Here is a 72,089-nt window from a genome sequence, read left to right on the forward strand (position 1 = left end):
ACACTTCACACAATCCCACACCCATGCAGGGGTTAAGAGCAACAGGGTTACTCCTCATCCAAACAGATCCCCTGAGAGAGGGCAATCACTCATAAGCGAGATACACAAAGTTGTCTGGGACAGATCTGGTAGTAATTATCTGGTGTTCTCCACTGGAATAAGTGGTTAATCCCAAGGAGGTTTACACTGGAGACTGACCAATCTGCCCTGGGGTGGATACAGAACCACTCCTGGCTCCAGACTCTTCCCCATCATGTGTTGTGCAAATGTGCACTGGCATGAGGCAGGGACTTCGTCCCCCAGCAGCTGGGATCCTTCTTGTTCAGGCCTAAACCGATGTGTGACCTGAGCACCCAGGGGTCTAGTTTCCTTCCGGTGATGAAATGCATCATTGCCGATCCTCAGCCTGAACTTCCTCCTCTTTGCTCTCCACCTGATCTTGCGCTCTTTGTCCTGATGGCCCAGGGGCTTGTTCTTCATGCTCAGAAACCATTTGTGATTTTTGTCCCCTGAGGCCCTGCCTGGGTCACTGGATTCCTTAGTGGTCTTTCTCATGGCAGCCGCCTAGTTTAGATCTGTTGGGTCTGGGTAAGTAGCGGTAGCAGCAAAGGTGTTGTGGGGGAAGATAGCAACACTCTGTGCCACAAAGGGATTTGTGGTATCCTTTCTTTTCGCCAAGCTGGTTACTTTAAAGGGTTTTCCTTGTGGTATCTTTTTTTTTTTTTTTTTAAGATTTATTTATTTGAAAGGCAGAGTTACGGAGGCAGAGAGAGAAAGAGAGAGAGAGAGAATCTTCCATGAGAATCTTACATTCTGGTTCACTCCCCAAATGGCTGTAATGGCCGGAGCTGGGCCAAACTGAAGCCAAGAGCCAGGAGCTTCTTCTAGGTCTCCCACGTGGGTGCAGGGGCCCAAGGACTTGGGCCATCTTCTACTGGTTTCCAGGGCCATGGCGAGGAGCTGAATCAGAAGTGGAGCAGCCGGGTCTTGAACTGATGTCCATGTGGGATGCCAGCACTGCAGGAGGCAGCTTTACCCACAGGGCCGGCCCCTCCTTGTGGTATCTTGCTAATTGTCTGAGAGGGTCTGACGTAAGGAATTTTAAGCCTGTGAACGAAAGAATTCAAGAATAGCTGTAGAGAAGTCAAATAGAAAGCGGAAGAGAAAGTTCTTCATGTTCTTCATTGCACTGGGACACGAGGGAAGGGCTGAGAGCGTTTTCTTTAGGCACACTCTTCTTGTTTCCTTACTGACTTCAGTGAGGTGAGGGGTAGGTCAAGGTGAAGGAACAGGGAGTCAGCAGACTCCTGGGTCTTGATGGCTCGATGACTTCAAAAATCATTGTGAAATCAGGACACATTTTCTTTGAAAAGCTTACAGGTTTAGAAATGTATACTTACACAGTACTATTATAACACCACGTGGGTTCTGTCACAGGAAATGAAAGAACAAATTTCTTTCAATTGATATGTTCCTTTGATATGCAGCCCCCGCCTGCAGTGCTGGCATCCCACATGGGCGTCGGTACACATCCTGGCTGCTCCACTTCCGATCCAGCTCCCTGCTTATGGTCTGGGAAAGCAGAAGATGGCCCAAGTGCTTGGGTCCTAGCACCCACATGGAAGACCTGGAAGAAGCTACTGGCTCCTGGCTTTGGCCTTGCCCAGCCCTGGCTGTTGTGACCATTTGGGGAGTGAACTAGTGGATGGAAGGTCTTTCTCTTTCCACTTCTTTGGATGTCTGCCTTTCAAATAAATCTTAAAAAAAAAAAAAAAAAATGATGTTACTGAACAAGGATGTAAGATCCTACAGGTGAATTTTATGCTACTCTCTATCCCTGCCTCTGTTCCCACCATTATTCTTATACTAGATTTACTTACTTATTTACCTCTTAGGGTTATAAAGCATGGTATTCAAGTGAACGTCATCATTTGTTTGTTCCTATTGAGCACTCAGTGTAGGAAAAGATATATCTATGTATCTAGATGCTTACAGATCTCTATAAAAGGTAGAAGAGGCACAGAGGCTGAGGGTCACAGCAGACAGCAGATGTGACCGTGGAGGGATTACAACGCTCACTGAAGACTTCTTACACACGCATGCCGACTTGGGAGGTGGTCACTCAGGTCTGGAGGCAGAGTTTGGGCTGGTGCCATCAGACAGAGCTTCATGAGATGGTGGAACATGAACTGCCCTGTTAGGTAGAGGGGGCCCACCCCTACAAACTGGACGAGGGAAGGTAGTCTACCTGGTGAAAAGGCAGTCATGGGCCAGAGCGGGGAAGCTGGAAAGAACAGGTGGTCTGGGGCAGAACGAAGATGCCCAGGTTTCTGTGAAACTTTCTCACCTGATCTCCTGCCCAGACCTTCTCCAAAACACATTCTGTCCCTAAGAAACACTTCACTGCCAACCAAGTCCAAGTGACTCTTCTGATTCACAACGCCTTAATGAAAGGTGCCTGAACTCTTCTTCAGAGAATAATTCATCTGCTTTCAAACATAGCAGAAGGCAAACACAGCACAGCAAGCTGGAAGGGAACTGGCCTGCCATCACCTCGAGTCATCTGTGAAGGGCTCCCACCTCCTCCCCAGAAGGTCTGTTCTCCCTGATGGCAAGACAGCAGATGCAGACACTTCAGATTAACATTCTTGGGGATCTTTTTGATAACATAAGAGCAGGATGATTCTTCAACAAGGGGTACAGGAAAAATAGCTGGCTACCTGGGCTTACAGATTGCTCAATCCAATTAAACCTTCTGCATACAAGTCACAGCTTCCACAGATAGGTTAGATTCCACATCTACAATCAGACTTTCGCATTGAACTAGCATGGTCATTCCTCTCATCGGGTAATTCAAGTTTCTGGACGTAACTGAAGCCAACTCTCCCCTGCCTATAATAACAGAGTGCAGCAGTAACACGGAACACAAGAGAATGTGGGAAGAAAAACCGATGTTGGATCATTTATGTAGAAACTGCAGATTTACCTTCAGCATTCTAAGGCATGATGATTAAAATTAGCTTGCATTTCCTAAAAAACACTGGCGACAAGGGGACCTACTTTGGGTTTAAAAAAAAAAAAGAGGATAATATCATTTTAAGAAATGTCTTCTAAGTTTGGATCTTGATATTTCCTCTCGTTCATGCCTCCTAACCCACCACATCTCAGGAATCGTGCAGGGGCTTGGAGGCAGGGTTGAGGTTTTTGTCATGTTGGTGAACGGACATCCAAGTCAGTAATTCTCTATATCCTGTCACATACTCCTTCCCACTGCTAAGAAAGCAGAGTTAAAATGGACTTTCAGACTAGAGACGGGGAGAAGCGACAGGGGGTTGGCAAGAAGGTTCAGTCATCTAAGAATAGCCCAGTGTATCTGCCAAGGTGGCTGCTGGTACCCGGACTTCCTCTCCCCCTTCAGTGGCCTCTGCTTCACACGCTGTTGCTACCAAGTCACAGCAGGAAAAAGGTTCGGAGGATTTGCACTTGTTTCTTGCTCGACACTAAGACATTCATCTGGGCTTTGCTCCTTTTAGTCATTTATTTTTGAGCCAATCAGTGCTGGCTCTGTGTAACTGGAAACAGATAAGCCTTGGGCTGCCTGGGACCATGTCTCCTCCACTGTCTCTCTCCTGAGAAGTCCTGTGTTGTGTGGAACAGCATCGCTCATCCTCTACCCTACAAAGTGCGGTGCTGATCTGCTACCAAAACCCAACCTTCAGGGGTTTCATTCTCTTGTCCACGCAGGCAGCGTGACCAATTTCTGGCATTCCTGATGGAAAGGAAGCAGGTGCCAAGTGAGGCAGAGCTGCCCAGCTGGGCCTTCCACTATACAAGCATCATGGTTTCCCTCCTTCCCTCCCTCCAACTACCACTTGGTCCCTGGTGCCCATTCCCTTTCCTACCCAGCAGGCTTGCCTGAGCTTCCTCTCCTCATCCCGAGAACACACATCTTGTTGTGGTGCGAAGGAAGCTGGGGCTAAGCAGCAGGCCCCGGGGCTGTGGAAGACGAGGCGCTGCCGGCCCAGCCCAGCCCGGCATCTCCAACGGCTCCCTCTACCAGCGGAGCAGCCAGGCAAGCACGCTGAGTGCCAGTGATGCCCTCATGCTGTGGCACGTGTGCTCCTACCAGGCCTCACACGAGACCTACTGAGTTCACACTTCATTTCCACAAGATCCTAGGTGAACCACAGGCACGAGTTGCATAAGCGTTATTCTCACTCATAGACCAGGGGCCCGCAAACGGCAATGTGTGGGCCACATCCGGTCAGCTGCCTGTGTTTGTTAAGTTTCGGTGGAACACTGCCACGCTTCTTTATGAACTGTCTAGGGCTGTTTTCATGCTACAGTGGGGGAGCTGAATAGCTACAACAGAGATCGCACAGCTGCCAAGCCTGAAATATTTATTCGATGGCTCCTTACGGGAAAAATCTGCCAGTTCCTATGCTGGAGGACTCGGAGAACTGGTGTTTGCTTTGTAAGCTAGGGAGGCGGGTGACCACAGTGGTCACCATGCGGGCTCAGAGGCAGGACAGGATTGTACCTAGACTCGGACAATTTCTTGCAAACGACAGTGGGAAAATCGCAACATTTGGGCCTCATCTTCCCCAGGTATAAAATGGGGGTACATAACGAATCTCCCTTCCAGGGTTGATGTGTTGGGTTAAATGAGTTCTGTGACATGTTTTGAGCAGAGCCAGCAAATGTTAAGTGTCAGCTGGCACTAGGGGCTTTTACAGTACCACGGGGCCATTGCTGAATGATCCCTGTTGACTATCAATACCCATTCTCTGCTGCTTTCTGGATAGCACCTGCTTTTTAGGTGCCTGGCTTCCATGGGGGAAGGGGTGACCACACTGCTGGGGTATTACTGCAAACCCATCACAGATGCCTCGCTCAGCGTCAGCAGCTTGGCCTAGGGGCGGGCAGTTCTGGTGCAAGAGGAAAAGAGAATTCCTGAGCCGCCTCTGGAAGATGCTTCCCTGCTTCTTGAAAGGAAAACACGGGAGCGATGTCCCTGCTGCTTCTGGGCTCTTAGGCCTAGAGGTGACGCCTAGGGCTACAGCAGCCAGGAAGGCAAGTGGTCTGAGGACAGAGCAACTGCGCCTGGAAAGGCAGAGCAGAAAGATGGAAGAAGGCACGCAGGCCCTTGTGTGGTCCCAGAGCAGCTTCAACTTCTGGGGGTCACCTACTCATGTACTGATTTTTATGGACGAAAGTAAGTTTTCCTAGTCATTTAATTGCTGTACAAAAGCAACCTCATCTAGCCAGGAATCAGGCTGACACCTGTTTTTACTCCATACAGGACCTAACAACTGCTGTTGGGTGCTAAGAGCAAAGAAGAACAGTGAATGGGAATGAGTGGACCAGGAGGAGCAAGGGGGTACTCAAGAACAGCCCAGGTCATGCAAATCAAAACCACAGCAAGACATCACCTCACAATGGTCAGGTTGGCCATCATATAAAAAAGCAAACAGAAAAAGTGTCGGGGAACATTTGGAAAACTGGAGCCCTTGAACATGGTTGGGGCCACTTTGGAAAACGCTATGGAGGTTTCACAAATACGAACAGTAGTAACTACCACATGACCCACCAATCCCGCTTCTGCGCATGTCTCTAAAAGCTTGGGAAGCAGGGGTTCACAGAGACAGCTGCTCTCCCACGTCTCCTGCAGCATTATTCACAATAACCAAGAGGAGGAAGCAACCTATATACCCACTAACAGACGAATGGATGAAGAACTTATGCTATGTACACAAAGGAATACCACTCAGCCTTTAGAAAGGAAGAAATCGTGCCAACACGCTACAGCAGGGATTAACCTGGAGGACTTAAAGCTAACTGAAATAAGTTAGCCACAGAAGGGTAACATTGCGTGATTCTGCTTATGTAAGGTATGTACAACAGTCAGTCTGTTTATACAGAATAGAGTGGTGGTTCCCTAATCCACCACTGCCAGCCACGGGAGGGAAAGGGAAATGGGGAATCACTATAGGTGAGTATGAAGTCACTCATGCCCGATGGACAGCCGGATTTCAGAGTCCTGCTGTGCGACACTTCGCAGCTTATGGTCAGCACAGTGCAAGCTGAATCCGCTGGGAGGCCAGGCTGCATGCCATGTGTTTCCTTACAATGAGTAAACAAAAATCAACAGGTAAACTGAAAATTTTTAAATTGGAAATTGAGGCAGACTTGTAGTATTAATCTTAAAATTTACACATGTTCGTATGCTTGGATTTCAGAAGGTATTTTTTCCTCTTAGCTTTGGTTAAGTCGAATCCTACAAATGTAAAATAAAAATGTGGGTTACACGTGATGGGATACATGTAGTTTCTTGAAGTCCAAACATGCAATGGGAAAGAGCACATTTAGCACGAGACAGAAAGAACACAGCATGCCTCTCTCCTTTTTGATAGAGTTTTATCAGGATGAGGGAATAGGGCTTTAGTCTTATTTGGAACATTAGCATTCTGATGTAAATGAAGAAAATCTGGATAAGAGCGAATGGAGAAAAAGAAAAATTCTGGGGCTAGTGCAGAACCAATTCTTCCTTGCACGCGTCATTTCCCAGGTGGGAGTACCTTTTCCTGATACCTGTGGCTCTCTCCCAAATGCTATTCTCTCTTCTTGTCTGAACCTGCCATGCAAACCTGGCGAGATCTTCTCAAAGCTAGATGGGTTTTGATTGTTTCCTTGGTGATACCCACTGTTTCCCTCCTGGGTAGAAGGAGAGTCTGAGGATAGCTTATCTTTTGGGGGCAGGTAGAGTGGAGGTGGGGTCTCTTGCATAACATGAACATAAGAAAGCCCTTCAGGCAGAAGTGTCAAAAGATTCCTAAGAATGTATAGTCACAGGGATTTCATGGTGTGTCAGGTTACTGACTTTCTGACTTTGTGCCACATCGGAGCCAGGATCCTAACAGATTCCAAGCAACACAGGCAGCTAAGTACACATGAAGAAAGGGTGGGGAGAAGGGTACCAGAAAGCAGGGCTACCCACGTCACCTCCACCTACCGAGAAGAGAATGACCCCTGCTGAAGGATCAACTTGAATATGTCCCATAGGGACTCCACACCCCTGCAGCCATTCACTGAAGGTACAGATGCCAAGTTACCTCTGCCTGTGACCATCTACGGTGGGAGACGCTTCCAGAGCCTTGGAACCATAAAGTGAAAACAACCGAAAGTTGGTAAGAATCAACTTTCAAGCCTAGAAGGAACCATGAGACATTACCTCATTCATTTCTTTGCCTTTCAGTAAGAACAGCACATCTAAGCTACCCAATTACATCAGAACACAATTTATAGAAAACAAAACAAAAAGAAACACCCCCCACCCTGAAACACACACACACACACACACACACAAAACACTTCCATAGAGAAGAAAAAGGGAAAAGATTTCACAACTTTTCCTATAAACCATTTTAATTGTATGCTTGTCACCTATTTCAGAGTCTTAAGAGAAACCCGGGGTTTGTTCTTAAAGCTCTACCCCATTTTCATCAATCTAACTCTGGGGCCCTCCTCCAAGTGGGAGGATCTGAGTTCGGTAGAAGCGGGGGGCTGGGAGGCGCCCCAGGAGCTACAGGGCTGAGGGGTCAGCCAAGTGGTCCAGCAACAGCCTTGAAGCCCCCTTGCCAGCCATTCTGATGTGCTTAGTGAGCAGCACTGTCCTGTGACTTTCTGCCTGCCTCCTTTGCACCAGCAAGCCTGCCAAATTGTTCCCTCCTTCTAAGGGACACGGTAGCCGGCAGAACACCTCTGCCTGCCTCCTTTGCACCAGCAAGCCTGCCGAATTGTTCCCTCCTTCTAAGGGACACTGTAGCCAGCAGAACACCTCTGCCTGCCTCCTTTGCACCAGCAAGCCTGCCGAATTGTTCCCTCCTTCTAAGAGACTGTAGCCGGCAGAACACCTCTGCCTGCATCGCTGGTGTCTTAAAGACTAATTAGACCCTGAAGGAGCAGGCAGCAGCAGCTCTTCCCTGCAGTTTCCTGTCAGAGACTTGTTAAGGGAGACCCCTCCGTCCTCTGTGCTACCTACTCTTTGGGCATCCTCGGCTGCGGAGCAAGTGCTTCCTCTTGTCCCTGGAAACACTGCGGCTGCATTTGTAACTTGCCATGAGATTCTGTTGAAGACAGAAGGAGGGCCTCAAATTCAGAACTCCAACTGCTTTGGGCAGGGGGTTGGAAGGAAAGCTAATAAATAAAATCTGTGGTGCAACTCCCTTGCAGGAAAGGGTGTGAAGGGTGGGGTGGATTTACCAGAAGCTTTGGCAGTCTGTTTTGAAGACTTCTGGACAGGAAAAGTGTAGCCACTCAGAAAAGCAGCCTTCATGACATCCTCCACCAGGTCGATGTCTTGGAAAATCCTCAGTGAGAAAACGTCGCTGAGAAATCTCCTCCCTCCCTCTTCTGCTGGGATTGCTGGGAATCCAGAGAGGGCCCGGGGGTCTGCCTTTCAAGAGTGGCCTGGATAAATCTGCAGTTTCCAGGTGGGAACAGAGAACTCAAAAGATTACTTTCTCTTCCACGGAAATCTGGCTATAGTTTTTTTCCTGCCCTATCCACAGCTTGTGTGTTGGCGGATTAGGCACATGTGTGCATGGGGCCAGCCTTTTGGCAAATAATATTAGAAAGGAGGGCAAAGGGGGCTCATTCCTCTACCTCACAGTTTCCTTTTCCAAAGGAGCCAGGATCTATCCACCAGTAACAATCCATACACCACAAAAAAAGCTATGGAAACGGATATGCATGCAATTGGTAAGTACATCTCTCACTGCCCACTACAAATGGAGCAGAGCTGGAGGGGAATTCAGCCACTGCGACCTCAAGCCTTCTGAGCTGTAACCTAGTTCTGGAGGGCACAGGCTTCCTGACTGGTCTCTGGGTGGCTCGGTGACTCCTTCCTTGGTCTTTGTGATTCGTCTATGGCTATGGAGGTACCCCCATCTTCTTGGGGATGCCTGGGGTATTTGAGGCAGGGGTGGCTGTGGCAGACTCCTCAACAGAGGTACTGAGGTCCAAGAACTCCAGGATGATGTCCCCAAGGCAGTAAATCAAATGCCTGAAATAAATGGACAAAATAACTTAGAGAAGGGTCTGGCTCAAACACGATTCTGTTGATGACACTCAATTTCTTGTCCTCATTAATGATATCCTAAACTTCAACAGCTTGATGAAACTTCTGCCACAAAATAAATGCTTTTTGAACTTATTAATAAGGGCTATGGCATTAATAAAGATGAGCAATACTTACAATTGGAGCTTATAAAATTCCATTTCTCTTTCCATAATTACTTTAGCATATTAGCAGTCAGCACTGCTCTTAAAAAACTGTGAAGGAAAATCCCTGTGATGTCAGATTACTAGGGAACTCTGACTATTGCTGTTTCTCATAATGAAGTCATCACAGAGTGTAGGCCATCTTCCAGGCAACAAGGTAAAGCCAGGACCCTGGAGGAGTGGCAGACATGCTGAGGCTGAGTTTCAGAGAGGAGTGTGTGAGCAACCAACACTTTACAAGAGCATTCCACTCAGGGGGTGAGATCTAAGAGTCCACACCCAGCAGTTCTGGTCCTTTTATCAAATTCAAGCTTCACTACCCGGCCTACCACTCCTGATGCCAACATGAATCATGGCTTTGCTATGAGGCCAGGAGCCTATGCTGAAAATCATTACATGGCCTGTACTCCATAGGCCAGGCCGTGCTCCCACAGTGTTCACAGGGGCTGGCAGATATTGGAGAAGCACACTGAACAATTGGATGCTAATAGCATTTTCAGCAGCTCATGTAGGCTCCTGTATTGAGTTCTTCCAAATACCAATCACGGCTGGTCCAACAGCTCACTACCACATGACACCCAGCTCCAAAGCCTGGCAGGTTTAACTTCGTGTGTGTGGCCCTGGACACCAGACTCTGCAGTCTGGAGCAAGTACCAATGACAACCCTATTCTTCTGAATGTGGGCTTGTCACTTACAGCCCCGAAGACCTCTGAGACCAGAGATGCCTTTAGGTATGCTGATGTTGGGGACAAGTTTCTCAGCTTACCTGTTGATGAGGGGTTGCTGCAGGGACTCCAAGACCAGAATCCAACTCAGCCGGCATTTGTTCACCCCCAGGATTTCTACCACAAAATCTGATGAGGAAAAACAGATGAAATGCTTGTGTTACCACTGAAGTCTCTTCATCTAAGGAGACTGTCTCCCCAGGATCGCTGCTAGATTTGCACAAACCTTCAAAGTGCATAAACAGAGGAGACTTTTCAATGAAACAGAGGAAAGCAAAGCAAAGCGTTTCTTAAGTTAGGAGTCTAGGGAAACATGGGTCTCAAGGTATAACTTTGTAATCTGCCACTAACGTGCAGGCAGAGTCGAGGAGGGAGAGGGAATAAGGGTCACCACGACTGAGTGTCCACAGCTGAGCCCACTGCTATCCCCTGGCTACCATACTGGGCAGCAAACTGCCTCTCCCCTCAACAACACAAAGCAAAGCAAAGAATGTTCTCATTCTCAGGCTGTGCCCACCAGTGTGAAGGACCATCTGCCTTGCTCAAAGGTTCAAATTTATCATGTCTCAGCTTCTGCAGGACATGCCACGCTATTCCCTGGTACCAGAACACCGTGAGCTGGCAGAGCCTGAAGTCTTCACCGGGTGGGGATGGTTGAGACCTGCCCCCAGAGGCAGCTCCCCCAGATCTGTCAGATTCTCCTCTAACAGGTAGGGTATGGCCACAGCAATCCTTTGCATTCCCTTGGCATCACTTGAGTGAGGGATCAAGGGATCACAGCCCTGGAGCTGGCATTATGGTCCTGCCAGTTAGGCTTCCACTTGCAAAGCCAGCACCCTATACAGGAGCACAAGTTTCAGTCCCAGTTGCTTTGCTTCCAATCAGCTCCCTGCTAATGTGCCTGTGAAGGCAGAGGAGGATGGCCTGAGTACTTAGGTCTGCCACCCACATGGGAGACCTGGATGAGATTCCTGGCTATTGGCTTTGGCTTGGCCCAGCCTTGGCTCTTGTGGGCATTTGGGGAATGAATCAGTAGGTGAAAGATACCTCTCTTGCTTGCTCTATCTTTCCCCTTTTGTCACTCTGCCTTTTTAATAAATAAATAATTTTTTTTTTAACAGGCAGAGTGGACATTGAGAGAGAGAGGGAGAGAGAAAGGTCTTCCTTTGCCATTGGTTCACCCTCCAATGACCACCGCGGTCAGCGCGCTGCGGCCGGCGCACCGCGCTGATCCGATGGCAGAAGCCAGGTACTTATTCTGGTCTCCCATGGGGTGCAGGGCCCAAGCACTTGGGCCATCATCCACTGCACTCCCTGGCCACAGCAGAGAGCTGGCCTGGAAGAGGGGCAACCGGGACAGAATCCGGCACCCCGACCGGGACTAGAACCCGGTGTGCCGGTGCCGCAAGGCGGAGGATTAGTCTAGTGAGCCGCGGCGCTGGCCAATAAATAAATAAATTTTAAAAAAAGGAATTGCGGTCCTTATCATTTTCCTGTTTGCCAGAGAAATGGTGAGTTAACAGGTTTTGAACCTAGAGAAGTGCATGGTCCTTTCATCAGTGGGGAAGAATGGGGGTAACCGTGGCAACACAGGATGGGAGGGAAGAGCTATCAGTATAGTCAGTCTCATCAGCCCACTTAATTACCTGGCAGGACCTCCATCAGGCTCTGCAAAGCTTGACTCTCAGTAGCCACCTTCTGCTCCTGGGTCCTTACAGGCCGGGGAGACTTGGGCAACACTCCACCTGGCCAGATGGACTCCCGAAGAAGGCGGAGGTACTGCACCCAGCGCTGAGGACATGTTAGGTTAGTGACCTGCACCTCCAGCCACCTGTGGTAGGAGCGAGAAGAAAGCTCAGATAAATCTGAAGGAAAGGGGGCCCCAAGGCAATGGACTGTGTATGTTCAGGTCCCCAGGCCCAGATTCCTATGTTGAAATTCTAACCCCCAAGGTGACGAGAGCAGGAGCTGGGGAAGTGACTAGGGAGGTGACTAGAGGTCATGGTGGCAGAGCCCTCTCGAGTGGGATTAAACAGGCCCAAGAGAGACCCCTCACCTCTTCTTGCCATTGAGGACAGGGTGACTGTACCATCTATAAACCAACCAGACACCAAATCTGCTAGCACCTGGATCTTGGATTTTCCAGCCTTCAGAACTGTGAGAAATATATTTCTATTGTTTATGCCACCCAGTTTTGGGTATTTTGCTATAGTGGCCTGATGAGACCCCAACAGCATGAATCATGTGTGTAATTAGAACTAGGCAAAGAAAGCCAGCACAGACTCATGGGATGCCAGAATCTGCAAACGAGAACAATCATCACAGCATTACTTACTGAGTGTCCACTGTGAGCCATGATTCACTGGGGGTTCTGCAGAACAGACACTAGAAGGGCCGTGGTCTCTGGACAAAGCTGTAGGTATATATCTTTCCAGCTTTCTGCCAGCATCACAATCCTCTTAGCAATGTGGACAGATGGCCCTTGTAGGTTTTTCTTTTTTAAACGCAAGTTTCTCTCCCTCACCACCGCAGCCATATCCAGTTGGTCTTCCGGTCCCCATGACTGGCCTTGAGGACGTGCTCCACCTGTCCTTTGTCATGGTTATCTCACTGACAAGGCCCTCTTCCCTCCAGCAGCTCAAGTCTGTGCTCTGGCAAGCCCTGTTTAAATCCCACCTCCTCCATACAATCCCTGCTGGCCGGCCCCACGGGAAGTGCCCTCCTTTTCCGTGGAGCGCCTCTGGCACTCAGACCTACAGCCCAGGTTTGGAAGCCAGGTCATATTTGACTTTGGAATATGGAAGACTGCTCATGTGCTTACGGCTTTATTTCTTCAACTCAATTATAGTGTAATGAGAGTTCTGCGTCTTGTACTTCATGAAATTTCCAACAATGTCTTGGTGATCAAGAAACATTTGTGTTTCTTATTAAAATGAAAATCTGCCTTGCTTTTTACAAAATGAGTTAATAGCTCTGAGGGGACAGATATGCCAAAACTGGAGTAGAAAACCCCAGAAGGTGTTTCATATTATTCTTTATTTGTGCTTGCATCTTGTCAGAGTGATATGGTCACTAGCTGGGTCTCAAGACTGTCGAGGCCCCTTGTTCTGCAACTGGCACGGCTGCAGTGGCCACAGATGGACCATGGGCCACCTGTCCTCTGCACAGAAGGCCCTGTTTGTATGGCACCACATGGCGGTTCATGCGATTGCTCCTATAGCTGAGTTCCTTGCAGCCTATCCAAGAGCAGAGGGGCTGCCAAGGCAAACTTTATTTAACCTCCACTCTGCCAGACAGTCTGCATTCCACTCAAGCTGGGCATTCCGGTTCTGGGGGCTGAATCCCCCAAGTCCAGGGCTCACAAATGATTCTAAGAATAGGAAGCCTGAAAGGTAACAGCAGGGCAAGAATGGCAGACAGCGATGGAGATCAAGAGCGGCACAAAGCCTTGCTGGCTCAAAATAGCCATCACGATCGTGTTTGTTATTATTAGGGCCGCATCTCCTTTTCACAGGGCTTTTCATTCAGCAAGCCTAAGCCGCCTGATGAGGGATCCAGTAGCAGAATTCCTGCTCCTGTTTATAGAAGAGGGTCACCAGCGGGAGGTGGCTGCAATGACCCGCTCGGGTTCTCTGCCAGGGATCAAGTGACCCAGAGTCTCCCTGCTTCAACTCTAGCCACGTACACTTCTGCACCTTTTTGCTGAGGTGAGCAATGTGTGCCAGCGTCTCATCTATGTGAGCTGAGGGACAGAGGCAAGGTCTACATCTTCAAGTTCTCCAACAAGTCTGGAGAATCCCAGCACAAGACATGTTCATCTGGAATTAGTTCAGGCTCAGGTTCTCACTCATATCTGCATATGAGAAGCCGCTGTGCCCTTATTTCTGTGCTCTGGAGCCAATACTGTTTGGGGTTCAATCTCTTGAAAGCCATCTTAGCACCTACACAATCCTTCCTAGACGAAGCATCCTGCCCAACAGCAAATCCGGGTGCTTCTGCCCCAGTTCAGTTATGTCCTACCAGAGAGAAGTCTGTCCACTCGGAAACAACACCAATCTATCCAGTAGGGACAGGCCCTCACACTGCATCAAGGTAAGGATGGGCTTGTTCTCATCCCCAGGGACTTAGGTCCCATGTACATACATTGGGTGCATGAATTTATAAATGTATACAAATCTACAACATCTTATTAAACTCTAAATGAGTATGTTGGGAAGAATCAAAATAGGAAAGGTAAAAATAGCACCTGATGATGAGGGTAAGTCAATGAGGAAAAGAAATCCTTGGGAGTTAAGAAGGAAACTTATCTGACAAAAAAAGGCTGAAACCTTCAGGGAAAGGATGAAGTGCTAACAAAACGAAGATGTTGCAGGCACAGAAACCCGAGGCACGGAGCGAGTCAAGAGGAGGCCCTAGAAGCCAGTACCAGGAATGCAAGGAACAGCATGTGTGCGAACTGGCAGCAATGAGACAAACTTCAGGTTCACAAGATGGGACAAGTTCTTAGGAAGCAGTATCTATTTGCTAGGAGCTGCACAATGTCCACTTTCCTTACTCTTCCACACCCTTAAGGTAAAGGATGCAGACCACATGCTTCCTGAGGTACAATGCTCAGGCACTGCTTCCTTCCTCCCCCCAGAAAACAGAGACTTTCACCAGGAGCTCTCCCAGCTCCAGGCAGCTTGTATAGAGACTAAGTGCAATACATTTTTGTTCACAGAACTGCTGAGATCTGGTGTCTTATCTTGAACAATGAGCACTCCAATCTGGAAGGAAGAAATAAAGCCCAAACCAAGACAATCACTACCACTACTCCCACCACTAAACAACTGCCCTTCCTGGATCTCTACAATTTGTGAGCTGACTTCTAAGACTTGTTTTATTATCACATACAACACATTTCTTGAGCTGGGGATGGCCAGATTCAGGAACATGGTGCAGTTTGCCTTGCCTAACACCTAGACAGAAGCAAATGCCGACAGGTCTTTGATGGCACTAAGGAAGGTAAGGACTTCTTCATCTAATAATCTCTCTCTTCATCCCTCTCTGCCTTTTCTTATTCTACTACCCTTCTCTATACACACCACCACTCCTTTATCTAACTTATCTAACTTTAGTAGCTCTCTGACAAGACCTATCCCCACCAACCATCCTTGACTATCTATTCCACATGTCTCCTTGTCTTCTTGACAGAGGTGGGAAAGTTAAAAAGTGACCTGTGTGCCTATGGCTCTCCTGAAGCCAAAGGAATGGAATTGATGTGTCTGGAGTCCAGTGTATCATGGGAGTTTTTCCAGCATCAGTTTCTGGAATCTACTGGTACTACTTACTATTAGGACAACAGAAATCTAAAATTTCAGACACACACCCACATCCTTCCCACTGTTTATTATAAAAATAATAAATCATTTACTAAATACAAATACTATTGTTTATGTAATACAAGATGCATGAGGTAAATATGCTAAAATAAATAGGGTAGAGAAGAGCCTCAAATAGCACCGGCTTTATTTTCATCACTATTCCAGGTCTGATATTTGATTTAGAGAGGTCTCTTTCAACCATCCTACCTCTGTCCTAAAGATAGAAAAGGGGAACAAAAACCCAAACCAGGTCTGTTCTACAAGACATCTCTCAATGATTCAGAGCGCATGGACGCCTACTAAGCCCAGGGGCCCAGAAATAGCCAATAAAATGACAAATAAACAACAGACAGACACTGAGCCCTTCAAGAGCTTTCCAGATGCCGGGTATGGACGGAGGGTGGCTGTGATTACGGCTTGTTATTACACAGGGAATGCATGTGTATGCCATGTTCAAGGGGATCTGGTCTGAAATAGCCACAGATGGAGGAATGGAGCACTGGCTAAAAAGGAGACAGTTTAATACTATGGCTTAAGATGGCACCTCAAGGTTAACAGAAGGTCACTCCCTACCCAAATAGCAGAGTCAACTCTCACAAGGCAGGAGAGAGGGCTTTAGGGACCATGTCTAATCCAGTTAGCTGAATTCCCTTCACTTCTTTTCTCAGAGAGTTGCCATGGCCCAAGAGAAGAAGCACCCTATGTCAATAGTACTTAACAGGGAAGATAGACGGAGAAGGATAGTGAAATCATAAAGCAGAAACTCTTCATAAGAGCAGTGACAATACTGTAACAAAAATGCCTGGTCTGGTCTAGACTAAAAAAAGTAACCAGTCCATTCCTTCCGGTCTCTTTTTCCATTGAGCTGCGTTTCTGTAATAAACCCAAGGGCATTATGCTCCAACCTCATCTTAACAGAGTAAACACAGTCCAATGAAAAAGTGAGAAAGGAAGACCAGGTTAATGCTTCTACCATTCCAGACAGACCCACAGTGGATCACAAGTACTGATTTATTTTATTACCCTCAGTGCAGGGCTTTCCAGTGGGTACCCAGTAGGTGCTGCTGATGGTCCAGACTATTGTGGGGCTGCCCTGTGCTGTGCAATAATGTTCAGCAGCAGCCCTGGCCCCCCAACACTAGAGGCCATGATAATCAAAAATGCCCCAAGACATGGCCACACATCCCTAAGGACAAAATTGTTTTAGGTAAGAATCACTGCTTGAAACTGAGGGTCTTTTGTACATAATGCATCAGGCTACTGACTTTCATAGTCACTTAAAAACTGGTTGTTACGGCACAATATTTTTTCAAATTGTGAGTGGGATACATTAGAGGTGATATAACCTGCTTTGTCATTTGTGACATTTAAACAAATCTAAAAGGAAATAAATTAAAATAGAAAATGTAAAGCGCATCTTGTGTTTTGAAACACTTTGTTTCATATGTATATATGTATATATATATCATGCTCAGGTCTGTGTATGTGTATGTGTTTGTGGTAGGCTGCAGTAGAAAACGTATTTCTTACTTTGGTTTGAAGTTTCAAAAAAGTTTGAAACACACTGATAAAAGTGCAAAGAATTAGGAGTTCCAAGCAAAGTAAGGATAAAGCCCCAGACATCTTTTTTAGTTTCCTGGAGTCAGTGTCCACCTCCATCCATCCAAGCACTCTGCAAAGCATTTACAATGGCGTAAATCATGAACATTGTATTTTACACCCTTGATCACATTTCTATGAACAAGTGGTTCATCCAATCAGTGTCCTAATCTATAACGTGGAGCAGAAAGAAGGGCTTGGGGGTGGTGGTGTGGATTCAGCGAATTTCCCATTAAACAAGTTGTTTTTGCTAGTTTCACACCTGATAAAAGTAACACTTGTCTTTCCTCTGATTGCTTTCCCAGGCCTCTGTTTTCCGGTCATGCCCTCTTGTTGTGTGTATAGACCGTTGGATTCCCTGTCAACTCTCAGCTCTAGCCTCTCAGTCCTGTCACTAGCCAGGCCCCGGTTACTCAGCTGTGCCTGAGAAAGTTCAACATTGCTGCCCTCTGTGTGTCTAGGTCACCATCCTTTCCTGCCCTGTGTTGGAGAAGAATGAGGAGGAAATGAGCTCTGAGGGTAAGAAACCCCACCTTCTTTCTCCCAATCCCTATTGTGAAGCCTGAAATGGCTCACCAAGTGTGCCCAATTTCTTCCTGTAGTTTTGAGCCATACCTTTGAAACATGTGCTTCAAGGGGAAGATTTAAAAGTGCCCATACACCTCAATTTAAGAATCTATGTTTGGTACTTAGATATATGCTAACAATCAGCTTTTGTTTTTGATTGTTAATACAGAAGTTACAAATACAAAATTAACATGCAACAAAAACTGAATGTTCCTTAAGGGAGGAACTATAAGAAATCATTGTTGAACCTTAGAAGGTTTTTTTTTTTTTTTTTTTTTTTTCCAATCTAACCAGTGCCACACATGAGAATAGCAAGAACCAAAAAGCAGTGTGGCTTTTATAGGGACAAACACCTTGAGAGTTGGAAAGGCACTCAGAGGTTATCTTATCCAGTCTTTTTCCAAAGCAGAAAAACCCTCTGTAATATCAAGACGTAAACAATGCTTTAAGCCTGTGAATCCAGAGACCTGAGATTTTATCTTAGTTCTACCAATTACCAATGTGACCTTGGGAAAATTGCTTAATTCCCAAAATGGATGATTTTAATTCATTAGAAATGCTTCTTAAACACTAGAAACCCAAACCTGTCCCGTTGTAAATCCTAGTTGTTGGTCCTGGTCTACCCTCTGTAGTTATCAGAAACTAGGTCAAATCTTTTCCAATAGAAAACATTTTTCGCTTTTAAATTCAACGATTATTTCTCACCTAAGTCTGTTGTACAATTATTTCTCATTGCTTCAGCCAACCTCAAAACTTGTATCCAGAAGACACTCAAAAAAGGACTGAAGAACAAAGGAGAGAAATGAGCCATTTGCCATGTGGCACCCTCCTCTGGGTGTGTGCTGCTTCCTTATTCTCTTTTAAAATGGAGTGCCCAGAACCTCACAGTCCCAAGGTGTGATCTGACCAGCACAGTGTGCAGGGGATTAGTGCCTTTCTCAGTCTAGATACTATACTCTTGATAATATAGTCCAAGACTGTCATCTTTTTGGCATGCACACAAAAAGCACTGACTTATATTGAGTTTGCAAGTCAATTAGAACTGTAAGTTCACATTTTTTTTTTTTTTTGAATCACCTGCCCCTCTGTCTCCTAGGCCCTGTCCTGCTCTTTTGTATTTTTTGTATTAAAAACAAAACAAAACAAAACAAACAAAAAACCACCTGGGGCTGGTGCTATGGTACAGTGGATTAAGCTGCAGCTTTCAATGCCAGCATTTCATATCAGAATGTCAGTTCAAGCCCAGGTGCTAAACTTCTGATCCAGCTTCCTGCTAATGCACCTGGAAAGGCAGAAGAAGATGGCCAAAATACTTGGACCCCTGCCACTCAAGTGAGACACCAGACTTATCTGTCTCTTGCCTTTGCCTTATCCATTTTTTTAAAGAACAGGATTTTTTTTTTTTTTTTAATTTATCTGAAAAGCAGAGACACAGTGAGAGAGAGAGCAAGCGAGAGAGAGAACACCTATTCTGGTTTCCTCTCCAGATGTATACCATGCACAGGACAAGCTGAGGTCAAAGCTGGGAACATAATCCGGGTCTCCCATGAAATCGTTAGAAATCCAATTACTGAAGCCGTCATCACTGCCTCCCAGGGTCTGCCTTGGCAAGAAGCTGGAGTTAGGAGTGAGAAACAGTAACTGAACCCAGATACTCCAATGCACAGCCATCTTAACCAACAGGCTAACCACCTGAAGCGCACGCACATGCACACGCACACACACACAATCCAAATTCTAGTTTATGTTATTTCAAATTCCATTTTGTTGGTGTTAGATTTCCAAATTTTTGAACTTTGACTGTTAGAGTATTAATTATTAGTCCTTTAAGATTAAGAGTTACCTGCAAATTAACTGATGAAAAAATGGAAAAGAATAAGATCAAAAACAATGTTCTAGAAATTCCCCTTCAGGTTGAAATCAATTTATTAATTCTCCTTGGCTAAGGACACTCAACTAGCCATGAATCACTTATAAGTCCTATGGTTCAGGCCACTTAAACCTATGTTGTCTACATGGATATACCTGCAAAAGTTTGTTGAAATTCATATACCATGTGACTGCCACTGAATTCCTTTCATTTAATGATCTCATAAACCACACTGGTGAGGCAGCAGATAGTCCTATTAATGCCATACTGGTTTCTAAGGCTCACTGTTATTTCCCCTCTTGAGTGTTCACAAACAGTTTCAAAATCTGCTTCTGTATTTCCAGAGATACATGTCAGGGCCATTAACAACCTTATCCACTTTTGAAAAGGCAAGGTATTTGCCCATCTTCAACCCATCTCCATATGGTTATGCTTCCTAATGACTGTGGGTCTTCAAAGGTAAATATAAGTTCTTATCAGTTTCAAGGAATAGAATTCATCTAGTCAGGTACGTGAACTTCAAGAGGTTAAATCCTCTCATTATTTTCATTCCTGTTTTAGTCTTCAATTCTATTTTAACCATGTTTGTTCAATTTTTATTGTTAGGCCATTTTCCTCAACAAACGAAACAAATTAAATATATTAGCAAATAACAGATGCATACATTTGTTGTTAAATGAATGAATGCTCTCTCAATGAAGCCAGTTAATACTATGGCATCTGTTCTACACACTTTACCTGTATTTTTTGTTTTTAAATTTTCTTAAAAAAGTATTTCCCTCTATTACTTATCTAGAACTTTAGCTCTAAGTTAAAAAAAACTTTTTTATTAATATAAAGAGAACAGACTTTAGATTTTAGTAGGTACAGTTCCAAGAAGACAATCACACTTCCCTCACTGCTCCATTCCCCCTCCCATGCTCCTCCTTACCAGACACCATTCTTATCAGTTCCATTGCTACTCTTTTTGCCAAACCCAGTTTGTGTCCCTTCTCTCTATTTTTTCATGTGTTCACCTAGAATCTGAGCTCCGTGTACTACTCTGGTTTTATTTATGGCTGATTTTTCTTCTTCCTCGCTGGAATCATGTATTCAACTGTTTATTCATGTACTCAACACATTCTGGTTGAGCTTTTTTAACTGCCAAAAGAATAGATTGGAAGGTGCTGAAGGCAGGAGTCTGACTTAATTCATTTTGATGTCAGCTTTTGCATTTACCATAATGACACCATCCACACAATAAACCACCAAATATTTATCTAATCCTATTTCAAAACTCTCATTGACAACTTATGGTGCTAAAATTTTAAGTTAGTTTATTATCACATCATGTAAGAAAAGTAATATTTTTGACCCATTCTCTGTTATATTCTCCTCTGAATTCTAATATATAAGTTGTTTTCCAAAATATTCAGTCTTTCTTTGAATGTTCTTTTTTCAACTTCATCCTCTTCACTGGGTTGATGAATCTTCTACCAAGTATATTCTCCCTATGATTCTCAAGTTGTGCTCTGCCTGAGTCATGGAGCTCACCCCATTTAGGTTATCAGATGCCATGTCATGGAAAATTTTAAAACTTTCCCTTGGTACCAGCTGTTCAGTTAGCTATCCATTCCAAAATTTCCATTTTCTTCCAAATATAGAGCTCCAAGACAGAAGATAAGATGAAAAAATGAGCCTTAAGTTTTCTATCAAAAAGTCTCAAAATTATTAGAGCTATAGTGAATGCTTCTTTAGGTGCCATCCCTTATTTTTATACAAATCAAAGTAGATAATCTATTGATTTAATTAGGAACAACAGATTTTTGAGTGCAACTCAGATACACTTGTTCTCTTGGGCTAAGAAGGGTACTCTATCATCCTGTTAGCTGTGGTTCTCAGTCCACAAGGTAGAAAGCTGTGACTCACTCTTGACTACTCCTTTTCCCTGACCCCTACCCAGCACCCATGGTCATGTAAACAGTTATGAAACCCACTTGATCTGGCTACTCAGTGTCTCATGACTCCATCACTCCTTTATCCTTCCTACAGTAATAAACTTCTTTAAGATTTATTTTATTTTACTTGAAAGGCAAAGTTAGAGAGAGAGGAGGAGACACACACACACACACACACACACACAGAGAGAGAGAGACAGAGACAGAGAGAGTTTCTATCTGCTGGTTCATTCTCCAAATGGCCACAATGGCCGGGCCTGGGCCAGGCTGAAGCCTGGAGCCCACGTGGGTTCAAGGGCTCAAGCACTTGGGCCATCTTCCGCTACTTTCTCAGGCACATTAGCAAGGAGCTGTATCAGAAGTAGAGCAGCCAGGTCTCAAACCGGCACCCATATGGGATGCTGGCATTGCAGGTGGAGGCTTAACCTACTAGGCTACAACGCCAGCTACATTTAGTTGAGGGCCTCATCACCTTCACCTCTATCAACACAACTCCTTCCGAATTTGTCTCCATGACTCCACATATGCATCCTTAAATTAATCTTCCCCAGTACTATACGAGTGAGTTTTCTAAAGTACAAATTTGCTGTTATTATCTACTTACATTTTGTAAATCGCTTCCTACGGGAGTAACACGGCTTGGCACGAGTTGGCTCCCAATAAACTCATGAGTGTTACCTTCGGCCACTCTTCCCGCCTATCAATCTCAACTTCTGTGAGCAACACAAATATGCCTCATTACTTCACTGTTCTTGCATGCTCCATTTCTCAATGTCTACTGTCAATTCTCCTTATTCTTTAAATCCCACCTCTGATGTCATCTCCTCTACTAGCCTTCCACAGGCCTCCTTAACTGACTGCTTGGTCCCTTCTCCAAAATACATATAGAGTTCTACTGAAAGACTTAGGCTAATAATAAAATTGAACTGTGGGCCAGTACACTGGCTGTAGAGTGGATGTTGCAAGGAGTGTGCTGGGTGTATGTCAGCTGATCTAGAATGGAATGGACAAGCCACACTTGGCCACGCATTCCTCAGGAAGGGAAGAGAGGTGGAAGGCAATGGAATGGGTCAGTGGTCAACCATGCTTCATATCTGGCACACTATAAATCCTAGAGAAGAGAGAGAGCTGCCAGAAGCCTATGTTTTTATCAGTTTTCCTGGAAAACAGGCCTCCAGGACCGAGGAGACTGAAAGTCAAACAGAAGCAAAGTGGGGTTACGAAGCCTGTGAGTCACACTTACATTCTGGGAAGTGTCTCTGATGGATGGGGCAGCAGCTATGGATTCCAACCCATTATCTGACACCAGCCAGAAAGGAAAGAGGCGACTGGGCAAAAAGCAAATACATAGGAGACCCAAGGCAAACATCAGGCTACTTTTCTAATGCATAGAATGAAAGGGAGACACTCGGTGTTCCTGGTATTGTTAAAACTGACTACAGGCCGGCGCCGCGGCTCACTAGGCTAATCCTCCGCCTTGCGGCGCCGGCACACCGGCTTCTAGTCCCGGTTGGGGCGCCGGATTCTGTCCCGGTTGCCCCTCTTCCAGGCCAGCTCTCTGCTGTGGCCAGGGAGTGCAGTGGAGGATGGCCCAAGTGCTTGGGCCCTGCACCCCATGGGAGACCAGGAGAAGCACCTGGCTCCTGTCATCGGATCAGCGCGGTGCGCAGGCCGCAGCGCACTGGCCGCGGCGGCCATTGGAAGGTGAACCAACGGCAAAGGAAGACCTTTCTCTCTGTCTTGTCCACTCTGCCTGTCAAAAAAAAAAAAAAAAAAAAAAAGACTGACTACAATTTATTCCAGCTTTAAGTGTCACGACACCTATAGGATTCCAATCTGAAAGTTTGTTAGTCAATCCAGGGTGCCTTTGAAGACTTGCAGGTCAGCCTTTTTTTTCTTTCAGCGCCATACCATATTGCTGTCAATGCACTGTCATCCAGCTCCAAGAAAATCACATCAGGGCTGACACAGGTTTGAGCCTAGCCTAATCACTTAAAAGTTGAGTGAACTCTAACTTCTGGCCCCTTTCTTTGCAAAATCAGGCTACCTCTTGCCTTACCTTCTTAGAAGATTATCATCAAGATCACATGAGAGAAATAAGACATTTTTGCCAGTGATGTGTGTTTATGCATGTGACAAAGAAAAAAAAGACTCATTTAGACTCTGGAAAACTTGTACCAGCTTCAAGGACCTACTTCACAGCAGGAGGCTGAGCTCTGCATTTTATGCCTTAGCTTCCCTGCTGTAAACTTCTCTTCTGGCCGGCCCAGGGAAATAAATATCGGAATAGTGAATCACTTGGTACTAAGTGATTGAGAGAGCTGGGAGAGACCCTACGGGCTTATGTGGAGCATGGAAACTGCATTTCAGAATCTCTCCATAAACTGGCCTCCACAGACAGGACAATGAAACCTTTCGTGCAGAGATGGCAGGATCAGAACTGTCCCCGTGTGTGAACAGCAAGCCCGGCTCATTCTCAGTCCCCAGGTAGTCATCCTGGCCCTGCTGTTCTCAGCACCCAGGGTGAGGGCAGGGACGGGGCCCAGCGGAGAAGGGGAAGGTAATTAAAGTGGCCACCCATTCAGAAGAAAATTGAGTCTGGTGGAGGGGAAAGGGCAGGGACAGGGAGTGAAACCCTGAGAGCTGGAGCACCAGGAAGAGAGGCAGGACACAAAGGAGGGAAGAAGGCAGTAATTTAGTGGTTGTCTTGACAACCAGAGCCCTCATTGTTCCTGGTGACTTTACCTCACAGGGAGAGCTCCCCAATCTGCTCCAGGCATAAAATCACCCCCACAGGAGAGCAGGGTGGGAAGGGGAGGCTGGAAGAGGCAGAAGGGATAAGTAATTATGTGCTCTCTACTTAGAAGGGCTTGACCTCCCAACTTCTACCAATATTGCAGATAGCAGATTTAGAGTGCTCAGCCATCATGTGGATGAGAATAATTCGGAATTGCATTTAAACAAGCAGACATGGCAGGGTTACGAATCGTGCTATACAAATGGCTACAGAAGGGTAGAAAAGCAGCCTCCAGAAAAACAAAGGATAAATACACACCCAGGTTACTATTGTAATACCTGCAGGATTCGAATTTGAAAGCTTATTAGACAAATGTAGAGTGCTTCTGAAAAGATAAACTTCTCAGTCTTGTGTCACATTGCTACCAACGCACAATAATCGGACTCTAAGAAAGCAGATATCCAGGTTAAGGAAGAGGGAAAACACTGGGGTGTGGGTAGGGACCGTGTGGAGAAGGACAAATTAACAGAATAATCTGTTATCCAAAGGTATCTGTTCGCAGTTTCCTGTCTACAAGGCTGAATTTTAAAATCTTTCTAAGTAGAAGGCTGTCTACCCTGACACTAAGGCTATAAGAACAGGGCGGCAGCAATTCCAGAATCTCCACAGAAGGGGCAAGAAATGTGGTTTACATAACATTAAGGAAACAATAAACAAAACTTACAAGGGAAAAAAGAAAAGAGAGAGAGAGAAAAGAAAAGAAACCCTAGGGGAGAGAGAAGGAAGATGTTGAGAGATGAGAAACTAATCTTGATGCTCCACTGACGTCACAAGCCTTCCTTTGAGGAGGGCCCAAACTCCTCATGAGGAACCTCTGGTGCCAGCACTACACTGGGGCGAGGCTGCAGTACATAACCCATAATTCTTCCCCACTGTCTCCCTGCTGCAGAACCAGACAGTTCTACTCCTCCACAATGCATGCTGCAGAGCTTCAAAGGAGAGATGTTAAGCTCAAAGTCATCACTGTGTGGTTGCTTCTCCAAAAGCCAGGTTAACAGGAAGGAGCCAAACGCTCTCCCCATCCATAGTTGAAAGCAACAGGACATTCCCTTGTAACAGGCTGATAAGATTATCATCATAAGGGCAACTTAGCAATGACAATCTCTGCCTCAGTGAGGTGTACAAGATGTGGAATTTTGGGGTCCCAAAAGGCTCCAGGCATAGGGCCTAGCGTACAGAGAGCACTAACAGAACTCTTCCCACTCAGCTGTCCTGGTCTTATCAATACCAGACTCTTTGGTTCGTTCTGTTCTGAATGAATCAGCTCCAGCAAAGAAGTCTTAATGGGTGGAATCCACTCAAAAGGGCAACTTCTGGCAGTAAACACTGCCCAGAGAAGCAAGTGTATATTGAAAACTCTGGGAGCATAGAGAAGTGAATGATCAAAAAACAGGGCCTGCCTAAAAGTCACTGGCCCTAAGGAGTAAGCAGATAAGTGGCCTCTGAATCATGCAGCAAGACAACTGTCACCACCAAGGCAAGGACCTACAATTGCAAAACAAACAGGTTTCCCGCAAAGAAAGTGAATGGGGATTGTTTAACCTGCAGCGCCACCTGGTGCCCAGGGATAGACTTCCTGTACTACCTCACCACGCAGCAAATTGCCTGAAGCAGGCTTTCTCTAACCTATTTAAAACAACTAAAGACATACATGCACACACTCTTCAGAATGCGTCTGGCTAAAAAATACTCAAAATATGTTTAAAAGCTATTTTTTACTTAAAAGTGGAAATAGTGCAATTCTCTGCACTTAAAAAATGTTTCAGTGCCTGGAATATTCTTTAATGTGAACCTGTCTAGCTCCAAACACATACCCTCTTCTTTAAAGCCTCCCTAACATTTACTCCCAAGTTACCTCTTATCTCCCAAATCGCTTCATAAGCCAGGCATTTATTCCCATTTGGAGAGTAACTGAGGCACAGGTAGGTTAAGTGAACTGTTGTGACACAGGTAGTACGCCTCAAAGCAGAATTTGAATTCATATCTGTCTGACCTCAAAGCCCCTATTCTTTCTCTCCACATGGAAGGAAGGTCAAGAACGCCCATGAGGAGATGCTTCCAGGGAGAGCCAACCCAGCACGAGGCCTTACAGTGCAAGTCCCGAGAGAGCTAACAGGCTCCGTAGGACAGCAGAATGTTTCTGGAAGGGGCGATGGCGGAAGGACCCAAACACAACACCTCTTTGCTCGGGGTCAGCCATGGCACTGGGGATTGGAGTTGCCCAGTTAAAGAGCTGGGGAAGCCCTGTAGGGAACGGATGAAGGACAGCTCCCACGGGTATGTCTTGTCTCCCAGCACAATGGAGGTTCTCACTGATGATAAGCAAAGGGACAGAGACTGATTCAGGTGTGGTGGTGAGTGAGCTGACACACTGGTTCACCCGACACTACCTCATCAAGTCCCTTCTATGAATCAGACTCGATGTTTCAGACACAACGGAGAGTAACATGTAGTCCCTGCACTCAGCATACTTACACACAGTCTAAAGCCATCATCAAAATGCCAAGCTCTCAAGTTCCTGTTTGTAATGAGAGACGGGGCAAGAGATACTAGTAACTTGACTTGGCAGGAAAAAGCTCTGAGGTTAAAATACCTCGTGATACTCTTTTTTGTTTATTTTTTCCTAAACCTTCACAATGACCAATTCTGTATGAGAATCCAGGAACATGAACCACACCCAGACGCACAGACCACACAAAGCACAGTCAGCTTTGCACCTGTTAACAACCTTACAGACATATTCAAGTACAGGTTGTCAGTACATGACAGGAAAGGCATGGTGTCTCTGTCATAAGATGTGTGTACAGGGGCTGGTGCTGTGGCACAGTAGATTAATCCTCCGTCTGTGGCGCCAGCATCCCATATGGGCACCTGGCTGCCCCTCTTCCAGTCCAGCTCTCTGCTATGGCCTGGGAAAGCAGTAGAAGATGGTCCAAGTGCTTGAGCCCCTGCACCCACGTGGGAGACCAGGAAGAAGAGCCTGGCTCCTGGCTGCGGATCAGTGCAGCTCTGGCTGTTGTGGCCATGTGGGGAGTGAACCAACGGAAGGATCTTTCTCTCTGTCTCTCCCTCTCAACTGTCTGTAACTCTAACTCTCAAATAAAATAAAATCTTTAAAAAAAAAAAAAGATATATGTACAATAAGTGACAGTCAAGACCATGTCAGACCATGCATTTGACAGGAGAAGCTGCTGGAGCCATGCTGCCCAAAGCACCCCAGAGCACAGTGCACTGGACGAGGCATGAGACGAGCAGTGTTCCTTCTTCCTGAGGACAGGTTCTGCATCTGAGCAAAGGCATTGCTGTGAAAAGTTAACTTCATTAAGCGACTCTGAAAACAGCCAGTCCCTTTCCCAGTCAATGATTAGAGGCCAGGAAATAACAAGACAGGGAAGTTGGAAGGCTCCAGTAGTGTTAACTTTGTATCTGGCCCTCTTGTCAAAGTCTGCATTTTTCTAGAGAAGCTGTGCATAGGAAGAGATTATTTTTTTCTTAATTTATTTATTTTTGATAGGCAGAGTGGACCATGAGAGAGAGAGAGACAGAAAGGTCTTCCTTTGCTGTTGGTTCACCCTCCAATGGCTGCCGTGGCTGGCGCGCTGCAGCCGGCGCACTGCGCTGATCCGAAGCCAGGAGCCAGGTACTTCTCCTGGTCTCCCATGGGGTGCAGGGCCCAAGCACTTGGGCCATCCTCCACTGCACTCCCTGGCCACAGCAGAGAGCTGGACTGGAAGAGGGGCAACCAGGACAGAATCCGGCGCCCCAACCGGGACTAGAACCCGGTGTGCTGGCGCCGCAAGGCAGAGGATTAACCTAGTGAGCCGCTGCGCCAGCCAGGAAGAGATTAGATATAAGAACAAGATGCCAGAGCTGAACTGAAAGACACAGAAGAGAAACAGAAAAGGAAAAAGTCACAATATGTGTTTCCTGGCTATTTCTGAATTTTAATTCTGATCATTTCTTTTTTCTGTGAACAGGACATAGGAAAAAAGATACCTAAAGGAGACCTTAACTTAGGAATAAAATAAGAATGTATCGATGGAAATCAATCTACACACTACTATCAGATGCATGGGTCCCTGAGAGCAGTCATGAAAAGCAAGAGCGACCAGATGACAAGCACAAGAAAGCTTACACAGAGGGGAGGTAGTACACTTTGAGGTCAGGTGACTCAAGTGAAACCCTAGGGGTGGCACTTATTCCTTCTATGATTTGGGGAAGGCTATTTAATCTGAATGTATTTGTTCTTGCTTGTAAAATGCAGAAAGATATATCTATCTCACAGAACGGCACATTAGTACACAAAGCGCATCACTGCTCACCTACTGTAGTCAGGATGCAAAAAGTGTCAGTTCCTTTCCCGCTGCAGGCCTGGAGCTTCCCCTGAGAAATAACCAATGGGACCATGACCCATCATCACCCTGTCACTCAGACAGGCTCCCCAAGAAAGAGACCAGTGACGGGAAGTCCTACTCAACACCTAGGATTCTGGCATGACCTGGGAGAGTTCATAGCCAACCATTCCCAATCGCTCTCAGTGGAGGTGGACAGCCCATCATCCTGTGGCACAACACTCTTCAATGGCAACAAATTTTGCCACAGCCTTCTCTTGGCCTTTCCTGAGCGACAGTCTGTAGGCCTGGCCTAAGTTCCACAGCTTGCCATTTAATTTTCTCCTGGGTCCAATGCTTGTTGGACTCTGCCATGCTGTACATTCTTTTTTTCTCTCTGTATACTTCTTATCTTTACATATTTTTATTTTTCTCTGCCTACAGATCACAGAACTTTCTCCTTATTCCTCCACTGCTGTTAGGCAATTCTATTCCCGTGCCCCCAACATACACACGCACGCTCACTCACTCCGTCACTCACTCTTTAACTAAGAAATCCTGACGCAGATGCCAGGAATGTGTCTGCTGCCCTTCTGACACACAGTCTGATGCCATCTTCAGGGCCACGGGGAGGGCAGAGCCACGGACATGGCATCCGCATACTCTACGCTGGCCTGGCTCCTATTTTTATCGTGGCACTGCTCTGGGCATCCAGGCAGGGAGTGGGTCCAGCTTCTTCTCATTCCTTCACTTTACATCAGGACTCCAAAATAATTTCACCCCTTACCTTGGCTGGATCTTCCTGCCCCAAACCTTCTAACATCAATGGCGCAAAGTACATCTTTCCTCTTTCCCTCCAATCCCAGGCTAGCTCTGAGTACTTGTCCAATTCCCCAAACCCAGTCCTGATGCATGCGAGGGTACTGTGTTTTCAGACACAAGCAGTTTGCACAAGCTGGATTCACTCCTTTGGCTTAGACTGCTACCCCTGCTTCCCTTCTCTTCCCAAACAAGGAGTGCTCCTTGTTACATAATTGGATGTTCCCAGCACAGAAACTGACATAGGAGGTCAGGCGCGCATGCGTGCTAGGCTTCTCTTTGACTTAACAATGCCTTTTTTGGGCATCTAACTTTTCTTCAGCTCCCCTCCCCTACTCTCGCCACACCATCAACAATCAAGGGAGATTTATAAGTCTGGCTCAGATCAGAACTCTTCCAACCTCAGCTTAGAAGGAGGGGTCATGAGGTTGAATTTACTCTGATGTTTTTCCTCCTTGCAGGCTAGAGAGAGTGTGCTTATAATTTGGCAGAAGTCCCTGGAGTCCAAGGCAGTTATGTATATAGGTCTTTTAAGGGAACAAGGAAAGTACACAAAACTGGAACCAGAAAAATTAAATTCATCTGCCTGGACATAATGCTCCTGGAGCTTGGAAAATGAGGGCAACTTAAGGAGGAGATGCACCTAAATTTACCTCTGATGACCAAACTGTAGTGTGTTCAACATAAACAGGGAAGCGGCAACCGCTACCCATGAAACCAACACCAACCATCCTGCTCTTTAAAGCACGGAACTAAAAAGAAGAGAACCCAAGTATCCTGCTAAAGGATATAGGCTCAGCTACCTGTGGTTTCAGACAGAACAAACCTGGGGCCTCCTGGGCAGCAGTCATGGGGGACATGGGGACACTGGGACCTCAAATCACATCTTTCATGGCAGTGTACAGTGGTAGTGGTGGGGTGCTGCAATTTTAGGGAGATATCAAGTTCCTAGCTTATTTGCTTACCAGAGCAAAAAGAGTGTAGCACTGCATAAATCACTTTATAAAAATAAAAACTGCAAGTTGCCTGGGGATAGTAATGTGGGCTGACTTTAGGAGGTAATGATACCCTTTATGAGTACATAGACAAGGAGTTGCAATTCAGAGTCTTCAAACTGCCTACAATCACCTCTTGAGGAGTGCATACTCCTCTGAGCCAAAGGTGAAGTGGCACTCTGTTAGCCCTGTAGCAGAACGCTGGAAAAATCTGGGTTCAAGTTCTGTTTGTGGTGTTTATCATAACCTGAAGTCTTTGTAAGGCTTGGTTTCCTCATCCTTAGGAGAGTGCAAGAGGGTCCTATCATACCCTGAACAGTTTTGGAGGGAATTAAGTGATGCAATATACTTGTGGTGTTTAGTACAGGGTCTGCGCAGAGGAAACACTCCACAAGCATTCACCGGTGAGTGCCCTGAGGCTGACTGGGTTGGCAGTGCCTACACTCTGCATCCTGAAATGAGCCCTATCTTCAATACGGCTACCAGGCATGCGGGGACTTGCTTCTGTTCTCAGATACCATGCCTTCTCACTCCCCATCTTAGAAAGATTGCAAGAACCCTGTGAAATCACATCAACATACTCGAGAAGAAGGCCAAGAGCACCATGACAGAGATAGGAGTAGTGATCTATAAAGAAGGATGAAACACTTCAGAAGGGGAGGACAAGAGCCTTCATTTAATTCTCAGTCTGTGGAAGCTTACTGTGAGGAAAACTGCCAACCTCTGTGGTCCTACATTCATTGGAAAATGAGGGCATAAAGTTGATTAGATATAATCAACACGTTTTTGATAGGAAGGAATATGAAATAACTGGATACGCACAAAATACCATCACCTCGAAATATCTATGATGAGTAAGGGTATTAGACCATAGTTACAGGTTTTCAAAAGTAACTCGGTATAAAATTCTATTCTTGTGCGATATCCACACTAGCTTCATTCAAATTCACCAAATATATTCAGATTTTTCCCTTTTTTTCAAATTGCGATCCCTTTCTATTAAAAAAAAAAGCTCAAAGAAAGTCAAGGGAAATTTAGCTAGGTTTCCTGCCCCACCTCCTTTCAGTACTTATCCCTTAATATTTCACTAAAAATCATTCATTACTCCAGTTTGCTGGAGAGATAATTGCCTTGCGAATGGAAGCTAGTAAAACTCATAGGCAACTAACAGGAGGGTAATGTCACCTGGTTGACAGTATCACAGCCTGAACGCTGCTAAGAGCCCTGTCTTTTCCATACCTGTAATGCACTGTGGGCTTGCTTCTTTTCTGTGAGGATTTAACTTTCCTGCCTTAGCTCTGCAGAGCCCTTTGCTACGTGAAGTACTGCTTCCACAGGGAGCTTCCTCCAAATCTCAAAAACAGTGGTCTCTCCTTTATCTGGGCTGGCCAAGTCCTTTAATATTTCAAGATATTCAAATTTCTTCTTACCTTTAATATATGAGTCTAATCTCTTTGGAAGTGCCCATATTCATCTATACTTTTATGTTGACTGAATAATTTTTTTTTTTTTTGACAGAGTGGACAGTGAGAGAGAGAGACAGAGAGAAAGGTCTTCCTTTGCCGTTGGTTCACCCTCCAATGGCCGCCACAGCTGGCGCGCTGCGGCCGGCGCACCGTGCTGATCCGCAGGCAGGAGCCAGGTACTTCTCCTGGTCTCCCATGGGGTGCAGGGCCCAAGGACCTGGGCCATCCTCCACTGCACTCCCGGGCCACAGCAGAGAGCTGGCCTGGAAGAGGGGCAACCGGGACGGAATCCAGCGCCCCGACTGGGACTAGAACCCGGTGTGCTGGCACCGCAAGGCGGAGGATTAGCCTACTGAGCCGCGGCGCCGGCCTAATTTCTTGTGTTCTGAAACCAATTCCTCATGCGTGGTAGGGGTCATCACAATCAGATACTAACCAGTTTGGAGATCATCCTAGTTTTTTTTTTAATATTTATTTACTTTATTTATTTGAGAAGCTGAGAGACAGAGAAATCTCCCCATCCACTGAATACTCCCCAAATGCCTGCAACAGCTAGGGTTGGGCCAAGCTGAAGCCTGGGAGCCAGGAACTCAATCGGTCTCCCACGTGGGTGGCAGGGACCCATCTGTTGCTGTCATTACCTGCTGCTTCCCACAGTGAGCATTAGTAGAAAGCTAGATTCAGAAGCAAAGCTAGGACTTGAACCCATGTACTCGGATACAGGATATGGGCATCCCACGTGGTAGGTTAGCAGCTAATTCCAAAGACCCACGTTGGATTTTCCCATTTTTAAAGTACTTGGAAGAACAGCAAATGGAAACTCCAAGAGAGGGAAAAGAGAAATGATGGCCTAATTGGCAATATTCATAGGTGACTAAATAAAACATAAGAAAACTATCATTCAAGTACCGAAAAGGAAAATGTTTATTCCTTTACCAAATATTTAAGAATATCTACTATGTCTTAGCCTTATATGAGTTGCCAGTGATAAAGAGCTAGCTTAGGGCCTTAAAGAACTGATACTCAAGGCTGGCATTGTATCACAATAGATTAAGTCACCTGTGATGCTGACATTCCATATGGGCCCTGGTTTGAGTCCTGGCTGCTCCATTTTTGATCCAACTCTCTGCTTATGTGCCTGGGAAAGCAACAGAGGATGGCCAGGTCCTTGGGCCCCTGCCACCCACATGGGAGACCTGGATGGAGTGCTTGGCTCTTGGTTTCAGCCTGGCTCAGCCCTGGCCACTATGGCCATTTGGGGAGTGATCCAGTGGGATGGAAGCTCTCTATTTCTTTCTCTCTATATATCTCTCCCTTTCAAAGTAAATAAATCTTAAATAAAAGCCATTACTGTACACAAAATTTCTCAGTCTCAGCACTAATGACATTTGGGCAGCACAATTCATCACTGGTTTCTTATTTGGGGTTGGAGAGACTATCCTATATAGTGCAGGACAGTTTGTTGGACAGCAGCCCTGGCATCTGGCCACTTGGTGTCAGTAGGCAATGTGCTCGTAACCAAAAAGGTCTCAAATCTTGCAAAATATTCCCCGGGGTACAAAAGTGCCCTTCAGATGAGAACCACTAATTTAAGGAAAGATGATTTATATAATATGACATGGCAATATTAACATCAGAACTTTCAGTGAACTTAATTGTAGGGAGATGTCATACAACGTTTCACAGAATGCTCAGTGTTAGCAAAAGACCTAACAGATGAGAAGAAGGTAAGTTAGGGACATTGAGGAGAGAGTAGAAGAGGAGTGAGTGGAGAAAAAGACATTCAGGCAAAGGCCTGGAAGTAAGAGATCACAGACTACTCAGGCAATGACAGTCTGCATGGGAGAGAATGGAAATATGGCTGAGGTGGAATTTTAATATAAGGAAATCAATATATATTTTAAACATAGTGTTGGCCGGTGCCACGGCTCACTAGGCGAATCCTCCGCCTGTGGCGCCGGCACCCAGGGTTCTAGTCCCGGTCGGGGCACCGGATTCTGTCCCGGTTGCTCCTCTTCCAGTCCAGCTCTCTGCTGTGGCCCGGGAGTGCAGTGGAGGATGGCCCAAGTCCTTGGCCCTGCACCCCATGGGAGACCAGGAGGAAGCACCTGGCTCCTGGCTTCGGATTGGCGCGGTGCACTGGCCGCAATGTGCTGGCCGTAGCGGCCACTTGGCGGTGAACCAACGGTAAAGGAAGACCTTCCTCTCTGTCTCTCTCTCTCACTAACTCTGCCTGTCAAAAAAAAAAAAAAAAAAAAAAAATATATATATATATATATATAGTGGAGCTCTTTTTCAAAAAAAAAAAAAAAAAAAAAAAAAAAAGGAAAACCTACCTGGATCCTCAGCACATTAAATGCTCATAATGAAACTATTTTGGATGGATTATGGTCTACTGAGTTTCCCTAAGCTGACTTTTAAAGCACTTCTTGCAATGATAGGAATCCGAGACACATATGGGAAAAATCACTTTTGCATGCAACAGAGTGCCTCAAGGATTTTAAGTACAGAATGTATGTTCAGCCATGCTTTTCAGAAAAGCACTCTACTGGCAGAGGTGAGTGTGGAGTATGGACAGGTGGAAAGCCTTCGCCTGGATACCAGTCAGAATTTTGTATTTGGGTTTCACCTGGAGAGCAGTCCTAAGGATACCACATGCAGGAAAAAACGACATGAACTTTGAAGCTATACAAATTTAAGCTTGAAATCCTAGGTGTGTCCCCAACTATAATCTTAGGCCTGTTGGCTGATCCTGCCAAATCCCATTTTCTTATTCTATACAATGGGGCTATGGAGCTAACTACCTCACTTGGTTACCATAAGGAAATATACATGAACAGAGTTCGGATGATGGCCTAGATAAGAATCTAGCAAATACAAATGCACGCCTTTTTCTCTCACTTCGTCTCTTTATGATCCAAGCTTATTTAGTTTTCTTGATCCTACATAATGCTGAATATGGGAATGGAGATTTAACTGCTTGCTGCTGATGGGTTTTCTGCTTGTTGTAGGATAATGATTTTTTTTTAAAAGAAGTATTCTTTGCATGACATGTCAGTATGAGCCACATGCTAACAGGGCCACAGGCTGCTTCTTACTTGGAGAATCTGCCAGGATGTCTTTTAAGACAGAAATCAAAACAAGAGCACTACATGTCTGTCCAAGACTGTCTCTTTGGCCTTCTGTAATTAAGCAGAGCTTGCCTGAATTCCATGATTAAGAAGTTGGCAGCTAAAAACTCCATCTGTGCATGGATATTTCGGAGTTCAAGTCATACTGGAATCACAAAACCTGGATTATAAAAGCCAAGTTGCAAAAGCAAGCTTCCCTCTCTTCTTTACCACCCCGTGTCAGGAAGTACTACTTCAGCTGTGATTATTCATGCCCTTCTAGGAGGAAGCAGTATTTCCAAGGCACTGACCTGGTTTCTCATTGTTTTTCCCACTGTTTATCATCACAGTGACTACCTACTGCCAGTAAAAAGAAAGTCCATTATCACAAGGTGAAACGTACAGGGCTTGGGGATGTAAATGGATGGAGAACTCATCCCACAGTAGGAAGAGTTCAGCAGAAGTATCTAAGCTCACAGGAGTGTCTGTAACTCAGCGTGTTGTGACGAAAGTCTTGCAGGAGCAGATATATTCCGAATTTAGAAAAGAAAGTGATTAAGAAAATCTCTCTGACACTTTTCAGGCAGTCTTCACCCTGTATCCCCTCTTTTCTTAGGGCCCTCGGCTCCCCAGACTCCACACTGACCTTTGCTTCTGTAGAATTCAGCATCACATCAACTTCTCTGCCACTTGGAAATATAATGTAAGGGAGGACTCAGCACTCTCACCTCTGAACCAGGGTCCCAAAGATAAGCCGGAGAAATTTCTGCATGTTTTCGGTACACAGCCACTTCCATTGTTCCATTAACAGCAACAGGACCAGATCCAGGGCTGTGTCAGCTAACTCTGTCTCTGTCCCTGGAGGACAAAAAGGCATAAAAGTAACTCAGTAGAGACCCACACTTGAGGAACACCTTTCAATGCACAGGGCGGCGCCTGCATATAGAAATCTTGTACTTTTGTAATCAGTCACTCCACACTGACATCAAGAGATGATTACTTCATAGATGATTGCTTCAGTGGTAGGCTCTGTATTTCTTTGTATTTCTTTTGTTTAGGTTCCTGGTGTTCTGTCATCCAGCAAAAGTTTTTATCTTTTAAAAAAGATTTTACATATAATTATTTTGCTTACCTAGCTTCTGTTGCCTCTAGATTTCTCTAGGATGCTCAATTCATTCAGTTCCAAAAAAACAAAAAAAAAAAAGCTAAAAAACTATTGACTGGCTGTAACTGGCAAGGCCTCAACCCTTCACATTTGCATTCCACATGCGACACAAAGCATCACGGAAACGCTGTGGGTGGATCTGGAGAAGCACTTGGGAATTGGGCTTTATTACCCTGCAAAACCTTGCTTTGAAAGCACCTCCATTACGCAGAGCTGATACCCTGGGATTGAAGAGGCTTCCGCTGGATCTTGAGATTACCTGTGTTTCACACCCCTCTGGTGAATGCCATGACACTTACTGACTTCTTTTCCTGTTTCAAAAATGGCAAGGGCCACAAATGAGCTCAGCCCCACACTCAGCTGAACATGTGTATTTTCTGGATGGAAGCATCTGTCCTCTAAACTTTTTTTTTTTGGGGGGGGGGGGGGGGCGCGATGCTGCTTCTGATTTGCTTTCCCAGGAGTAATTAATGTTCCAGAATGAATCTGACCTATCTGGTGCTACTGCTGTGATTAGTATTACAGGTAATCATCACCAATAATGTTTGTTAGTCTAGGACCATAGCGTATTCTCTGGGCCAGCTTTCTTGAACTCTCCTCATTTGTGGGTTTTTCAGAACATGAATTACTTCAGATTTGAATGGCTTTGCTAGAACTGAATCCCACACTGCATACGTTTTTGTTTTGTTTCATTTTTCTGTACTGTACTTCAAGGGCAATGAGATCTGAGGTGTTGCTTTACTTCCAGTCATTTGCTCTAAGAGGGATTATTCCATTCCTTGGCAAACAGCAGCATCCTGAGCCTCAGTCACCTTTCTCAATTCTGTTATTTTCTCAGGTTTAGCATTTGCCTGGAGCTGCCACCATGTGGTAACAATTAGTTATTGCAGTTAAAAATAAGAACAAAACATTACCACTAAGTCCTACTTTAGAGAACGGTAAATTTGATATCATAGGAGCATTTTGAGTCTCTCATGGCTGTGTGGGCTCAGACACAAACCATCCTGTAAGAGCTATGATATTCAGAGGCTGGTGTTGTGGCATAGCAGGTTAAGCTCATGCCTGAGATGCCGGCATCCCATATGGGCACTGGTTTGAGACTTGGCTGCTCCACTTCCAATCCAGTTCCCTGCTATAGGCACCTGGGAAATCAGCGAAAGACGGTCCAAGTTCTCCAGCCCCTGTACCCATATGGGAGACCAAGAAGAATCTGCAGGCCCCTGGCTTTGGCCTGGTACAGCCCCAGCTGTTGTGGCCATTTGGGGAGTGAATCAGCAGATGGAAGATCTATGTGTGTGTCTGTGTCTTTCCCCCCTCCTCTCTCTCTGTAACTCTTTCTTTCAAATAAATAAAAAATCTTTAAAAAAAAGATATGATATTCAAAATTTACAGGCTTGATTTTGGCTAGGAGGATAGCTTCATTCATCCTTTTTTGTTTACACTTAGAGGTCTCTGATACCTTTGCTGTCACACCACTTCATTCACTAAACAGTGAGCTATGAGACGGGATGGGGTGGTAAACACATCTCACAGAGCTAAACTGAGGTCCAGGGAGTAGAGGTCAGGTGATGTACTCCTATCCACCTGAGACATGGTGAAATCAGTTTCTTCCACAGCCTTCTGAACCCAAGAGTTGTGATCCTGCACTCTCAGGAGAGGCCTCTGACTGATGATGCCCTTCTTTCCAGTTCTAGCTCAGCAGATGCACTTATTAATGCTGAAGGCTCTGTGTTTTTCTCTGTAGAATGCATCTGCTTTTCTCCTGGGAAGCAAACCGGCTATACCTCAAATGCTCATGAAGACGGAACAGAGCTTTCACCCCTCTCTCTTTCCTGCTCTACCTTAATAACTAGGCGGCATCACCTGTCAAGGCAGGGAATAAAGCAGAAAAAAACAGGAGAAAAAAGATGGATTTTATTCTGGACATATTGTATTTTCAGTTGTCTTATGGTCTATCCATGTGAAGACACACAAAATCCAGTATTTAGGCAACACTGGCACATCTGTTAGAGTGGAAGCTAAGGGGAGTGTGCAGAGTAAGGAGAGCGTGTCAAAACTAAGGGCCCAGAAGGCTGACAAGGGAGCCAGCAAGGTGGACCAAGAAGGGACAAGAGAGGTGGAAAGAGAATCAGGAGAGTGGTATCACACACAGAGGGGACGAAATGTTTAGATAAAGGCAGTAGCATGCCAAAACAAAAACTGAGACATCATACTATAAGCATGGATGTCTTCTGCTGCATTAGAACTTCTTGTGTTTGTGCTCTGCTCCACTGCTTGACTTGGTCTGGGATCACTCCATGCTTATCTTTGTACCCAGCACTCAGCGCAGCATTACCAACACTGAGGTTCCACACATGGCTCACTCCACTGAGCACAACAGCCATCACGGCAACCACGTCCAACCAACCCACGTCCTAATGGCCCAACCCTAGCTCTCCTCTCTGTGGGGGCCGAGAACTGCCACTCACCTGGATCACTGTCACTGAGGTCTCGGGCTGGCACTGTCGCACCTGACAAGCCACCATCCACATATTCTTTGGAGGTTCGTGTGAGACCTTTATTTAGGGTTTCTGTTGGTTGTACTTCCAGTAGCTTTGTCTGTTTTTCAATAAAGGATTCCATCCTAGACATGGAGAGGACCTCTGACTCCTAAAGAAACAGTTGAACATCATACATGGATGGCAACATGTGGCAGAGCAACGTGGCACTGTGTGCTACCCTGTCTCTCCCCTTCTAAGCTACGACAAGCACAGACCCTCCTGCTTGTGATCACCTTAGGGAAGTCAGTCTCTCTCTCTCTCTCTCTCTCTCTATATATATATATATATAACCCAAGTTGTTAGTAAAGCAAATCTGTCCTAATATTTATCACTTCATGCACATTTTTGGGTCATCCATTCTCTTCCAGGAACTGGCTGCCTTTCTCATCCTGTCATCCATTATTCTAAATCCACTAGCCCAGAGAAACCAACTTGCCAACTCAGAACTGGTAGGAATTCCAAGCTACTCAGAGAAAAATAGTTTTAGCATGAAAACCTGAGATAAAAATCATACTAAATCTGTTAAAAAGTAATTGAAAATTAAAATAACAAAACTTGGGATTCAGGTGTTAGTGAAGTCCTTCGGCAGACAGCGAGTCCTTTGGACCTTCAAGACTGTCTCCCCTGCTAACGCTGCGGACATCAGCATCCCCGATCCTGACAGCTGCACCGCTCAGGGCTCTGGTCCTTACCACGTGGCCTTCGTGGAGACAATACAGAACCCTGTCGTGTGCTTCGGTGACAGTCAGTGCTGGAGCAATTTTGCTGGATGAGAACCTCAGTCTGGACCTGGCACAGAAACAAAAAGCAGAAACAGGATGCAACTCATGGTCTTGATCCCCACACACAGGGCTGACAAGCACAGTGGTCCATCAAGAGAATACCCAGGCACACTCTTGGGTCAGAGTTGCCAGCAAAGACATGGTCCTAAAATCCCCTGAACATGTATTCCAGCAATGCTCACACTACACTATGTCTATAGTGCACGTGTGACAGGGCTTTTGCCTAGTAAAACAGGGACTAGTTTGTTATGGTTAACATTCTCCTAGGCTGTGGACAATGTTTGGCACATCCTACGCACTCATTAAAAATCTGCAAAAGAGGCTACAGGTAACTGGCATGGACTAAAGGTTTTGTCGGTGGTCATTCACTTATTCCCTCTGTTTTCCAAATAACACCAGAGAAGGAATTGCAAGAGATGACCTGGATGCTTCCAGGAATACAAGACTCATGCCCAGGCATCGTGCTCGTGCTCAACAAAGGCTGTCATTCGAGTCTGCTATTGTTGACCCACGAAACATGAACAGAGGGACAAAGACAGGCAACTGGACTCTCTGTCGCCCTCTTTCTTCATAATGGCCCAGACACAGATGCAATTTCCAGTAAGGTGTGGTGCTCTCGCCTTCCACATGTGTGCCTGGAGAGCTGCCATGGAACAGCTGGGACCCCAGTACCGGAGAGGGGAGAAGCAGTCAGCCAGGGACTAAAATGGGCTCTGCAGCTTTCCATTCTATTCCTTCCCAGTTTATTGCTAGTATATGCAACTTCTGAGGAAAAATTTCCAGAAATCGTGGTAGAAAGAGATAAGCTATAAACCCTAATTATCAGTAGGAAAGAAACCTCTCCATTTCCTAGGAAAGTATTCACATTCTAGAGTTTCCCTTCCAGTCAAGAATCCCAGGTCGGTCAGGTCTCCGGGCTCCATGGAAAGAACAAACACTTAGCAGTCCCAGTCTCCCTTGGTGGAGCCCTGAGTGGAGCCTGGATTCTGGGCTTCCCTAAAACCTGGAATGGATGCCTGACCTGTGCTCTTCTAGGCTTGAGAATGGGGTGGTCTTTGGCTGAGGATTGGGGATCAACCTGAGAAGCAGTCACTGGGTGACCGAAGGGTTTCTCACTTGCTAGCCTTCTTGCCTTCCGTCTGGGGCTTGCTTTCAGTTTCGGCCTCACTCAGCTCCTCTGTGGGGCTCTGGGGTTCAGAGCGAGGAAATGCTGTCTTCAAGGTGTCCACAATAGCACTCACCACCATCTGCAGGGGTCAGAAGGGCTGGGCCGGTAAGAGACCTCTAAACATCAGCTCAGTTGTCTCACGATGCTTTACACAACAGGGTGAGTTAAGAAATGACAGCCACATCCGTCCCTCTGGCATAGTCTTACCCATCAGGAAAGTCACATGTCAGCTAATGACAACTATCCTCCCGATCCTGTTTGACCACAAAAATCTCCCTCCTCACAGAATAAGACAAACAAGAACGTGGGAAAAGAAGCCAAAAGAAACAGATAAATACCAACCTATGGGCTGCATGCTGCTGATGGATTATATTTTCTAATTTTCTTTTTATAAAAAGGAGTGATTTCTAGTTCCTAAATTGATAATTATTTTATCAAGATGTGCATTTAGTGGAAGCAATATAGGCAGGAGTTCAAGGAGAGAAGAGTGAAAAAGATAACAACAATAAAAAACCAAACCCCACAATGTAAGGACACACAGTACAGGGCACACACAACATAAGGATGATCAGAGTAATTCGCAGCAGAGTAAAAATATTGGTTTTTCTAGTCAATCCAAACAAAATCACTCAGCAAGATATCTGGAACTGATATAAACTGATATAAACTTCCGTACTTGGAAAGGTCAAGCAAAACAATCTTCACTAAAGATTAAGAGTCACCTCTGTTTCTCAGAATGAGAAAATGACATACAGATACTGCTAAAAAGGAAAATACACAAACAAAACCATAAAGTATCAAAGAAATGGAAGAAATCATTCACTTTTCCTTTGGTGCATCTTGCTAACTGACACTCCTGGATCAGGGCAGCACAACTTGTTTAACACATTCTTGTATTCCTCTACAAGGAACACAGCTAGCATAGCTCAGACAAGGCAAAAGCAGTCAATGAGAGTACATGGAAGGGGCCAGTGCTGTGGTGTAACAGGCTAGGCCTCTGCCTGCGGCACTGGCATCCCATATGGGCACCGGTTCCTGTCCTGGCTGCTCCTCTTCTGATCCAGCTCTCTGCTATGGCCTGGGAAAGCAGTAGAAGATGGCTCAAGTCCTTGAGCCCCTGTACCCGTGTGGGAGACCTGGAAGAAGCTCCTGGTTCCTGGCTTAGGATTGGCCCAGCTCCGGCCGTTGTGGCCTTTGGGGAGTGAACCAGCGGATGGCAGATCTTTCTCTTTGTCTCTCCCTCTCTGTCTGTAACTCTGCCTCTAAATAAGTAAATAAAATCTTAAAAAAAAAAAAAAAAAAAAAAAAAAAAAAGACTACAGTGAGGAGTACAGGAGAAAAAATCATGGAAGAAAAAAGAGAATAACAAGAACATAGATAACGTAGCTTAGAAATCACAACTTGTTTTCCAGGCTCCTCATCTGTCTCACCCATTGTTCCATCACCAGCAACCACTACAGTGCCTGTGGCTCAAAACAAGCAATCAGTAAGCAGATGTGGAAAGAATCAAGGGATGGACACATCGCTGCGGAACTCTGGGGATTTTACCTAGTTGATCCCTTTCTAGTTTCTCCCACCATTCTACCTAGCAGTGGATTCTCCTTAACACCTCATCACATGAAATTCCATTCTGTTTTGTTCCCCTAAACCTAGATCAGAGGGGAGCTTCTCCTCTGCTACCAAGTCAGTGCTCTCCAACCTTCTGATAAACCTCAGGCTTGAGTCCTGGAGACTCTAAGGATGTCAACTGCCTATCATAGCTGACAGGCTCCAATGTGTTATACAAATTCCCACAGGTGCTGAGACACCTTCCTGAAGAAGGTATAATTCTGTCCATACTCTGTTCTCCAGCAGAGAATCACTAAGCCAATCTAAATATAGCGTATTGTCTTGTCTTAGGGCTCTTTCCTGAATGAACAAGACTGGGAATGACCTTTCCTTCCAGAAGAGACTATTCAACCTCAGCCTATCAGTGGAGATACAGATCTATCCTTACATGCCTATACTAGAATAGCAGTATCACAAAACTCCCCGGATATGGTTACACGTATAGAGACATGAGTACTGTTTCCTAACAGTTGTGATTCATCAAGTTGGTGAGACAGCCAATTTTTAGCAAAAGGTCTTGAGAACTTCAGTTCAGGTTCTGTTGACTTCTGTGTGCAGCCTCCCTCCGTGCCCACCCTTGCTTGTTTTTCAAGCAGTGGCTCATGCTGGTACCTTGTCTATCCTAGAGACCATGAATGGTTTCTTGACAAAGGCAATTCGAGCATCTGTGTTCAGAGCAAGGAACTCCTGTACTTCCTCACTGTTAGCGATCTCAGGAATGGCACAGAGTTGCTGCAAAAAGAAGACACAAGAAGGATTTTGAGAGAGAAACCCCCACCCCCAGATATTTCTACTTGAGGTTAAAGGAGAGAAAACCCAAAATGGAAGCATGCTGACCTTTAGGAATGATTCCAGAAGGCTCTTACGGGCTTCTACTTTGTCACTATCCATATTTCCAAATGGAAGATCTGGAAAGAGCTTTTTAGGACCCTTCACGTCTTCAAAACAACAACAACAAATTCATTTAACATAGAGAGCTATCCTACATAAAATATACCAAACATACTTTAAAAATAACTACTGGAGACACTAAAAAAAATCACGAGTTCCAAATAAAGCCTAGGGATGATACATACAGCCTGCTGTCATTATTAACATGAAGAGGCCACACACTAGAGTGGTTACAAGTGAGCGCTCCCAAGTCCAAAGGCCCAAGTTTAAATTCTGCCTCCAGTTTCTAGCATACTAATGACCTTAGGCAAGCTGCATGATGTTTCTGTAACCCTGTTTCCTTTCTGAAAAAGAGAGACAGTAACAGTACCCATCTCCTAGACTTTTATGAGGATCAAATGAGCTAACATGTATAAAGTGCCTAGAAGAGAACTAGGTCCGTATTTTCAAGCTTTGCTTAATTAGTACCTATTGCTACAAAGAAATAAAAATGCATAATTTATATCTAAACTTCTTAAGAAGTTTATCTGGCTGATCAACGTTTTTTAAAATCCAAGTGGTTATTTACTGCATTTTCTTATTTTCCCTGTGTCTTTGAGGCATCAAACAGCACACAAAAAAGACTGGTTGCTAAAGGAAAGGAGGTAGCAAGGATCTCTGGATAATATTTTCATATTTAAAGGTGTCACTTCTTCAGAATCAGCCCTTAAGGCATTCGGATCTGGCTGAAAAGCCCATGACAGCATTTCAGGCACGGAAAGCCAAGACACTGTGGCAAAAAATTACCTTTCTACATGAAGGTTCTCTGAGTGAGATCCAAGTGGAAAGAAGGGGCCATCAGAGAAGGAGGTCCCTTTCTCTGAAGGGAGGAGACGACTTCCACTTTGCTTATGGCCCTGTCTAAATACTGACGGCGTCTGTGGATTCAAAAGGCTTCCAAAGCCTTGGCAGCTCATGTCAAGAGCCTCGGGTGATCACTGACATCATAAATAAGAGTGCCAATTGTTAAATCAACAACAGGAGTCACTGTGGACTTACTCTCCATGTAGGACCTCTGTCCTTAATGAGTTGTACTATGAGAATTAACTCTAAAACTTGTTTTCAAACAGTACTTTACACTTTGTGTATCTGTGTGGGTGCAAACTGTGGAAATCTTTACTTAGTATAGAGTTGGTATTCTGTATATAAAATTAATTAAAAATAAATCTTAATGAAGAATGGGATAGGAAAAGAAGTAGGAGGTGGGACGGGAGTGGGGGTGGGAGGGTGGGTATGGGGGGAAGAATCACTATTTTCCTAAAGCTGTACCCATGAAATTTGTATTCATTAAATAAGAGCTTTCTTAAAAAAAAAAAAATAAAATGTCACTCTCGAATCACTTTAACTCCTCACACCACCTTACTTACTGCTTCTTTTTTAAGCTTAACCTAATGAGGCTCCAGACAAGGCCTTTAACAGCAACTGACAACCTTAAAAACAATGGGATAACTGCTGTTCTAAACTAAAAGCCAAACACACTTGGGGAGCAGAGAATTTCAATGCTACATTCTCTTCCACTCCTCCACACAACCCAACAGGACGCCAAGCTGTCAAGTTCAGGGTGGTTAGATGTGAAAAATAAGCAGGCAGCGTGGGGCTAAGGGAATTACTGACTTTTGATGAACTTCCGTAGATCTGGTTTCTCCTCCAGTCGAGTCTGCAGATTCAAGAATTCCCGGTAGCGGCGGTTCACAGTGTGGTAGGCCAACTGCTGCAGGCCACTGCTGTTCTCACCGTTAAGAGCTGTCTCATACTGTTGAATGAATATATTTGTTGGCCAAATCAGTCAGATTTAGACAATCTCTACTCCAGATTCAATGCCCACAGTTCAATGCCCACACGGTAACAAGAGAGTAGGGATAGAGAGGGAATATTCTTATTCTGCTCCAGAACCTGCTCTACCTGACTGCTGCCCCAGGTTGTAATGAACAACTCAAACTCCAGGGGTGGCTGAATTACGGAATGATACATACTTCAAACTATATATGGGGGCCAGCACTGTGGCGTAGCAGGTAAAGCCGCCGTCTGCACTGCCAGCATTCCATATGTGTGCTGGTTCGAGACCCAGCTCCTTCACTTCCAATCCAGCTCTCTGTTATGGCCTGAGAAAGCAGTAGAGGATGGCTCTACTGCACTCACTTGGGAGATATGGGAGAAGGTACTGGTTCCTGGCTTCGGACAGACCCAGCTCAGGCCATTGTAGCCATTTGGGGAGCGAACCAGCAGATGGAAGATCTCTCTCTTTCTATGCCTCTGCCTCTGCCTCTCTGTAACTCTGCCTTTCAAGTAAGTAAGTAAATCTTACACACACACACACACACACACACACTCACATATATACACATACACAATGGGCTAAAAAGTCAGAAATGAGTTTCACTGTTCCTTGCTGCTACATCCATTAGAAAGCTCCTTCCCCTAGACACTGTCTTTATAAAATCGGCTACAAAACTACTTTTCAAATCCCACAGTACGTATCAGATGATACTGCCTATTTCACCCCTAAAATTATAGGACTGGACATTTATATAAGAGAAAAACCACTTAGCCATTATACCCGACTGGTGATTCTACAAGTTGGGAGAACAAATAAGCCCAACCAGCAGATGAATAAAAGAAAACTTCTATGTTTGGGATGGATTAAAAGGGCACATGCTTTTGTTTTTGTTTTGCTTTGAGCACATTAATCCTCCTAATTGTTCTCAGAATTAAACAATTTTTTTCCCCCACTAAGTACGTATCATCCGTATGTTGTAAAGGGTCAAAACCTGCTATGTTCTTAGCTTGGAGGCCTAGTGGTGGGAAAAGATGATTGGTACTACATGCTACCCAGAGAGTGGACACCTTGCACAGCATGAAACTACAGCTCAGTGTAGGGGAAGACGTTTTACTAGAATAGTTGATACAATCAAGTCTTGTGGGAGAACTACACAGACACACAAACACACACACACACACACACACACACATTCACACTCCTTCTCGTTAGCAGTAATGAATGCTATTGCTCAGGTATTATCCTAAGGGTAAGCAATGGACAAAAAGTGTTTCCTTGCTGGTGGGACTCAAGGCTGGTGTTTCCCAGTTTTCTTCAGCCAGGACGGTTGTGATCAAAGCAGTACCGAGGAAACCAAGGTAAGAAAGACAGGCAGAATTCAGGATGGGGCTCTCAAGCTCGGAGCACCTGGGAGTTACGATGTTTTTTTCTCACATACTGCGGCTGTGCAACAGTTTACAGAAGGTCCTTTCCCTCTTACCTGGATTGGAATTTCACAGGAAAGACTACAGCACCAAGGCTTGGGCCTGGTGGTGGTTTTTGGACTGAGTCAGATAAATTTAAAGAGAAAGCAAATAAAATCCAATGGATAGGGTTCTTGCCCAGGAATTGTCTTTTCAAACTTCTTCCCTGCTAATTCCTTTCTTTCTTTTAAAAAATAGTAGTTATCTTTTGTGCTTTGTTTTAGGGATGTAGGATATTTACCTAATATCAAATTCCTTATTCCTGGAGCTATTTAAGCACAGATATGGGAATCACCTGGCAGAGACAATATGAAGAAGGGTGGTTAGATTAGAGCTGCAGTTCCCCTAAAATGGCCTTACAACAGGCTGCCTCCATGTTAGTTGGAGGCTCTAATTAAAAAAAATATAGAATTTGGAAGCCCAACCTTGTATATTCTCAAGCAGAACCTTTTTAAATCTGTACATTAAGAAAGCAGGCCACGGCCGGCGCCGCGGCTCACTAGGCTAATCCTCTGCCTGCGGCGCCGGCACCCAGGGTTCTATTCCTGGTCGGGGTGCCGGATTCTGTCCCAGTTGCTCCTCTTCCATTCCAGCCTCTGCTATGGCCTGGGAGTGCAATGGAGGATGGCCCAAGTCCTTGGGCCCTGCACCCGCACGGGAGACCAGGAGGAAGCACCTGGCTCCTGCCTTCGGATCAGCATGGTGTGCCAGCCGCAGCACGGCGGCCGCAGCAGCCATTGGAGGGTGAACCAATGGTAAAGGAAGACCTTTCTCTCTGTCTTTGTCTCACTGTCCGCTCTGTCAAAAAAAAAAAATAAATAAATAAATAAATAAATAAATGAAAGGCAGGCCAGGAGCCAGTGCTGTGGTGTACAACACCACTGTTGTGTAAAGCCACTGTTTACAATGCCAGCATTCCCCACCAGAGTACCTGTTCCAGCCCGACTACTCTGATTCCAATCCAATTTCTTGCTAACGTGCTTGGGAAGGCAGTGGGTGATGGCTCAAGTGCTAGGCCCCTGCCATCTATGTAGGAGGCCCAGATGGGAGCTCCTGGCTTAAGCCTGGTCCAGTCTTGGCTGTGGTGGCCACTAGGGGAGTGCACCAGTGGATGGAAAATTCTTAAAAAAAAAAAAAATTAAAAAGCAGCCCAAATAATGTTGACTACAAATTTGGAAACTACTGAAAATACAGCCTACAGTCTTCTAACAGTCCTGAGATTCTAGGATTGCTTGTATGATTGTGAAAAGGGCCCACTCTGTCTGACAAACAGCTTCAGAACATTCAAGCAAGGCATTTGTTGAGTTGAACACAGCAGTTTAGAGTTGTCTCAACGCCCCACCCCCACCCCCGACACCAGCTTTACTAACTCTGCTTTCTGGACCTATTCCCAGGCCAGAACGGGTGCCCGCAGCGTTGGTTGTTACCTTCACGGTGTAGAGCGTGTATGGGTGGAAGCCGGTGCCACTGTGCTCTCGAGCCGTGATGGTGCCACTAATTCGAAGGTTCTGGATAACGACGGGGCCATCTGGACTGCTGAGAGGCTCAAAGCTGAACGTGGCTGAGCTGAGAGGACCGGGTGGAGAAGAGGAGAGCGCAATCGGTGGCAGCGCAGGATCGAGAGAGCTCACGCCGTCGGTGAGATCCTTCTCTAGACAGGAGGGTCGCGGGGGGCAGGTCTTTTCCTGTTCCTCCCCGAAAGCTGTGAGGGGGGTGGCATCTCCCTGCTCGGCTTCCTTGTCCGCTGTGTCAATCTGGATCTCTGGGCAGGAGCTCGGCGCGGGGACCAGCAGGCCTGCTTCTGTGTCTGTCCCTGGGCCCTCCTCAGCCTCGGTTCCTTCAACACCTTCGGACCCCCCGCCATCCTTGGGCTCCAGAACCTGGGATTCCTCCAGGGCATTCAGGGCATCATGGATCCTCTCAGACAGGAAGTTGCCTGGGGTCATGAGCATGATTGTCTCCTTGCTCAGTTCCGACAGTGGCGATTCCAGCTCTGAGTCTTCACACAGGAACAGGGGGCCTCGAATATCCGGCTGTAGGAAATGAGGCGAGCTGTTTCCCACTTTCCTTTCTTCAAGGATGCCGCCGAAATCTGCCTCTATGGCTTCATGGCCTTCCTCAACCTCTGGGGACAGGCCTGGCTCACTGCAGCTTACGAGCACTGGGACAGCTACTGGGGAAGGGGCTCTCCCTTCCGGCCGGCTCTCTGCCTCAACCATCAGCGGCAGAGATGTGGGCACTGCTGGCTGCTCGGGGTCACAGGCTGGGCAGAGTGGTTTAGCCACCTGTGCTGGGTCATTTCTGGCCTTGGAGAAGACAGCCACGAGCACGAGGTGGATCCAGTCAGGATCGGACAGCTTGCTGACCAGTGGTAAGATTACATTGCAAGTAATGAGTTCCACGACTACGTGGCGTCCAGTCCGCGTCTCCAGGTGTGGCTTGGGCACGAGCCCTTGAAGCAACAAACTCACGATGCCACGGGTGTAGGTGACCTCGGCATTGGGGCTATGCACGGCAGGATGTGGTGCCGTCGCCCGGGAGTAAGCTTCCCAGAGCTGGGCGGGCTCCACTGGACCACTCTGCTTCCTTGCCGTGGCCTCCTTGGCCTGAATGTAGCTCTGCAGGTGACAACCACAGAGGGTCAGAATTCTCTGGGCAAGGGCGCGACTGTCCACCAGGCCCATCCTCCTCCGAAGCTCCCGAACCAACCCTTTCATTGCTGCCTCCATCTCTTCCTCAAAAGCTGGCTCCTGGCTCACCGAACGATACCAGGACAACACAAAATCCCGGATAATCATCTGGATGGTGCAGTTGATCTCCTGTTCCAACTGCTTTTCCGCCTCCGGGCACGGAGGGCAGGTGGCCACTGGGATGAAGCGCTCCAGGTGCAGCTGACCTGAAGCCCCCACGATGGCGCCGGAGCCCAGCCATCCTCCCAGCACCACGAGCAACGCAGACAGAAGGCACAGAAGCCACACGTTGACCAGAAGGTGGATGACCAGGAGCCAGCCGAGCAAGACTCCAAAAGCTATCAGCTTCCGGTTGCTCATCAGATTGAGGCTACCACTGGACTCGGGTGGCGTCTCCGGGGACCGGGGCGCTGTCTCTGCCTTCATGGCTGAAGGGACCACGTTTCCCCAGATGACAGCCCTCCTTCGATGCTGGGGATGGGGGAGGTGAACTGTGTCCTGGACGCTAGGCGATCCGAGGACAGCGGGCAGGGGTCCGGGCCCTCCAAGTCCTACACTTCCTGCAAAGCGACCGCGGCAGCTCGCCTTCTCCCCTTCGCTACTGCCGACGGAGCCCTCGGGCCGGCCCCCCTCGGCGGAGACGCTGCTTCGGCCAACGCTGAGGGCTTCATAATGGCCCAGGCGGAGTGCCTCTAAGCAGCCTCGGGGCCCCCAGAAGCACTTACGCCCGGGTCACACGCCGCCGCCGGGGGGCCGCGCGCCCAGACTGAGCTCCGGTCGAGAGTGGGCTCATTGGGGGTCCTCTCCGCCGGCCTCGCCCGGTAGCCACCGCCCGCAGCACCTGCACCTCCAGGCGGCCGGGGCGATGGCGCTCCGCAGCCTGCCTTCCGTCGGGGCTGCCGGCCGGCCGGCCGCCGGCGACAGCTTCCGGGTCGACGTCGGCGGCGGCGAGGCATGCCGGGAGCGCGCCGGCGCGCGCGGAGGAGCGGTGCTGCCCGTCGCCCCCTGGTGGTCAGGCGCGGCCGCGACCGCCAGAGCGCGCACTGGTCCGGGAAGCTGAAGAGGCGCACCCCCGGACTGGCCAGAGCTCCCCCGGGTGGCCTCGGGCAGCGCCCCGAGAAGACTCGGAGCTCCGGAGGGTTTAAAATGAATTCTAAGTAGGAAATGTTGTGTGCAAACGGCCCTCACTGCTTAGCCAAAATCTCAGTAATCCAGTTTATTTTAAACTCTTGGGGACATATTTCATTTACTGGATTTTTTTTTTTTAGTTTTATTTATTTATTTGAAACTCAGAGTTACACACAGAGAGAAGGAGAGGCAGAGAGAGAGAGAGGGAGAGAGGTCTTCCATCTGCTTGTTCACGCCCCAGATGGCCACAAAGGCCAGACAGAGCTGCACCGATAAGAAGCCAGGAGCCAGGAGCTTCTTCTGGGTCTCCCACGCGGGTGCAGGGGCCCAAGGACTTGGGCCATCTTCTACTGCTTCCCCAGGCCATAGCAGAGCTGGATTGGAAGTGGAGCAGCCGGAACTCGAACCAGCGGCCTTATGGGATGCTGGCACTGCAGGTGACAGCTTTACCCGCTACACCACAGCGCCAGCCCCGGCCTGATGGATTTAAAAATTCACCTCGCTTTTGCCGGAGCCTCCTGCTGCATCTCAGGAAACTGTAGAATACAAGGCACAAACCGTAAAACAGAGGTAAATTCATTCCTTAAATTTTGTGTACTGTATCACAAAGGCAGAGTTATGATTTGGGGTTATTTGATGGTGGAATTTCCCTAGAAGTCACATATTTTGGGCACCTGCTATGTTCAAGGGGTAGTAGCAGAGGAATGGAGGGCATCCGTGTGGCTAATGGTGGAGACGAGGTCTAAACTGGGGAAATGGGGTATGTGAACTTGAATGGTTGTCGAATACCGGAAGTCAATCTGTGATAGAGTGAAATGCAAAGCCGCCGTAGAGACACTCTGGTGGAGGGAGGAGTGCGGTGGGTTTCAGCAGTAAGGGGGTCCTCACAGCTGAGGCAGCTTTTCTGCTACCCACCCACCTCCATTTCTTTTTCTCTCTTCTTCCCCAAATACATAGGAAGAGAAAACATTGAGATGTGTTTCTGGATAATCCTCTAGTCTGTTCACTTTATTGCTTATTTGTATTGGTTTCAGTGTTTAACACAGCTACCTATAGGTACATGTCAGACCGTAGCCCTGGCTGCCTGCAGTAGTGTTTGTGTCCATTTGCTGTGAAGCAGTTTCCTTCACTGCCTGAGTCCCAGGGTTGTGTCTGCCATGCAGTATCCTCTCTGTTTTGGCACAGAAAGTACGTCATCTGCATAAAGCGACACATGATCACCCATCTTCATCATCCTCCATGCTGTTAGCAGCCTTCGTCACTACAGCCTGACTCTCTAGATATTTAAAGAAATCTTCCAGCAAATGCCAATTTAAAAAACATAAAAATTAAAAACCTGTGCCAACAAGAAGAGGGCTGTGGTCTCTTCCCTTCCTTTCTACTCTTGATGGAAAGATTTTTTTTAATGTAAAATAAACTGTCATCTACATGTGAGTCACAGTTGACGATAAAGTGCTTCTCAAGCAAATAGTGTGACTTAGGATCAGAGCGTTCTAGAAGCAGACTGAGCACACCGTGGAGATCCCGTAATGCCGGTCTGTGTTTCCATGGCACCTGCCACTTCACTGCTGCTCTCTTTTCATGGAAAAGGAGCGCAAGAAGTGAATGCTCTCCTGCTTTGCTCTCCCAGGCCATTCTGTTGCCCTCAGGAGTAGTTAGAGAGCGACAACAGTGCCCTGGAGAAATGTCCCTGCCAACTTTTTGGGAACTAAACTGGAAATCTAAATGATGGAGAGACGTGCTCTGTTGCTGGAGACTTCCCCCTGGAAGTTGGGAGAGAAAGTTTACTGCGCAGCAGAGTCTGGAGTGTTCAGGGCAGTAAGGAACTGACCTTGTAAGTGGGCTCTGTGCCACCTGACCAGATGGTCCACAGCACAGGGGGAGCCAAGAGCGCCTTCCAGATTCTGAAGTGGATTTGATGAACATGCCAAGGCACTGGGCATTTGGATGGATGTGAGCTACTGCTTAGGGGCCTGGAACAGGCCTCAGACTCCAAACAGATTAATCATAGGGAGGAGGTGAGAGCCAGGACTGAGGCCTGGTGGTGTGTGAGTGTGGTCGGGGAAGGCTGGTGCTTCGGCCACACCTGTTACCATCTTTCAAGGTCTTTCTTTCTTACCATTTCTCAAGGCACTGCAGGCTACAGTGTTGGGGATAACAAGACAGAAAAATAAGAAAGTAATTCACCTCAAGAGCTTCTTAGTCTAGTGAAAGCAGAGAGTCACATAAATACATGAAAGTAATTAAATATGATCATGTTTCATGTGATGGGTTACAGTATTTGCCATAAAAGTATTTACAGTAAATTGGGGACACTTAGAGAAAGTTTACCTTTAAGTTAGGAAGTGAAAAATAAGTCAGCATATTTTAGGAAAAGATAGGGTGGAGAAAGCAGGGGCCAAGGAGGAAGGTCTTTTAGGATTCCCCTGTATATGGCTGACAGGCAGGGATAGCGAGATCAAGGGAGACCATAACAAGATGCCACACTGGAATCAGTCAATGCCACACCTTATTTGTATCTCAAAAATGGAGGTCAAGATAACTTTCTAAAAGGGAGGTTGAGCGATGGGACAGGGGGGTGGAGAAGAGATGACAGCATGTGTTCAAAGATCAGTGCTGTTGAAAACTCAAAGTTGATGTTTATTTGGTAAGCTGAGGATTTAAAACCTGAAACAACCAGTCAGTTGCCAGAGTTGGCTATTCCGTAAGCCTGAGTTTGGTTCCAGGGTTTATGGTTTTCTTACTGGTGAGTACATGCATTGCGTCAGAGTTGAACAATACAGATTTCTGTGTAGTTTGTCAATTGTATTGATAATACCTGCTAATAGCTGGTAGACTTGATTATTGATTAAAGAGGTTCATTCCATTCCTACACAGGGTGTGATCTGTAGGCAGGGAGAGGAAAACAATGGGATCATTAATCACTCTCCCCACAGTGCACTAAGCTCACTTCTTCTTAGGGTACTTGCCCGTGGCTGCTGTATCTGTGGTCATGGTTGAGGTTCATGGAAAGATTGTGGTACCTGGGAACCAGCCGCAGAGCATCTTGTAAAGGTGCTGTAAGCAGCCACAGCATCCTGGCTGACTGAGGCCTCTGCAGGATTTTAAGTTCACACTGGTGTGGAATCATTGCTGTGGGACATGGAAGAGGGCTTAATGAAGCTCACTGAAAAGAATAAAGGGAGAGCCCAGCTAAGATTAAAGATCAAGCTTCCGTAGAGGCACCAATACAGACTGTTGAGTTATTTCTCTTGCAGTGTTCGGTTTCCTCAACAGAGGAGAGAAGCAAGCAGGTGGTTGGTCTGTTGCCAGGTTGGTTGTATCAGGAGAGATGGGGTACAAGGATACATGGTTAGGACTTTTAAATCCTGGGAAGAGAATTGTTAAAACCTAAGATCATGCAGCCCAGATTCCAGGGGAAGACAGGTAAGTCAAGAGAGAGATGATCTGTTGTGAGAACAAGGTCAGGTGTGCTGGGAGAAGGAGAGAGAGAATGATCCAGGAGAACCAGTGTCTGTTTGAGATGGGTCTACTGTTCCATGGTGTAATGGTTAGCACTCTGGACTCTGAGATGGGTCTACTGACGCCTCTATTACTTTCCTTCTGTTATTCTGCCACCGCAAACAGCTCTTACAGCCACACAAATATATTCTTTAATAGCCCAAAAGTCAGAAATATGAAATGGATTGGCAGGCCCGTGTTTTTTATGGAAGACCTGAGGGAGGATACGTCTCTGTGCCCTTTCATGCTTCTAGGGCTACCCATTCTCCAGCTCTTGGCCTTGTCCCTCTGCCCTCTGCTTCCCTTTTCACATATCTTTCTCCTACTCAGTCCTCCCTGTGTCTCTCTTAAAAAGACCTGGTGAACCCATTGACCCTCCATGATAATCCAGGATTAGCGTCCCCTCTCAAGATCCTTAATTTAATCATGTCTAGAAAATCTCTTTTTGCCAAATAAGATAATGTATACACAAATTCCCTGGAATTAAGATGTCAACATCTTTCTTGGTGTGGGGCATTGTTTGACTGACAGAGACCAAGAATCTAGAGATGCAAAATGTTCTTGGGATGATGATGAAGCCTAAATAACGAGTTCCTGAAATAGGATGTGGATAATCTAGGGTTGCAGTTAAAAATTGGAGTCTATGTTTTCAGAAGAATGATGGACTTGGACGTGGAAGTGACCAATATTAGGGTACAGAGAAGTGCAATGATTCTGGAGGTTAATGGATGAAGTAATAAGAAGAGTAAAGTATAGCCATACCAAGATCAGAGGAGGAAATTTTGCATTCACCAGACAGTGAGTCATCTGAAAGAAGCCTTCGAAAGCTAGGTTACTGCCAGGGCATCTCCACCGCCTGCCTGAGAAGCGATGATGAGAATAAGCCGCCACCAGAGGGCAGCAGGCAGTGCGGCATCTTTCTGAGAAATCGCATCTCCTTTGTTCCTTCGCTCAGCCATTCTTGTTTCCATCATTCATCTCGCAAGGATTTAACTAGGCATTGTGATTCCAAGATGGACATTCTGTGGTTTCTTAAAGAATTCACAGTCTGATACCAGGACAGACATTGACACAGTGTGAAAACTGTATCATAGAAAAATGTCAAAATATGGAAATGCAGAGAATTAGGGAATGTTGTACAACAAAGTTGACATTTGAGCTAGTCTTGAAGGATAGGTGAAATAGCTTAGGAAGAGGCCCACGTGGTAGCACAGCAGGTTACAACACCGCTTGAAAAACCAACACCCCAGGCTGGTGCCGCGGCTCAATAGGCTAATCCTCTGCGTGCGGTGCCGGCTCCCAGGGTTCTAGTCCCGGTCAGGGTGCCAGATTCTGTCCCAGTTGCCCCTCTTACAGTCCAGCTCTCTGCTGTGGCCCGGGAGTGCAGTGGAGGATGGCCTAAGTGCTTGGGCCCAGCACCCCATGGGAGACCAGAATAAGTACCTGGCTCCTGCCTTCAACCAGCCGCAGCGACCATTGGAGGGTGAACCAATGGCAAAGGAAGACCTTTCTCTCTGTCTCTCTCTCACTGTCCACTCTGCCTGTCAAAACAAACAAACAAACAAACAAAAAACCAACACCCCTTGTGATTGGCAGTTCAAGTTCTGGTTGCTTTGTCTGCTTCCAATATACAGCTCCCTGCTAATGTGCCTAGAAAAGCAGAGGACAGTGTTCCCAGGTGCTTGAGCCCCAACCACTCCCATGGGAGACCAGTGGATGAAAAATATTTCTCTCTCTTTCTCTCTTTTAAAATATTTATTTATTTACTTGAAGTCAGAGTTGTACAGAGAGAGGTAGAGACAGAGAGGTCTTCCATCCGCTGGTTCACTCCCCAGATGGCTGCAATGGCCGGAGCTGTGCCGATCCGAAGCCAGAGCCAGGAGCTTCTTCTGGGTCTCCCACGCGGGTGCAGGGGCCCAAGGACTTGGGCCATCTTCTGTTGCTTTCTCAGGCCATAGCAGGGAGCTGGATTGGAAGTGCAGCAGCCAGGACTCAAATCGGTGCCCATATGGGATCCGGCACTGCAGGTAGCAGCTTTACCGGCTACGCCACAGTGCCGGCCCCAATTCCTATATCCTTTTGCTAGGGCTCATAATGAAATGCCAGAGGCTGGGGAACTTGAGCAACAGAAATTTGTTTCTCGCGGTTCTGGAGGCGGACAGTCCATGACCAAGATAGCAGCAGGGCAGGTGCCTCCTGAGATCTCTCTCCATGGCTTGCAGCTGGTGACCTGGGGGCGGTGTCCTCACAGGGTCTTCTTTCTGAGCTAGTGCATTCCTCTGTGTCTGCCTCTTCTTCAACAGACAACAGTCACACTGGGTTAAGGTGCACCCACATGACTGTGCTTACCTGAAAAGTACCCCTTTTCAGTGTCTGTGCAAGCCTTTAGATGTCCATCCATAGTCACATTCCACAGTGCTAGGGGTTAGGACTTCAACACAGGAGTTTTGAAGGGACACAGTTTAGTTCACACAGTGCCTTTTAATCTGTAGGTTGTGTAGATGGTCATCTTTCGATGATCAGGATACCAAAAAGGAGGGGCATATTTATGATGGTTCTTAATGTTTGTTTCCATTATGTACAAAAGTGGAAGTAGCGCTTCAAGTTAAAGAGATGTTGGCATCAGTTCCACACCTGGCAGTACAGAGTACCCGGAGCTCCAGCGTCCCTCCGACCACACAGCAACCAGGGACTGAAGAGCAAACACATTTTTTAACTGAATTAATGGGTTCATAGGAGAAAGAAAGTAGGTAGCAGAAAATTTTTCTAAAATTAGAAGGAAAACATGAACCCCCAAATCAGGCAGTGTTCATAATACAAAGTAGATCAATAAAGCCAAAAGTTGATTGTTTTGAAAGAACACTAAAAAAAAAAAAATCAAGTGAATTTGAGACTGACAAAGAGAGAGATCATATTATAAACAATGTAAAATCTGAAAAAGAGACATGGATACAGATATAGGAGAGATGAAAGACATAATTTTCTGACTGCAAATTTTAAGATAGAATAGAAGGAACCATTGCGGGTTAAGCTGCTGCCTGTGATGCCTGCATCCCATAGGGCTGTTGGTTCGAGTCCTGGCTGCTCCACTTCCAGTCCAGCTCCTTGCTAATGGCCTGGGAAAGCAGTAGAAGATGGCCCAAGTGTTTGGGCCTCTGCACCCGTGTGGGAGACCCAGAAGAAACTCCTGGCTCCTGTCTTTGGCCTGATCCAGCCCTAGCCATTGTGGCCATTTGGAGAGTGCATTAGTATATGTAAGAATTCTATCTCTCATTTTCTGTCTGTAATTCTACCTTTCAAATAAATGAAATAAATCTTATAAAAAACTAAAATGGAAAATGTAAATTTCACAATTATTTTGTTAATAAATAGGATGTCTGAATAAATCTGTACCTATTAGGAAGTTAAATAACATTTTAAAAGTTTGTATGGAATTGCTATTTTTTAAGGCAGTTACAGAGAGAGAAAGAGATAGAGAGAGACCGTCCATTTGCTGGTTCACTCCTCACATGGCTGCCAGGATTGGGCTAGGCCAAAGCTGGCAGCCAGGAACTCCATCCAGGTCTCCCACGGTGGTGACAGGGACCCATGAACTTTGGCCATCTTCTGCTGCTTCCCAGGTGCATTAGCGGGGAGCTGGATTGCAAATAGAGCAGCCAGATCTTGAATCAGTGCCCATAAGGGATGCCCCCATTTCAGGTGGTGGCTTAACCTGCTAAGTCACACACTGGCCTCAATTAAATAACATTTTAAAAGTTAACTATGAAGAAAAAGTCAGCTGGCTTCTTAAGTCAGTTCTTCCAAACCTATTCAAAATAGAATATCAAAATAAAATAATCTTCAATGAATACTGAAAAGGATAAAAAGGTACATATTTTTCAAATCCTGAGCATGGTATAACCTTGGAATCAAAACTGGATAAGACGAAGAAAGAAAATGTATAGACTACTCCTCATCAATTTAAATGCACAAATGTCTCAAAGTATTAGTTGACTAAATCCAGTAATAAATACATTAACAGTCTATTGAGGTTATAAATAATATAATTTACAAATAAAGCACACAATTTAGTGAGTTTTGACATATAAAAACACATTTAGGTTTTGCATCACAATAAAGATAACTAACATCTCTGTCATCCTCACAAGTTTCCTTTTGTTTGTTTAGGATATGCCTGCCCCACTCTTTCAGGAAACCACTGGTTGCTTCTTGCTACCTTAGAGTCATTCACCCATTCTATAATTTTATATAAATGGAATCTCATGCACTACACTTTTTTGTGTCTGGCTTTTCTCAGCATAATTATTTTGAGGTTCATCCATATTATGGTGTGGATCAATAGTCTACTTCTTTTTAAAGTTGAGTAGTATTCCACTGTTTGGATATATGGTAACATGTTTATTCTTTCACTGGTTGATGGAAATTGTTATCTTTTTTTTGGCTATAACAAATAAAAGTGATGTGAGCATTTGTGTGCAGGTATTTGTATGGAGATATATTTTTTCATTTCTCTTGGGAAAATACCTAGTGAAATGAATGTTTTGTGTGGTGGGTATAAGTGGAACTTTTTAAGAGATCCCTGGGGGCCAGCATTATGGCATGGCTCATAAGCCACCATCTGCAACACTGGCATCCTCTATGAGTGCCAGTTTGAGTCCTGGCTACTCCATTTTGGATCCAACTCCTTGCTAATGCACCTGAGAAAGCACAGAAGGTGACCCAAGTACTTGAGTTCTTGCCACCCATATGGGAGACCTGGATGGAGTTCCAGGTTCCTGGCTTTGGCCTTGTCCAGCCCTGGTCATTGCAGCCATTTGGGGAGTGAACCAGTGATGGAAGGTCCCTCTCTACCTTTCCTTCTCTCTCTGTAACTGACTTTAATATAAATTAAAATTTTTTTTTCCAAAAAAGAGATTGTTGAAGTATTTATACCATTTTATATTCCCACCAGAAGTATGTGAAGATTCTAGTTCCTCCACAGCCTTGCTAACACTTGGTATGGTTCTCTCTCCATTGGTGGTAATATAATAGGTATGAAGTGATATCCAGTGGTGATATTCATATACATTTTCCTAATGAAGAATGATGTTGAACACTTACAGTGTGCTTGTTTGCTATGTATTATTGCTATATGACTTTTTAGATGGAGTATGTTAAAAATAGTTTGCCCAATTTTATTGGATATTTTAGTACAATTGGATTTTTAAATTGTTTTTTAAAAAGATTTATTTTATTTATGTGAAAGGCAGAGAGAAAGAGGGAAAGAGTTCTTTCCTCTACTTGTTTACTCCCTTAAATGGTTGCAAAGGCTGAGGCTGGGCCAGGCTGAAGCCAGGAGCCTGGAACTCCATCCTGCCTCCCACATGAATGGTAGGGGACCAAGCACTTGGTCCAGCTTCTGCTGCTTCCCCAGGTGCATTAGCAGTGATCTGGATCGGAAGCAGAGCAGCTAGGACTCAAACTGGTGCTCTACATGGAATGCTGGCATTACAGGTAGCAGCTTAACCCACGGTGCCACTATGCTTGCTCCATGTTCTTTTTATATTCTAGATACAAGTGCTTTACCAGTGCTTTCTCCAGTCCAGTGGTTACTTTACAGAATCTTTCAAAGAACAAAAGTTCTTAATTTTGAGGAAGTCCAATTTATCATGTCTCTTCACAGACCCGTTTGCCAATAGCTTTCCAGCCCTGTTACACCCAAGTTACTGACTGTCCAGCCAAATCTTTGGCTATAGTCCATGAGTTGGTGCCTATGCACAGATCTTCCCACCCTGCTTTCAAGCAAGCAAGATGAAACCCAGTGCTTTAAGTTCTACCCAACAGGAAGATTTTCTTTCACCACTGTTCTTCAGGGGCGTCCCAATAAGGAACTGTAGGGCTGCAGCTAGTTCTTTGTGGGCAATGCCTGTCCATTGTGCACAGCCGCCTGGAAACCAAGCCTGTGTTTTCTTTTCCTCCATCAACTGCTTGTAGGGGACTCCCCATGAGGCCATGGGTACAAGTTGGGAGAGAGATAGTTGTGCAGTGGGTTGAGGTGGCACAGGCATTTGGGCTTCTTCTTCATGTAATTGTACTTTTAGAGTCTGTTCAGACCTGATTGTGATGGTGACTGATGCTGTGTATGCTTAGCTATATGGATTTCAGAGTTAGAGAGCATCTCATTCGTGATGGGCAGTGGGAGTGGCAGGTGGACCATGGTTAAGCGTTCAGTCTGAACTTGATTCTGAGACCCAATCACAAACCTAAATCTAGTTGTCTGCACACGATGGTCAAGAATTACTCCAAAATCTTGTGTCTTCATTGTGATTCCCCTGAAAGTGCTAACTCAAGGTTCCAAGCCATCTCTGTGTCTGCCAGTGACTCTTCAGCTACTGTTGGGTCTAATGGATCATTTAGGTCAGGTGGCAGAGCAGCTTGCCTATCAACCAGGACCTTTGGCATAGCCTTCTCCTGTTCTAGGACCTGCTCACAATAGCAGGTGTTTGGGTGACTCAGTAAATGGGTTGGAACAAATGAGGAATACCCACAGACATTGTGCTTAGGATCCAGGGTTACCTTGACATCCGCCACACTGCTGGACCCCTAGAGCTTTTAAGAATTTAGAAGGTACCTTAAAGTCAGGTTCACTTTCCACCCTCTGACATGCAAATGTCTTATCACTTCAAGCTCACTTTCTAATCAACATAATGCCATCAGTGTAATGGACCCATGTAATGTCTTGTAGGAGAGAAAGGTGACCAAGATCTCTGAGGACTAAATGACATCATAGGGCTAGACAGTTGATATACTCCCCATATAAGACATTGTAGGTATTTTGCCAGCTGAAAGTAAATTATTTCTAGTGGTCTTTCATAACTGATATGAAGAAGAAAGCATTTGCCAGCTCAATAGCTGCATGCCAGCTGCCAGGGGATATGTCAATTTGTTCAAGCAATGAAATCACATCTGGAATAGCAGGTGTGATTGGAGTCACCACCTGGTTAAGTTTGCAATAATCCACTGCATTCGCCAAAGTTCATCTGCTTTCAACTTTCCAAAGAAAGGAATTGAATGGGAATATGATGGGCATCAACACCTCTCCAATCTCCAGGCCCTTGAAGTGTTACCAATCTCTGAAATCCCCCCAGGAACGTGATATTGCTTTTGGTATACATTTTCCTAGGTATAGATAGTTCTAGTGATTTCCACTTCACCTTTCCTATCATAATAGGCTTCATTCCACCTGGGAGGGAACCAGTGTGGAGACTGCCAGCTGCTGAGGATGTCTGTTCCAATTCTGCATTGCAGCACTGGGGAAATAACCACAGTATGGACCCATTTTGAGATGTACCGGAGCTAAAACTTCATTGACTACTCAATCTCCTCATGCCCCTATTCTGAGGTCCCCTGGAATTAACGACAGTTCAGAGCCAGTGTTCTACAGTTCCCTAAAAACTGGCTCGAATCTGGGAATTGACAAAGGGGCTATGGCCTTCTGTTTTGGTGACTCAAGTTATACTTTCATTTACTTAGAAATCTTCCACTGCCCATATGTCTCTTCTTTACGAACTATGATCTACTTCCAATGCCATAGGGCTCTGTGATTCAGACTATTCCAATAGCTGCCTCAACCCTGCTGTCCACTAGGGGCGCCACATCTGCCTCATCTTTGGTAATTAAGTCGCACCACCTGCCCCTTCTTTGGATCCAGAATCTACTTATGGACCTTGTATAAATAGATTTGTCCTAAGGCTACTTTATATCCATTCCATCATTTTTCTGCACCCCTAATATCCATTCCCATACACAGTCCCCAGATTTCTCGCTATACAAATGTGAAAGATCATGTAGTTTATTTGGAGAGTAGCACACTACCTTGTGGTTTATACTTTATGCCTCACCCTGTGGGGCCTGCTGGGGCTTAACCTAGCCCTAGTCTAGGAACAAAGAGGGGTAGGGAAGATGGTCAGGAGGGAATCAGTCTTGTCTTGGAAGGCATCTACCTCTGCAGGGGCCCTTACAGCTTCCTCAGGGAAAGCAGGGTGAGCTTTTTTATACAGAGCTGAGAGATACTTCCTGCAAACAAGACTCAGCAGAACTCAATGGTTCTCCCAGCTTCATCCAGCTCTGCCTGTGGCGCCCTATTCCAGTGTTCAGGATGCTGTTCCTTCCCGACATTAACATAAGACACTCTGGAAGGTCCAAAACTCAGTTTGCATTGCGACTCAACCTCTTGATAGATAAGATAGCTTGGCTTTCAGAAATCTGAGCTCTGGGCTTACAGGAGACAAAGTTTTCTTTCAGGCATGACATAGACATAGACATTTGCAGTTCATTTATGCTGAGCGTGAGTTGGGAATTTGAAACCTTGAGATCAAGATCTTTTTTTTTTTTCTAACTTTTATAGCACTTGCCCCAGTTAGGAGCAACTACCTAATTTCACTATACTGGCTAATTTAAAATTTAAAATTTTATAAGGATCAGATCCAAGTCATCCAGATTTAAGGTTTCCAGCAAAGATATTTTACATATCATTACCCGTGGACTATCAGTGCTTCCATTATTATGGGAGATAGAGTTATTGGGTCTTTAAATATAGTCAGATCAGAGAACCAATTCCAGAAACTGAATAAACAATTTGGAAAACTCACCTATTAGATTCTGTTCCTCTCGAACCACTTTCCGTACTGAGAATTGAGTCAGTCAGGATTCTGCAGAGAGACAGATATGTAAGTGAAGACACGTTGAGTGAAGCAGGTTCACTATGCACTCACTGGTTTCCTTCACCCCAGTGCATCTTGGGGTACAACTTCTACTACTTGCACAAGTCTGGGGAGAGAACATTCAGAAAAATAGTTGAGCAGAGCAACTGTGTATCTCAAAGATAAGCACAAAGGATGCTAGAAGCCTATGATTGATGGTGAGCTGGGCCCACGAGGAGCAGGAAAATTTCCAGGGCCTGTGTATGCAGTCCCACCTTCGCAGCACAGCTCAGGGGCCCTGGAAAGCGTTTCCTCTTGGGTTTTATACTTGTGGGGTTGGATACATGATTTGGCTGCACTAAAGCTTTGCAGGGCACCCTGTTCTACAAGGCACAAGAACAGAACCAGAGCTGTTCTGCTCAGTCTTTCCTTATCTTGGGATATTGCATGACCAACATATTCTGCAGGTATTCTTTAGAACTATAAGCCAGGAAGACAAGAGGAGAGTACCGGGCTGGTCAAAGATCATCAGAACTGTCGTGAATACTGTTAAACATAAAATGCTTGTATAAATATATGAGATTGGTACATATTTCACTTATAAATAATTAACTATGTACAAAGAGATTCTTTAAGAAGTTATCTCATGCAATTGTAGGGGCTGGCAAGTTTGCCATGTGTGGTGCAGGCTTCAGGCAGGGATTCATGCTGCAAGCCTGAGGCAGCACTTCTCCAGGGCCCTCTGAAGTCCTATTAGCCTAACCTCTTATGACTGTTAAGGCCATTCAGCTGTTTGGATGTGGTGCAACTACATTTCCAAGGATAAGCCTGTTTACTTAAAGTCAATTGATTATAGATGCTACCTGCCTCTACTAAATATCTTTAGAGTAACACGTGAATTAGTGTTTGATTAAATAATTGAATGCTATAACCTAGGCAAATTGATGCATAAAACTAACCATCACATCATCAAATGCATTACATCTACTGAGATAATCATACCATCTGTTAATGTGGAGAATTGCATTTATTGATGCAATGCTAACCGAACCTTGAAGTCTTTGGATCAGTCTTATGTGGTCAATACTCCTTTTTTATATTTATGGATAAAGTTTTGTTAAGAATTTCTTTTTGCATCAGTGTTGATGAGGGTCACACACACACACACACACACACACACGGGGGTCCTCAGAAAGTTAATAGAAAATACCTCTTGTATTTTGATGTATTTTCTTGTGCTGCTTTTCATGTGGATATCCATGCTGGCCTTATAGTAATGAGTTGAGAAGTCCCTCATCTTCATTTCTCAGTGTTCTTTCTGATGTTTTAATTGTCTTCAAGTTGGCTACTTGGATCCCTTTCCATTTGTCTTCAGCTTTCTTGATTAGTTTTAGAATGGTATGTGCTTTTCTACATATCTGCTGTTCATGCAGTCATGTTATGTTTATAGTGGTTTCCTATAGTTAGCTCATGCTTTTCTAACCCAGTGTTCATGTTTCTTGGGAATGTTGTTTAAAAGTTTTCAAAACTGGTGGAACTGGAAGTCATGTTAACTGAAATAAGCCAGACACAGAAAGGCAAATACCACATAAGTGAATTTAAACCAACTCAGTCTGAACATAGGTTGTAGATTACTAGAGGCTGTTCCATCAATTTTAGAATTTTCATTAAACTTACAAAACTTTTGACTATTATTTTTCAATTATTTTTTAGGTAGAATAGTATTTCATTATATATATATGCAATTTCTTTTTTTTTTTTTAAAGATTTATCTATTTATTTTGAAGTCAGAGTTACATGGAGAGAGAAGGAGAGGCAGAGAGAGAGAGAGAGAGAGAGAGGTCCTCCATCCACTGGTTCACTCCCCACTTGGCTGCAATGGCTGGAACTGTGCCGATCTGAAGCCAGGAGCCTCCTCCAGGTCCCCCATGCGGGCTCAGGGGCCCAGGGATTTGGGCCATCCTCCATTGCTTTCTCAGGCCATAGCAGAGAGCTGGATCGGAAGTGGAGCAGCTGGGACCCTAACTGGCTCCCATATAGGATGCCAGCTCTGCAGGTGGCGGCTTTACCCACTACACCACAGCATCAGCCCCTTATATACAATTTTTATACCCAGTCATCTGATTATGGATATTTTGGCTGATTTCATGTCTTGGCTGTTGGGAACAGCATTGTTGTAGACATGGTGGAGCAGGTATCTCTTGGGTACAATGATTCTATGACTTTTGCATATTGATGCACTAGTGGTATTGCTGAGTCATAGTTGTTTGAGGAGGAAGAGTAGAATAATCCCTCTTGCTCTATCTTTTTCAGTAGTGAATGTCTTACTTGTTTTCCAACCCAGTTCCTTTTCATAAATAATCCTATTTTTCTTTTTAGATATCAGCTACAGAGGGTTATGTTAGTCAGTCACAGGGCTGTGTTGGTCAGTCATGTCAGATAACTTTGGTGTATGTAAGGATCTTCTTTTGTTTTAATTTTCTGTATTTTCTTTTGACCCCTGCTTTTATTTTTTTTCCTCCACCAGAAGTAACCGTTCAGATGGATTAACTCACGTATTTTTGTTTATGCCTTAAGAGGTATGTGTTGTTAAATTTTTGTGTACTCTTTAAATTTATCTTGGTGGGTATTAAGACATAAATCACTCTTTAAAAACATTTGCTATACTTAGTATTATATCTTTTTAAGTGTTTTCAATTTTGATACAGTATTTGTCCATACTTATGGGTTGCAGTGATATTTCAACACTTATGTGTGGGGTACAGACTGACATCCATGTAGAATGTGTGATGCTCACATCCAGGTAGTGGGCATACCTATCACATCAGGCATTTGTCATTGCTTTACGTTGGGTGCATTCAGTATCTTCTCTGCTTGCTGTTTTGAAATAATCAACCATAACTACTCTACTGTATAATAGAACATTAGAAAGCATGCTTCCTCATCCAACTCTGTGTATCCATTAGCTATCCTCTGTCCTCCCTTCACTCATGCAGTTCCCAGGCTCTGGTAATCACTACTGTATTCCCTACGTCTGTGACATCAACTCTTTAGCTCACACATATAAAGAATGACATGAGGAATTTGCCGTTCTGTTCCTGACTTACTTCACTTCACATAAAGTCCTCTGCTTCCATCCATGCTACTGCAAATGACAGAAGCTCATTCCTTTTCGTGGCTGAATAGTATTCCATTATGAATACATCCAATTTTTAAAATCCTTCCATCATTTGATGGACATCTAGATTGACCCCATATCTTGGTTATTATGAAAATTGCCTCAGTAAACTTGTGAAAACAGATATTTATTTGATGTTTTACTTCCTTTGAATATACCTAATAGTGCAATTGCTGCATCATCTGAAAGTCTGTTTCTAACTCTTTGAGGAACCTCCATATTGTTTTCCACAATAGATATACTAACCTGCATTCCCGCAACAGTAAATGAGAGCTCCCCTTTCTCTGCATCCTCACCATATTTTGGATATTAATCCCTTGTTGGGTGAAGGGTTCACAACTATTTTATTTCATTCTGTGAGTTCACTCTTCACTCTGTTGACTGTTTTCTTCACTGTGCAGGCAACTTTTAGTTTGCTGTGTTTCAGTTGTGATTTTTGCTTTTGTTGCCTGTGGTTTTAGGGTCGTATCCATTTTTTTTTTTGGCCTAGAGCTATGTTATACAGAATGTCATCTATATTTTTATAAAAATTATTTAATTATTGGAGAGAGAGAGAGAGAGAAATAGAGAAACTCCTATCCTCTGGTTTCCTCCTGAAATGCCACAGATGCCACAGTGGCCCCAAGCTAGCCTGGGGGCTAAAGCCAGAATCCAGGAGCCAATCTAGGTCTTCCATGTGAGTGGCAGGCAGCAAATAACTTGAGCCACTGCTGCTGCCTCCTAGGGTCTGTATTAGCAGGAAGCTGGAGTCAGGAGCCAGAGATGAGTACTGAACCGAGGCACTCTGGTGTGGGATGCAGGCTTCCTAAGAGTTACATCAAGTATCCACCTCTCCTCTGTTTTCTGCCAGTAGTTTCATAGCTTTAGGTTTTATACATAAGTCTCCAATCCATTTCGAGGTGATTTTTTTTTATATGGTGAGAGATAGGGATCTTGCTTCTTTCCTCTGCATATGACTGATTTTTTTCAGCACCATTTATTGAAGAAACTTTTTGTTTTTCAATGTATGTTTTTGCTCCTTTTGTTGAAAATCAATTGACTGTAAATTTATGCATGTATTTCTGGGTTCTCTATTCTGGTCCATTGGTCTATATATCTATTGTCATGCTAGTACTATGCTGTTTTAGTTAATATAGCAAGTATTAATGATGTTTCCAGGTTTCTGTTTTTTGGCTAGTCTGGATCTATTGTGTTTTGAGTTTTAGGAGTTTTTTTTTTTTAATTTGTTCGAAGAATGTCATAGCATTTTTGCAGGGGTTTCATTGAATCTGTAGATTGCTTTTGGGTATTTTAACAATATTAATTCTTCCCACCTATGAATGTAGAGGGTATTTCCATTTTTTGTGTTCTCTTCAAATTTTTTATCAGTATTTTATAATTTTTATTGTAGAGATCATTCGTTTCTTGGTTAAATTTTTTCACAGGTTATTTATTATTTATTTTTGTAGCTATTGTACATGGAATTGCTTTCTTGATTTCCTTTTTCAGCAGTTTTATTATTGGTATATCAAAAACCTACCGATTTTTTCTAGTGTTGATTTTGCCTGATGTACCTTTTTGAGTTTTTTGGTGAGTTCTAAAATATTTTTGGTGTTCTTTAGGTTTTTTAATTTATAAAATCAAGTCATCTACAAACAGCAATAATTTGACTTCCTGTTATCTGTTTGAATGCCTTTGATTTCTTGTATTACTGCTTTGGTTAAGTCTTCCAATGCTAGATGAAATAAGAGCACTATGTCTTTAAGGTTCATTCATATTCCCATAAACATATTACATGTGTATCACATACACATCTATTCCGCTACTGTTTCTGCTGCATAGTAAGCCATGCTTACAAACTTACTCTACTAGATATGAACCCTTGACTTTCCTTCCATATCCTATCACCAAATGATGCTGTGATAAAACATGTCCTGCAAAATTTCCCTTACAGATCTGAGCAAGCAAACTGTTAACAGTTTCCCCCTGAGTGTCCATGTGTCTCCTTATTCCCACCCATAGAACAATCTCTGCTTTAATAACTTGCAGTACCTTTCATCTCTTGTGTCTGGTTCAAAGTCCATGTTACCCGGGTGATGCTCGTTCCTCTTTATCAGGTCTTATTGTAGTTTCTTGTGATTTACTCATAAAAGATAAAAGGCAGAGTACCTTTATCTCAATACTTCGCACTCAAATGAATTATTAAAGTACTGTGACTTAGAATTGTCTCTAGGAATTCATTCTCTTCTCTTTAGGATCAGAGTTGTAAATAGGCGCATTACTGCTCAAGGACAGACCACATTCTCCTTTTTTAAAAAAAATTTTTTTGTTTGTTTATTTGAGAGGTAGAGTTATAGACAGAGAGGAAGAGACGGAGGGAAAGGCCCTCCATCTGGGGCCAGTGCTGTGGCATAGTGGTTAAAGCCGCCGCCTGCAGTGCCAGCATCCCATATGGGTGCTGGTTCGAGTCTTGCTGCTCCACTTCCAACCCAGCTCTCTGCTATGTCCTGGGAAAGTAATAGAAGATGGCCCCAATCCTTGGCCCTTGAACCCACATGGGGGACCTGGAAGAGGCTCTCGGCTCCTGACTTTGGATCAGCACAGCTCCAGAATGAACCAACAGATAGAAGACCTCTCTCTCTCTCTCTCTCTGCCTCTTTTTCTTTCTCTGTGTAACTCTGACTTTCAAATAAATCTTAAAAAACAAACAAAAAAAAAGGTCCTCCATCTGTTGGTTCACTCCCCAAATGGCTGCAACAGCCACAGGTGAGCTGATCTGAAGCCCGGAGCCAGGAGCCAGGAGCTTCTTCCGGGTCTCCCACACAGATGCAGGGGTCCAAGGACTTGGGCCACCTCCTACTGCTTTCGTGGGATCGGAAGAAGAGCAGCTGAGACATGAACTAGGGCCCATTTGGGATGCCAGTGCTGCAGGCAGAGGCTTAGCCCATGATGCCACAGTGTCGGCCCCCAGACCACATTTTCTAAACTTCCCAGCAGTTAGATGTGGGCATGTGACAAAATTTAGGTCAATGTGATATATGTAAAAGCGACACATGAAAGGTCCATGTCTCTTCCTTAGAGACAGGGTGCTCATTGTGGACTTCCAGCTAGAGAAAGACTGACATCAACTTAGACCCCAAAACGAAGCTGTTGTCGTGTGTTATCCTGCCAGTGTAAGACCTCTGGGTGCCTCTCCCTTTTTTGGATATTAGTTCAGAGCAAAATAAATTTTCATTTGGGGCTCTTTTTTTTTTTTCCTGTAGTAGCTTAGCCCATATTTTACTATACAAGTAGGGAAAAGATAATTACATTGAAAACCACCACAAGTTACCATCAAAAGTTGTCTGATCTTGCTGCGTATGAATTGTGAAGAATCCTCACCATGGCAGTAGGGCAGTTTTCTGACTTAGCACACATGGCCACTCCTGATTCTCCCCCCGAGAAGTTCATGCATTCTGCACTGTTGCTCCCCTTTGCCCTCTGTTTTCTTCCCCTTTGCACACTTTTGCATAGATTTATCTAGAGCACATATTGGAGAATATGGTTTATGGAGTCTGTATACTCCTCGCAGTCCCCTTTCTGCTAGCCCTGATTTGGGGAGAGGCACATGACTTTAGGGTTTGAATAATCTCAGATGTCTAAAGTCTAGAGTTTTTTTTTTTTTCTTTTTCTTTTTGCTTAATATAATGCTTCATAAAGTAAATAGCTTTTGGTTTTTGCACTTCATCATGTAAAAGTAAACACATCCAAAGACCCCTTCAGGTTGTAGTATTTTACATCTGTTAAAGCTCTTTCAGTTACCACCTTTTGTGTTCAACTCATGGCATTCTCAGTCATTTTAATGGCAGCTCAGTTGGGGCTGCCTGCAAAAAATAGTCTGGGATGGAAAAGCACCATCCTTCTGGTCTTTGCCACTGATTCATCTCCCATTCTGCACCTGGTAAGAACAGTTGATTTGGGGGTGGGGGGGGGGGCTGCACTGTGGTGTAGCAGGTAAAGCCGCCGCCTGCACTGCCAGCATCCCATATGGGCTCCAGATGGAGTCCTGGCTGCTCCATTTCTGATCCAGCTCTCTGCTATGGACTGGGAAAGCAATGGAAGATGCCCCAGTCCTTGGGCCCCTGCACCCACGTGAGAGACCAGGAAGAAGCTCCTGGACCCTGGCTTCAGATTGGCATAGCTCCGGCCATTGAGGTCATCTGAGGAGTGAACCAGCCGATGGAAGACCTCTCTCTCTCTCTCTTGCTCGCTCACTCGCTCTGCCTTTCCTTCTCTCTGTGTGTAACTCTGACCTTCAAATAAAAAAATAAAATTAAAAAAAAGAACAGTTGATGGGAGTCTTGGGAGAGACTCTGAGTAGCTGTCTCTTTGGATACAGAATTAGTCAGCTTTTCCAAGACTCCTGGACTATCAATGTTAGTCTCAATCAATTAGACTTCACCCTGTCTTTAAGGTTCTAATGTGGAAATTTTGCTTATTATTTCTGCTCCAAACCCATCGTCTTCAACTTGGTCATTTGGCCAAACCTTAGCTGCAAGGTAGCAATGATTACAGGTAAAATTCATAGTGTTTTATTACCACAAATAAGAAGAAAAGAATATATACTGGACACTGTTAGAAGTCTCTGCCACATATATGAACTGAAAAGAGTAAATGAGTGTCTCATCTTTTTCAGATACAATGACTTATCTATAATTTACTGACAAATTATTACAAGTAATAAGTTTATTTAAGTGACTAGCTAAAGAAAAACGTGTAAATTATTCAGATTTGTTTATGTAATCAGCAAAATTTTAAAAATACAATTAATAAGCCGGTGCCGCGGCTCACTAGGCTAATCCTCCGCCTTGCGGCGCCGGCACACCGGGTTCTAGTCCTGGTTGGGGCGCCGGATTCTGTCCCGGTTGCCCCTCTTCCAGGCCAGCTCTCTGCTGTGGCCAGGGAGTGCAGTGGAGGATGGCCCAAGTGCTTGGGCCCTGCACCCCATGGGAGACCAGGAAAAGCACCTGGCTCCTGGCTCCTGCCATCGGATCAGCGCGGTGCGCTGGCCGCAGTGCGCCAGCCGCGGCAGCCATTGGAGGGTAAACCAACGGCAAAGGAAGACCTCTCTCTCTCTCTCTCTCTCACTGTCCACTCTGCCTGTCAAAAAATTAAAAAAAAATACAATTAATAATAGCCAAAATATGTGTGGTACAAATCTAACCAGACATGTGTAAGAACTTTGTGGAGAAGATTATAAAACTTGATTGAAAGACATTAATGTTCAATGTCCATTGAAAGAAAAGCTCAATAATATAAAGATATCAATTCTATCCAAATTGATTTATAATGAAATTCTGATAAAAGTCCCAACAGTGATTTGAGTGAAACATGACACATTGATTTTATAATTTATATTGAAATCAAAGGGACCAAGAGTAGCCCAAATATAGAGAAAAATAAGGCTGAAGGACTTGCCCTACCTGACATCAAGATTTATTACCAAGTTGTAGTGATTAAAATTAGGTGGTATGTTCTAGGATAGACAAATTGTCCAATGAAATAGACAGAGAGACCAGAAACAGACTGATGACTGCATATGACTGAGAGTCTTTCAGATAAACTGGAGGGAAGGAGGGACTATTCAGCAATACTTCTGGGACAATTGATTTTCCATATCCAAAAAATGACTTTAGATCCCTGCTGTACAAAGAGCACAAAAATCAATTCCAGGTGGATTAAGGACTTAAATGTGAAAGCAAAACTTTAAAACTGTTAGAAGAAAATGGGAGAGAATATATTTCAGATCTTAGAGTAGAAAAATGGCTCTTAAAAGACAAGTTCACTAACCAAGATAGAAGGATTAATAAATTTTAATTATAGTAAAACTTATAAATTCTCTTCATCATAAACCACCATAGAGAAAATGAAAGACAATTTCCACTAGCAGACATTATTTTTAACTTATGCAATTAAACTATACACGTCTACAAGCCTAAAAAACTATAAACTAATACAAATGACCCCAAGCAACCAAAATAAAAACTGGCAAAATAAATAAACAGACAGTCTATAAAACAGAATATATGAATGATGAGTAACCATTTAGGATTATTTTCAAACTCATTAGTAGATTCATAAAATATAAATTAAGACTGTGATAAGTATATCCACTAAACAGGCAAAAATCTAGAAATCTAACAAAACTCAGTGTTAGAGAATGTGAACCAGTAAAAGCTCTTACAAACTCTGATGGATATGTGGATCTTAAAGTACTTTGGAAAATAATTTGGTATTGTAAAATTCAGCATTTATATAATGTGATTTATTTTCCACTAATCCCATTCTCCGGTATATATCCTACAAAAGCTCTTCACTTGTACACTGAGGGACATACAGGATTGCTCATAGCAGTATTTTTCATCACATAGAAACAAGAAAAAAATGGAAATACCTTAAGTATTCACAGAACTATATGCAACAAGTAAGATAAATCTCAGGGACAAGACAAATATTTATATCAGTGCTTCTGTTAAAATAGATTCCCAGTTGGTAGATCCAAACTGGAGCTCCAGATTCTGCATTAAAATTTTTTTATTAATATAAAGAGAACAGATTTCATGTATTTCATAGTTACAATTATAAGAAGATAGCCATA

General features: G+C 45.0%; 1 protein-coding gene across 2 annotated transcripts; it reads right to left on the reverse strand.

Moving 5' to 3' along the window:
- Positions 1 to 7,407: 7,407 nt before the first annotated feature.
- On the reverse strand, positions 7,408 to 49,925 carry SNX19 (sorting nexin 19). 2 transcript variants are annotated; one of them, XM_002708838.6, is made up of 11 exons: positions 47,723 to 49,925; positions 44,670 to 44,808; positions 42,963 to 43,063; positions 42,738 to 42,857; positions 40,466 to 40,596; positions 39,260 to 39,356; positions 38,496 to 38,676; positions 35,591 to 35,720; positions 11,655 to 11,839; positions 10,050 to 10,137; positions 7,408 to 9,064 (listed from the first exon to the last, which is right to left on the reverse strand). In XM_002708838.6, the coding sequence occupies exons 1-11, from the start codon at positions 49,409 to 49,411 to the stop codon at positions 8,932 to 8,934; spliced, it is 2,994 nt and encodes a 997-aa protein (XP_002708884.2). In that variant the 5' UTR covers positions 49,412 to 49,925; the 3' UTR covers positions 7,408 to 8,931. The 2 variants fall into 2 exon arrangements, with proteins under 2 accessions (XP_002708884.2, XP_051703701.2); XM_051847741.3 differs by lacking the exon at positions 11,655 to 11,839 and having other exon boundaries at positions 47,723 to 49,914.
- Between the last annotated feature and the right edge of the window lie 22,164 nt (positions 49,926 to 72,089).

This window comes from Oryctolagus cuniculus, chromosome 1 (assembly GCF_051225735.1).
Source record: "Oryctolagus cuniculus isolate XC-2025 breed Fujian yellow rabbit chromosome 1, ASM5122573v1, whole genome shotgun sequence".
Classification (NCBI taxonomy): domain Eukaryota; kingdom Metazoa; phylum Chordata; class Mammalia; order Lagomorpha; family Leporidae; genus Oryctolagus; species Oryctolagus cuniculus.

What these genes read in the sequence shown, in the direction of transcription:
- SNX19 (XM_002708838.6), bottom strand. Translation starts at nt 49,411, where the DNA reads ATGAAGGCAGAGACAGCGCCCCGGTCCCCGGAGACGCCACCCGAGTCC. An exon ending in ACACGCTCTACACCGTGAAG is followed by an intron (nt 44,809 to 47,722) that starts GTAACAACCAAC and finishes TTCATTCAACAG; the next exon opens with TATGAGACAGCTCTTAACGG. An exon ending in TTCTGGAATCATTCCTAAAG is followed by an intron (nt 42,858 to 42,962) that starts GTCAGCATGCTT and finishes TTCTTTTTGCAG; the next exon opens with CAACTCTGTGCCATTCCTGA.